General features: G+C 49.9%; 1 protein-coding gene across 1 annotated transcript; it reads right to left on the reverse strand.

Moving 5' to 3' along the window:
• Positions 1–31,571: 31,571 nt before the first annotated feature.
• On the reverse strand, positions 31,572–60,388 carry GALNT12 (polypeptide N-acetylgalactosaminyltransferase 12). The gene is made up of 10 exons (XM_024559964.3): positions 59,935–60,388; positions 49,656–49,825; positions 47,022–47,211; positions 45,386–45,571; positions 42,437–42,554; positions 40,993–41,169; positions 38,618–38,749; positions 36,347–36,460; positions 34,365–34,511; positions 31,572–32,010 (listed from the first exon to the last, which is right to left on the reverse strand). Exons 1-10 carry the CDS (start codon positions 60,297–60,299, stop codon positions 31,870–31,872), a joined length of 1,740 nt encoding a protein of 579 aa, XP_024415732.3. The 5' UTR covers positions 60,300–60,388; the 3' UTR covers positions 31,572–31,869.
• Positions 60,389–60,948: the final 560 nt, after the last annotated feature.

Consider the following 60,948-nt stretch of genomic DNA (forward strand, 5'->3'; position numbering starts at 1 on the left):
GAGCATTAGTTTCCTAATTGTGAGGGAGCTAGGGGGAAAATTCCTGGTACCAGGGGACATGCAGAACCCCTCAAGACTAACTGGTCCTGGACAAAGTCATGAAGGATGTTGATAAAGGAACTCTACTCTAACATGGCTCTAACCTGGGGGACATAAAGGAAGAGAATATAAGATAACTCAGTGAGTCAGGGTTAGCCTACTTCCTGCCCCTTAAAATGATCAGCTACAACAGTTTTCTCTGGCTCTGTTTGAGTAGTCCCCTTGAGACTTTCCAAACGCCTAAACTGCAGAAAATAAAGTGATATCTATCTGATTAAAAAGAATTCCTGATGCACTAAAGCCACTAGGTGGAAGAAATAGATCAGATCTTGGGGAATTCCTATTGGTTGTCAGGTTCTAATCCCAGAAGACAAAAAAGAACAAGATGTGATTTTTACCCCAAAGCAGCCCCCAGTCTAGTTGAAACCCCTGTGTATATGGATCTAAATGAAACACATTTCGGACTGTGATCGGTAGGTTCATGGTAAGGCAGAGATATGTTCAAAGTGCCTGTAGGATCGTAGGTATTTCTAACTTTGGGTCACAAAGGAATAGCTTTTGAGTTGGGTCCCATTAAGGATAAGAAGGGTGAAGAAGATGGGGGAGTACAGAAGGGAAGGGTGTCCTAAGCAAAAAGAACATACGTAAGGGAGAATAAGCAGAACATAGGGGAAATTTGGGAAGTCCTGTGGAAAACAAGATGAGGAGGGGGAGCGTAGTTTATGGAACAGCAGAAATAAGATGCTTTCATCCTCCCCATCAGGTAAGACAACTCAAATTTAGGAAATAAAAAAACAGAAGTATTTCCCACTGATTTTTAATGAACCTCACCTCATTTGGTGCTAGAGTAAGTAAGATCCTTAGCAGAAGGTTAACACAGGTCAGTCATTATAGTGAGGGAGCCAGAGATGTCGGACCATATGAATCTCACCTGCAGACTGTAACCTCACTGAAGTTACATCTTGCATTTTAGCACCAACCTGTGGGGAGGAACCTTTCCTTTGGAAGGTGATCGTTCCCCTTATTTCCTGTATGCACAGGCACAGCAGAAAGGTCAGGTTACTGAGTGGACCGGAAAGCTTAAGGATCAATGGCACTCAGCCAAAAATGCGTTTTAGAAACCTATCTCCCCTGCAGCCAGAAAAGAGGAGTCTGGAGCTGCCATTTATTTACCGCACATTGTGCCCTTGAGAAAGTCCTTTCCTTCCTCAGTTTCCCCGTCTATGAAATGAGCACATTAATGCCTGCTCTCCCTGCTGTCTCATGGGATTCTCAGGAAAGCCCAAATGACCTACTTTGTGTGCAAAAGTCTTATAAGGGTCAGAGCACAACCGTGATGCAAAGGGTTATTATTACTAATAATAAACAAGAAGAATGTGTAACAATGACCAGAATTTCCTGTTGAGACAACAACTTCACAAAACTATTAAGAAAGATAGGATGTTTGTCGATTCCACAAGGAGAGTTATGTGCCGGTATTGTTTCAACAGTCTCTAGAGAATAGAGGGTTTAGTAGCAAGAAAGAATGAGCCAATTTGTCCTAAAGGCTTTTGCTCTTTTTGACATTAGCTCAATAGTTTTTTGTGTCTTCCCAAGATTTTTCCTGTTAGTCCTGCCATGACTGATGAGCAGTGGGTATTACTCAGTTGATTTTTTTCCTGAAAAGAATTTATCTTTCCACATGCAAATATTCATATAATTTAGGACTGGGAACACCCCTCCTCCAAGGCAGCCCCCAGGCACAATCCTGGGCCCCAGAGAGCATCTACTTCCTCCTGACCTCAGACCCTGTTTCTTCTATTGTACATACCAAGAAAGGAAGGAAATGCATGCCCGACCCCCAAACCCGTCTACTAGAGCCCCTCCATCCCCCTTCCATCAGCTGAGGTCAAGAGGCTTTCGTGTGGGTACCGGCATTTATACATTTGTGTGGACAAAGCCCTCTGGGAGATCCACACTGAAGCCAACAGAAGGACTCTTTCTTGTGGTCTAATGATGCCTGGTGGTAATTCGAATGACATTTGGGTCATCGTCTTCATTTCCTGTCATCACACACAGTGGCCGACTGCCCTTCCCCATACCCTGCCACGAAAAGCCTGTGGGTTCTGGCCCCAGACGGTGATCCAAAGCCTTGCATTGAATGGCTTTTCCTTCCAAATTTCCACTAAAATGATTAAACTGCTATGATAATGGGGAAATACTGCACTGCCATGAGCATTTGGAAAGACTTCCCTCTTTGGCCAGAATGTCACAGCACTGCTCACATTATAATGTGCACATGAATCGTTGGGAATCTTGTTAAAATGCATATTCTGATTTCGTATGTCTGAGATGGGGCCCAAGAACTCACATTTCTTTTATTTGCAATTTTAATTTTAATTATCTTATCCTCATCCAAGGGTATTTTTTCATTACCTTTAGAGAGAGGAAGGGAGAGAGAGAAACACTGATGTGAGAAAGAAACGCAGATTGGTTGCCTCCCACATGCCCCGGATGGGGATCGTACGTGCCCGGACCAGGGATTGGACCCACAGCCTAGGCCCGTGTCCTGACCAGGAATCAAACCGGCAAACTTTCCATTATAGGGCGACACTCCAAGCAACTGAGCCACACTGGCCAGGGCAAGAACTTGAATTCCTAACCAGCTCTCAGGTGATGCTGATACTGCTGGTCCCTGGACCACACTGAGGAGCAAGTTGGAAGACAACGTGAGCAATTCTCTCAGAACTCAAAGGAAATGGTTAAGGAGATACAAATGCTAAAAGGAACGTTGAAGAGCGAGCCAAGAGTTACAATGGAGCTTCTGCATACAGAAGAAGAGAACTGAGGAGATAGTTGAAAAAATAAAGTTGCATGTATGTTTCAACTTTAGAAAGACTTATTCCCTTTCTAATTCATCTAATCAGTACAGTAAAGCAGAAATACCACATAATTTAGATAGATGACAAAAACAATTTGAGAAGATTCAACATTCCATCATCCCCATCATCCTCATCAAGAGAAAGACTTTCATTTTCTACGAGTGACAAATGTACTTGTGTAAAATGAAACTCAGCAGGACACTTAACAATGAAATACTAGAGCCATTCCCATTCCCATCCGTAACCAGAAGGATGTCCCCTCCCATCAGTGTTACCAACACTGCTCTGCAAATCCTCGTCCAGACAACCAAATACAAGAATGAAACTGGGGTGGCGTCAGTGAGGGTTATGTTCAGTTTCACGTAATCAAGTGTCTTCCGCTCTCCCCTAAGCTGGAGGGAGCAGACCAGCTGGCACAGCGACCACTCCAGGGCTCCAGAGCCCCAGGCCTTTGAGGTTCTCTGCTCAGGCAGCACGGAGGTGGCTGTCGTGCTGCTGCTGTGCCAAACCTGTCACACAGACTTCACGTCCCAGGCCTCCCGAGCATTTCGTGCTTCCTGTGTCCTTCCATCCCTTCCCACCTGTGTCCAGCCCACGTATGCTCTACTACAGTTACCTGTAACATGCCACACAGCCACTTGCTTTTATTGTTCTCTCAGGCAGAATTTCAATGTTTAAACAATACAGCAATACATAGTACATAAAATAATAGCATTGCCTTTGCAAATAAAGCTAAATGAGAAAAATTAACATGTCAACTAGGGAATTTTTTAAATGAGTGTTAATATAAACTAATCCTAACAAATATTAAATGGTATTATACAGGGGCAAGAAATTTAACATTATGCCAGCAGCTGAAGAAAAGACAGCTAGATTAATGCACAAAAGAAAGTTCAGAAATAGCCCCAACCATGTATAAAAAGTAAGTTCTAATGCTATTGTTTCCAAATCAATGAGAAAAAGATGTACAGTGGTGCAACTTACTAACCACATGGAAAAAGAACAAATTTAGATGCCTACCTCACACCATTCATGAATTCCAGATAAATTAAAGCCGTAAATGTAAAAAATGAAACCGTGAAAGTATGACCAGAAAATCTGCATGTGTATTTAACTAATCTTGGAGTGGGAAAAGACTTTTAAACCTGCCGGCAGAGATGGAACAAAAAATTAAAACATCTGTCAATTTTAATTTCAAAGATCTGTATAGTGCCTTCAAAGGGCCACAGTTTAACTGGAGTAATGAAGTGAAGAGGGTCGAGAACAGAGCTAATTAGACTAACCTAGTCCTTCATCAAGTCCACTGGAAGGGGTGTATAGAGCACATCAAACTCACACTACAGGTTTGCCCTTGTGCTGGCTGAGAGTTGACACAGATATATAATTTACAATCGTTCAGAAAGTATACGGCCAGTGTGGATGAACCTCAGGAGTAGTATGCTGAGTGAAGCAGGTCAGACTGATAGGCCACCTGTCCTTTGAGTTCTTTACTATGGAAAGTCCCTCACAAATGGAATGAGCCAATCCATGGACACAGATTGTGTTGGTGGCGACCGATGGAAGAGGAGAATGGAGAATGACTGCTATTGTATGCAAGGTTCTCATTGGCGCGTGACAAAAATGTTTTAGAATTCATGGTGATGGTTGCATAACTTTGTTACTATACTAAAAACCATCGACTTACACACTTCAAGAAGGCAAATTTCACTGTACATGATGTATCTCAATTTTTTTAGTGGTTTCAGTTCTTCTCAGTTGCTCCTGCTGGTGTTGCTGTAACACAGTGAGTTAAAAAAAACCCTCAGGGCGTCATTCCAGCCTGGTGCCCAGGGAAGACTTACTCAAAGGGTCGTTCCAACCTGATGGCCAGGGCGGGCTCGCCAAGGACATGCCTCCTCACTTTATAACACGGGCTCAGCACAGGGCCTCTCCCAATCAGATGAGCCACCCATACACCCACTACCAAGTTAGATCTTGCCATGCAGCCTCCAAACAACTCAAAAAAAGTCTGCTTTTAGTTTACAAATTTGAGTAAGTACGTGTTGAACCTCCAGTGGGTGGATTTGGCCATCAGTGGCTTCAGAGTGTTTCTGAACTTTTGGTTCCTAAACCATGGCCTTGAACTCATGAGGACTGGGATCACCTCCCAGAACACCACTGACATCCCTTTCCAGCAACTCCATGTCAGTGGGCCTTTTGTCCATCTGATAGCATGTAACTTACAGATGTGACTTATCAGAACCAGAAGGAACTCTGGAGTTTAATCAGTCCAACTAGCCTAACTCCCACCTCCTAAAATCGCTATTTAATGGATGGGGTCCAGGGAGGAGAGGGAGCCCAACAAATAAGTGTGGAAACAGAACTAAATTAAATTTCTGTGTCCCAGTCCACAAAGCCCATGTGCGGTATCTCCAATTGTTTCTGTTGCAATTACTGACCTTAGTAACTCCACTTCCAACTCAATAGTGGCCCACACAGTGAAAAGCAGATGGAAGGGCACAAGACCAGCAACAGGACGAGGGTCTCAAAGGTTTGCAATTTGAAAGCCATGCTCAGGACAGGCCCCTCAGGCAGACGCTGCTAGGAACATGCACTTTCTCCTAAAACTTATGTAAACTTAGCCTTGTTCATAGCTGTAGGTGGAATTAATAGGAGGGACCCAACTATCTGAAGAGCAAATTTTATAGTTTCATAAAACACTGTAGCAGAAAGGGAGCATCTTTCCTCCTTATCTCCCCTGTAAATGCAGAAGTTTTGATTATGATATCAGATGCCCTGTCATTTATGTATTTATTCAACCAACACATACTTTCTAAACATCTAGCATGTTCCTGGCCCTGTGTCAGACACTGGGACATGAACACAGGTCAAATGTAAACCCAAGATCAAGAAGCTCCCAGTCTATAGGGAGATGCTCCCATACAACCAGCCCCGATAGTTGGTACAGAGCACCTTGGAGGTGCAGGCAAGGTCATGATTCTGGTCTGAGAGCCGGCGAAGCCTTCACAATGTTGATGACATTTAAGCTGCATATGGAAAGACTTCACGTGGCAGAGGAGGAAGGAGAGCTTTTCTGACAGAGGGACGCATGAGCAAAGGCACAAAGCATACAGGTGCGTGGTGTGTTTGGGGAAGGGGAAGGGACTGGGGTTTCGGGGACATGGAGCTAGAGCTGTTATGTTGGCCTGCTCCCACTGTGTCTCCGTCACTGAATTATGGGTTGCTTGGGGTCAAGCCAGGGACTGTGCATTATCCCCTTCTAAATTTTCAGCACCTGGCATAGTGCCCAGAACCCAGCCAGAACTCTGCAAAATTTTTCCAAGTGAATGAATACGTGAACAGAAGAGCCCGCGGGTATTAGGCACTAACTATACGGCAGGCATTGTACTAAGTGCTTTACACACATCAAATAATGTGAAGTTCACAGAAACCATATGAATTTGGTATTCTTATTATATGCCCCTCTCACAGAGGAAATGAGTAGGGCACAGAGGTGTGAAATACCTTCTCCAACATCACTACTCAGCCATAAGAGCCTATCTGGTCTTCAAACCCCGATCCCAGCCAGATGCATTCTCTGTGTGACTGCTTTCTGTCTCCCCGGGGCCCAGGTCTGTTCTTAGTGCCAGAGTGTGCTCTCTGAAATGCTATTCCCTCACTGCAGTGGGATGCGCAGTGGGAGAGGGAGGCAGGGGTCAGGTGGTGAAGGGCCTTGGTCACCAGACTTGGGATCCTGGGCTCCATCTTACAGAAAATGGAAGGTTTAACGTGAGCCAACACATGCACCCTGGATCCTTTCAATACTTTGCGGGGAAATGAGCTTTGCATGGACTTAGAAGACAGGACAGATCTCCCGGGAAGAGGAAACTGGAACCCAAAGCTCCTCTGCCCTGTGTCAAGGTAGATACAACCAGATAGACGAAAAGTGGTGAGCAGGGCAAAAACCCTGATGGGTTAAGACTGTCTCTGTATGATGGTCTTAAACATCTGGGTCTTTCTGCTCTAAATTTGTATCTACTTCCTCCTAATCGCGATAAGCCCAGGGCCAAGAATCCATGCAATTGTACTAGGTCACTTGATTGCTTTCCTCTTGGAAACCTTGAGCCAACCACAGGGAAATTCTCTGGGCAAGGCAAAGAATAAAGGTCAATGCCACGTCGCATCCTGATGACTTCCACAGACCCCAGGAGCCACAGGAGAAATCAGTTCCAGTCAAAGGAGTCGTGAGATTTCTAAAGATTCTTCAGGTCATGGAAGAAATATACACTAAGAACATGAAAACAATGCAAAGTGCCGCCAGCAGCACAAAATTTGCTTCTCATTGTTGTTTGAATAAAAACAGGCCAGTTCAATCACCGGGCTGTGTTCCTTAACCCACCGTTAAATGATCTGTTAAGAGTACGAATGGGAAAAGTACTATTATAAGTTATTCCTACTTTTCTTGGTTGCCTACAATTTTGTTATTAACTATGCTATTTTTTCAAAGTTTTTTCTCTGAATATAAAAGTAATACATACGCATTGTTGAAATTTTGGAAAATAAACAGGTAAACAAATAAAAATCATTGCAACCCACCATGAATAATTTTTTTCTAACAAAAAAAATGAAATGGGGTTGTACATATAATCTTGTATTTTCTTTCATTCAGCATTTATTAGCAACCTAATCCTATATACCCAGTGTTCTTCAAGCATGTCATTTTCATCGGTTAAATTAGATTGTTCAGTGTGGCTGTGCCATAACTTAATTAAATTGTCCACAGACTGTGGACACAGCTTGTCTCCAGTCTTCCGATTTTACAAATGAATGTCCTTGTAGAAATATCTTTGCCCCACTCTCTAAGGGTTTCTTTAGGAAGTAGGGTTCCTAAACCAAGGGCTATGAAAAACTTAAGTTTCTTGATAGGTATTGCCAAATTGCTCCCATTTGTTCAACAAATATTAATCAGATGCCCAAATGCCAGGTGTCATCCTGGGCACTAGGGATACCTCAGCGGATAAGACACAAACTGTGTGCCCTGGGGAGCTATATGCTGATGATGGTACCGACCTGTCTTCCCAGCAGCCATGTATGAAAATGCCTGATTCTCACGCCTTTGCCAGTGTGGTGATCTTTTAAGAATAAACCTCGGGCAACCTAATAGTCAAAAAAATACTTTCAATTATTGTTTTAATTTGCTAGTTTTTAAATCTTTTTTAAAGATTTTATTTATTTATTTTTAGAGAAGTGAAGGGAAAGTGAAAGAGAAGGAGAGAAACATCACTGTGTGGTTGCCTCTCCAGTGCCCCCAGCTGGGGCCTGGTCCACAACCCAGTCATGTGCCCTGACTGGGAATCAAACCGGTGACCCTTTAGTTCACAGGCCGGTGCCCAATCCACTGAGCCACACCAGCCAGGGCTGCTAGTTTTTGATTAACATACTTTCCCATAAATGTTAACAATCATCTCTCTTTATGTGTGTGAATTGCCTGCTCGTGTTCTTTTTTGTATTAAGATGTTTACCTCTTCTTACTGGCAAAAGCTTTGATTATGTTCTAGATGATAACTTGTTGCCTGCCATATTTTACAAATACGTTTCATTTGCACTCTGTTTATTTACTGTGCTTTCTAACTTTTCATTTGGCAAATCTTGAACACATACCAGGTGTGCAGGATGGAGCAGTGGACGGAAGGAGACGTGGTGCCTCGTGGAACTGGCAGCCCCATAGGGCAGACAGACCTGCTTATGAGAAAATAAGGCAAAGACATGAAGGACAGCGTGCAAGCATCCCTCTGGTGGCTGAGGGCAGGGCAAATGCCTTAGAGAGAGTTCTGAAGAGCAGCTGACATGGGGAGGTACCTGTGAACGCTCTTCAGGAGAACCCACAGGGAGTGAGGGAAGCAGAAAGGGCGGGGAAAGGACCTGTGAAGTCCAACTGCACCCTGACCCACAGCTGGCTGGGGAGCACACAGTGAACAGCCGGGGTCTCACCTCCAGGCAAGGGTGCGCAGCCTTTTGTGAGCCACCCACCAAGTCATCACTGGTTGTGGAGGGTGGAGGGGAGTAGCCTCCCTGGTAGGTGACTTCTCAGAAGAGGCAGCCAAGAGCATCAGCAGTCAATGCCACTGCAGCTGGAGGTGGGTGCAGAAGCCTGGTGCAGAGGAGCTGGGTGGGACACCAATGGTACACCCTTCACATGCCCAAGAACCTGCAAGGCAGTGTGGCAGCGGGAGTGTGGAGAGGGCAACACGATCAGCTCGGCAGTGAGCAGAGATCGGTCTGGTTTCAGGGTGGAGCCTGGACACGGGAGACGGCAGCAAGGGGCTGCAGGAGTCTAGGAATGATTGAGTAAGTTTAGGGCATGCCAAATACACAGTCCCCCACCTTCAGGAGTCACCGGGACCATGATTAACAGACCAAAGACTCTAAGAAATCTTATATGTAGAAACTTGATAAGCTTTGTCCAAATGCACATTTCCCAAGAAATCACAGAGGAACAGAAAGGACAGAAGAACAATATAAAGGGTCAACTCCAGGTAAGAGACAGAGGCTTGGACGACGGAGGTCCAGGACTACAAAGATGTGGGGGAATTGGAAATGTAGTCAGGAATCAAAAACCACAGGACTTAATTGGAAATTGGATATGGAACGAGAGAGGGAAATGTCAAGGACGTCTGACTCCTGGGTGTCTAATTTGGGCCTCTGGGTGGTGACGCATCATTCTTGGGGGAAGATCGGGTCTGACTTCAAGTAGGGTGTGGGGTTGGGCAGGCAGGGAGAGAGGACTGTGAATTCCCAAACAAACGTTACCCTTAATATTTTAAGCTACTAAATGCCAGCAAAATATGGGGCCATGGGAAGAGCCCTGGACTAGAGACTCAGGTTCTAGATCCAGCTCTACCAATGAGTGATTCTAGAACCTTCATTCACTTTGCTGAGCCTCGGTTTACCCATTCAAAAAATGGAAGTAAGTCCTATTCCAAAGTCACAAAATTTAACCCAAACACAAGAGTATTGTCGTGATTATCACGAGCAGTTATTAGAGTTCCTCTCAGACATAAAGCCCTAAGGAATCAAGTCAAACAAGACATGAGGTCAAGTGACCCAGACACAGAAATTTAGGACATGGCCATGTTATAAAACTAACTACACAGATTCACTTATAATCACCCCAACAACATTGTTTTGAGCACAAAAAAATATTTTTTCTCTGTCATTGATGTCTCTCCCTCTTCTCCCTCCTACCCAGCCAGGGTCACCCCCACCCCCATCAAAACCTGATCTCAGGAAGTCATCCACTGATTAGCATTAGAGAGAAAGTGCCAATAAATCCTGAAGGGTTTTCTTCCCAGAGGTAATTTTCCCTCTTCAGCAGGTAATCAAGGCCTTTGACAAAAGCAGGGATTCCTAAGGGCAGAACTGGAGGAGCTCACTCGTAAGGGCGGCTGAGGGTGGAGTAAACCGGTCACAAGAAGACAAAGAGTGTATGATTCATGGAGACAGAAAGAGGAATGGTGGTTGCTGGGGCTGGGGGTGGGTCTGACGGAGAGTTCGTTTTTAATGGGGACAGAGTTTCTGTTTTTCAAGATGGGAAGAGCTTTGGAGGTGGAGGGTGGTGATGTTCGCCCAACGTGAATGTACGTACAACCATGTACACGTGAAACGGTTAAGATGGTGAATGTTGGGTGTATTTCACAATAATAGTCATAAGGTGTTGAGGAGGTTCAGGGTCACATCATTATAAGTTTGTCAAAACCTATGAAAGGCGCAACACCAAGAGGGCAGCCTAGTGTAAATCGGTGACTTGGGTGAGGAGGATGTGTCAGTTAGTAACAAAAGTGCAGCCCTGGTGCGGGATAGTCAGGGAGGCTGTGCGGGCACCGAGGCAGGAGGTACACGGGAAATCTCTGAACCTCCCACCCAACTTTTCTGTGAGCCTAAAACTGCTCTAAGAAAAAATATTTTTAGAAGAAGAAGGAGACAGAGAAGGAAAAGGAGAAAAAGCAGGAAGAGGAGGAGAGGAAGAAGGGAGGCCTGGGGTTTGTGATGCTTGGCCTGGTGCTCAGGGAATCACCCTACAGAGGAAGCCTGGTCACACACACATGTACACGCACACGTACACGCACACGCACACACACACACAGCCTCCCCAGCCTTCTCTGCTTAGCCTGGCAAAGGGAGCTGGTCCTCATCACTCGTCACATGAGCCCATTCAGGATTCACCCTGGAGCTTTTAATATTCAAAGGAATCTTTGTTTTCATTGTGAAGCCATTTCTTATCCCATTTAGCTCCTACACAGACATACTTTGGATCTAATATATAGTGGGAAAGCATTACTCATTTTAAATAAACTAAAAATAACTATTTTCCCCATTTCCTGGAGCCAGTAAAGACAATTTAAAAGGGACGGGGAAAGAAAGACATGAAAAAGAACCCCAGGCTGGGCATACAGAAGCCTGGCTTTAAAACCTGGCTCTGGCCCTCATGTGCTGTGTGACCTTGGGCAAGTCCCTGCCCCTCTCTGGGCCTCAGGAACCTCATCTACCAAATGACAGAGTTGCATTGGAACCTCTGGCCTTTGAGATCCCTTCAACTCAGACGTCCTATTTTTCTGTGAGAAGTAAGACAGGAAGATGAGACATCTTATTTTGCTACCCATCCAATAGATGAATCACTTTTATTATTCAGAAACCTTTGTAAATTAATTTTGATGTGATCCGTGTGGCAAGAAGTGGCAAAGGTCATCTGTCCTCTCCTTCCTGTACTAGTGTCTAAAAACAGTAAGACTCACAGTCTCCACATCCCCCACGTCCTGCTAGCTCCCTGGCAGGCTAGTTGCTGACTCCCCAGCCCTCTGGAACTCTTCTTGTCAAAGTCACCATAACCCCCTGTGGCCAGACCAACAAGACCTTTGCTTCCTCCCTTCACGTCTCAGAAATGATGCATTTATAGTTGCAGTTGTGATGAGTTCTCTGAAGAAAAGTACCAGGTGAGAGGTACAAATAAGGGGGACCCACAAGTTGTCAGCAAGTGCCACCAAGGACAGTGATGTTGATACCAAATCTGAAAGATGAGAAGGAGCCAGCAGAAGTGAGTGGAGAGGGTTGGAGCAGCAGCTTGAAAGGGGGACCCAGGGACATTGGCATTGCCATAAACCAACAGTGCCCTGCTTTTACCTAGATCGAGGTCTTTGGAGTGTTCTTGGGGAAGCAGATGGAGACCCGGGAGGAGCTAACCTCCCCCTTTTACCCCCAGTCACCCTTTGGTACTGCCAATGGGACCAGGTCCATAGGAGGCCATAGCTGTTCCATTTAAGAGCCTGAAAGGGGCCAGAGTGAGTCAGAGGGCAGAGCAATTGGAGGAGAGGGCATGAGGAGGGGCTGGATCCTGTAAGGCCCCGGAGGACACCCCAAGGAGTCGTCTAGTGCTTTAGGAAAAATATTCTGTTGATCTATGGAAACTTGGGAGAGGGTGGGGAAGAAGGGCAACTCGGGAAGGCCAGTTCTTCTATGCTGACCCTGCTTGAGTTCAACAGGCAGAATGTTTTGTTACAAAAGAAGGAATACAACCCTTTTCTTCAGCTTCCTTGTGGAGGGTGGGAGGGCCTGACCTGTCATCATGAAGCCCACAGGGCCTTCGGAGGTGTCCCGGTCCTGCTTCCTTGGGCACAAATGAGGAACCAAGGCTGTGAGGCAAGGGGCCTCCCAGGCTGGACCATCTGACCAGCAAGGGGTGCAGGTAGAATTCACACCTCATCTGCCTGTCTCCAAAATCCACACCTTGTACACGCATCGTCTTTGGAGGCCACCTGAGCCACCCACAGCTGTCCTAAGGGCTGGACCCCCAACCCTAGAGGCCCGTCTCTGCCTCCTCCCCTGCACCAAGCTGCCTCCTTGTAGGTGGCAGAAGAGAAGGCGTCCCCTAAATAAATGCCGTGACCAGACGGCTGTGAATAAAACCATGTTCCTGTGGCTGGGCGTGGCCAAGGCCATGTGAGGAAAGCAGCCTTCCGAGGACCAGCTGGTGTGGGAGCTGGAGCATTTGCTGGTGGCCCCTCTCCCAGGAACGTTAACTCAGGAACGCACATTGGGCAGGAGCCCGTGGGAACCAGTCCTGCGCTCTCCTCTCCAGGGGCTGCCTCAGCCACTGATTTTGCTCCCAGTGAAATTCTTGCCGAACATCTGTATTGTTCAGGGAACTGGAGCAGAGGCTGGCTGCCACCAGGGGCTCCAAGACAGTCCACCATTTCTGGGGCTGTCACCTCTGACCCCATGGAGACCATGCATCCCAAGGTCCACATATCTGACCTTGGAAATCTGGAGTGAGTTAGGGGAAATTCAGACAGATTTGCTCTTGCCAGTTTCCTGTGGAAATTAAGTGAAACCAGGAGGCATCCCATTCAAGGGAGGAGATGAGATATGTGAGGAAAGCAGAGGAAATAAGCACATGAGATGTTTGTTTGCAGAGCAGTTTCTTCATTGCTCAGAGCTCGTCAGAGGGAAGTTAACTTGTGGTCCGGCAGTTGGCAGCAAAGCAAGTCCTTGAGCAGCCCCGTCTTCCGTCCCCCGCCCCCACCCACGGCCCCCACCCTCAGAGCAGTAAGCCTCGGGTTCCCCACACCTGGAGCCTTTGCACAAGCTGTTTCCTGTGATTGCCATGCCCCTCCTTACCTTTTCTTTCTGGAAACCTCTACTCAGCCCTCACGGACTGACTCAAACAATAACAACCCTTGGACTCCCCTCCTCCCTACTCAGGCCATGGCGGTGGCTGCTCTCCTGGGTTCACCCACCACCCAGCAAACTCCCCACAGTGATCTTGTTACATGGACTTGGGGGCCCCTGATCATCCCTTCATTTAAGGGCATAACTGGATTTAGAGTGCATTGCCCACCCCTCCTCCCACTTGCCAGGGCTGCACCTGGGGCAAGGCAGGCTGGGATGTATGACCTTTCCCTGAGCACATATGTGCCAAGGTGGAAGTTCTGTTTCTTTGTTAAAGGGGGCAAATAGATTTTGGGAACAACCAGAAACCTTTCCAAAATAACAACTAACAGAAAGCATGTTTGTTTGGTTGGTTTTTTGTTTTGTTTTTTATGCATTTCGAAGCTCTACCATTTTCATTGCATATTTGGCCATCCCAACAAACCCATGAGGAAACTGAGGCCCATGGGTGGAAAAGCCTTTGGGCGAGGACACTACGGGCAGTGATGGGATAGAAACCTGAATATGTGGTCTGAGGATTTCAGTTCATTTTGTTAAGATTTTATTTATTCATTTTGAGAGAGAGGGGAAGGGAGGGAGAAGAAGAGGGAGAGAAACATCAGTGTGTGGTTGCCTCTTGTACATCCCCTATGAGGGACCTGGCCCACAACCCAGGCATGTGCCCTAACTGGGAATCGAACCAGCAACCCTTTGGTTCACAAACTGGCATTCAATCCACTGAGCCACAAAAGCCAGGGCTGGATTTCAATTCAAAACCTCCCGAATCCAAGAGGAAGCTGACCAGGCAGCTATTTATAGGGAGAAGAACTGGGGCCCGAGTTGAGCCCTAGCTCACTGTATCTACTTTGTTCCACATCTGTCCCCAAAGCTATACTCATCGAGCCTAACATCCAGAAGAAGCGGTGAGTGGTGGGCTTTCCCGGGGCTGGACAGCCTGTTCCTGAATGCTGTGTCCTCAGTGGGAACACTGAGAGGCTGAGAAACGAAAGGATGTCTGAGGCCGAGATAGCTGGGAAGGGTCTGGATACCCTCCCCAGTGAGGAAAGGAGCGCAGCCAAACACCGGGGAGAAGGGCAAAATCTGAGGATGTGATTTCTTATATTCTCATCTCTGTCACCCTAAGGACTAAGTGCAGGAGAGTGACAGAAGGAAGTGAGGGCTGTCCGAGGCTGAAAGGGCACCGTGAGGGCCCCATGATGTGTGCCATGAAGTCCAACTACACCAACCTCCTACTTGGCAAGCTCAAAGCAGACATTCCTCCCCTCCCCGAGGCTAGAGTGTCCCGGTACCCCAACTGCAAAGAGTCCGGGACCCCCTACTTGTCACACTCCAGACCCAGGCCCAGGGACAGTTGCCACCCCTTCGCTGAGGCACCCCAGCAGCCAGCAGATTTCTTTTTATGTTTCTTACTACTGCTTTTTGTCTTCCACAGTAAGAGACCCTCCCCTTTATATTGGATATAATGTCAGTGTGAAGTGACTTGTAAAGTGGCTGTCCCCAAGGAATCATGTGGCACAGTGGAAAGGGAGGGGCAAGGACGGAGAACAGATACTGGGTCCTGGTCCTAGCTCTGGCACCAATGCCCTGAGTGACCTCGAGCACATCCCTTCTCCTCTCTGGTCCTCAGTTTCCATTGTGTGAGTGTGAGAAGGGCAGTGTCTGTGGGGACTCAGGGGGGTGGTGTCGAATGTGTCTGGCCCGGTGTTGACATGCAGAAGAATCTGGACAGGGTTCATGGCTCACCTAGTGCCTCCCAGGGCTGTTTGGGGGAGTTCAGTGAGAAAACCACACACAGACGTCCTGCCAAGATGGAGGCGTAGGTAGGCACACTGTGCCTCCTCGCACAACCAAAAGAAAGACAACAAATTTAAAAACAAAAAACAACCAGAACTGCCAGAAAATCGAACTGCATGGAAGTCTGACAACCAAGGAGATAAAGAAGGAACATTCATCCAGACCGGTAGGAGGGGTGGAGACACGCAGCCAGGGCAGAGAGGACTAATGTCAAGGTGGCGGCTGGCAGACACAGTGAGGTAGTGGATTGGGGAATGAACGGGGCAGGCAGTGCAACAGCTAGCAGACCCCGTGACCCCACATTCGCGCATAGATAAACTGGGAGGAACAACTGGGGAGCGAAACAGACCACGCAACCCAGGGCTCCAGCGTTGGGAAATAAAGCCTCAAACCTCTGATTGAAAACACCTGTGGGGGTTGAGGCAGCAGCGGGAGAAACTCCCAGCCTCACAGGAGAGGTCGTTGGAGAGACCCACAGGGGCCTAGAGTGTGCACAGGCCCACCCACTCGGGAACCAGCACCAGAGGGGCCCAGCTTGATTGTGGGTAGCGGAGGGAGTGACTGAAATCTGGCAGAGAGTGGAGCAAGCACCATTGCTCCCTCTCAGCTCCTTCCCCACGTACAGCGTCACAGCAGTGACGTGTTGCCCCACCCTGGTGAACACCTAAGGCTCAGCCCCTTATACATAATAGGCATGCCGAGACAAAAAAAAAAAAAAAAAAAATGGCCCAAGTGAAAGAACAGATCAAAGCTCCAGAAAAAATACAACTAAGTGACGAAGAGATACTCAACCTATCAGATGCACAGTTCAAAACACTGGTAATCAGGAAGCTCACAGAATTGGTTGAATATGGTTGCAAATTAGAGGAAAAAATGAAGGCTATGCTAAGTGAAATAAAGGAAAATGTACAGGGAACCAATAGTGATGGGAAGGAAACTGGGACTCAAATCAACGGTGTGGACCAGAAGGAAGAAAGAAACATCCAACCAGAAAAGAATGAAGAAACAAGAATTCAAAAAAATGAGGAGAGGCTTAGGAACCTTCAGGACATGTTTAAATGTTCCAACATCCGAAATATAGGGGTGCCAGAAGGAGAAGAGGAAGAGCAAGAAGTTGAAAAATTATTTGAACAAATAACAAAGGAGAACTTCCCCCATCTGGCAAAGGAAATAGACTTCCAGGAAGTCCAGGAAGCTCAGAGAGTCCCAAAGAAGCTGGACCCAAGGAGGAACACACCAAGGCACATCATAATTACATTACCCAAGATGAAACAGAAGGAGAGAATCTTACAAGCAGCAAGAGAAAAGGACACAGTTACCTACAAAGGAGTTCCGATAAAACTGTCAGCTGATTTCTCAAAAGAGACCTTGCAGGCAAGAAGGGGCTGGAAAGAAGTATTCCAAGTCATGAAAGGCAAGGGCCTACATCCAAGATTGCTTTATCCAGCAAAGCTATCATTTAGAATGGAAGGGAAGGAAAGTGCTTCTCAGATAAGGTCAAGTTAAAGGAGTTGATCATCACCAAGCCCTTGTTATATGAAATGTTAAAGGGATTTATCTAAGAAAAAGAAGATAAAAAAATATGAACAGTAAAATGACAGCAAACTCACAGTTATTAACAACCACACCTAAAACAAAAACAAAAGCAAACTAAGCAAACAACTAGAACAGGAACAGAACCACAGAAATGGAGATCACATGGAGGGTTATCAATAGGGGAGTGGGAGGGGAAAGAGGGGGAAACGGTACAGAGAATAAGTAGCATAAATGGTAGGTAGAAAATAGACAGGGGGAGGTTAAGAATAGTATAGGAAATGTAGAAACCAAAGAACTTATATGTATGACCCATGCACATGAACTATAGCGGGGGAACGTGGGAGGGAGGGGGTGTGCAGGGTGGAGGGGAGTGAAGGGGGGAAAATGGGACAACTGTAATAGCATAATCAATAAAATATATTTATAAATAACTAAATAATTGAATTAATTTTTTTTTTAAAGAAAACCACGCAGAGCCTCCTGCTCCAAGCCTGGCACAGAGTAGGAGCTTGGTGGCTCCTATTCCCCATCCATCCTGGGTCCACCCTGTGTTCTGGGCTCAGCTGTGTCCCCTAGAATTCACGGGTTGAAGCCCTCGTGCCCATTGTTTCAGAATGTGACTGTGTGTGGAGATAGCCCTGTAGGAGGTAATTAAGGTTGATTTCATTGGGATGGGTCCTAATCCAATGACCAGTGTCCTTATAAGAAGCTATGAGGGCCCAGAGCAGCAGAGAGGGAGGACACATGAGTGCAGAGACAGAAGACATCCATCTACAACCAAGGAGAGAGGCCTCAGAACCAGCCAACCCTGCCAACACCTTCATCTTAGACTTGTAGCCTCCAGGGTTGTGAGAAAAAATGTCTGTGGTCCTTTGTGTGGCAGCCCAAGCCAACTAGTGCACCCCGATTTCTCCAGCTTTGGGCCTTTGTCTACACCGCTTGGCTGTTCTGTCCCAAGCCTGGGCCCTGGGGATGACCCGGGGAGTCTTAATGGGCATTCTGCAGAGCTTCTTAGACTTTAACGTCTAAGAAGAATCATCCCAAGAGCCTGTGAAAATGCACAGGATTCCCTAGGTCTGGAGTGAGGCCCGAGAGCCTGCATTTCTAATGAGTTCCCAGGCGATGCCCAGGTTGCTGGTCCACAGCCCACACATTGAGTAGCAAAGGGACAAACAGGTGGTAAAGCTGGATGGGTGAGTGAAGAGGGAAAGTCTGGTGTCCCCTAAGTCCTGGGCACAGGCCACCTCAGAGGACAGGCTGCTTTCGCTGGAAGTGTTGACAGCTGGCAGCTCGTAGGCAAGCTGCTGAGGGCAAATGACCATGTACAGGCCCCAGAAAAGCCCCTCTGGAGGACCACCTGCTTCTGCCATCAGTTGGAAGGGACCTCGGAGCTCCTCTGGTCCTTTCGTCCAGCACCTTCTTACACAGGTGAGGAGACCAAGACCAAGACAGGCCCATAATTTGTGGGGCTCAGTGCCAAATGAAAACACAGAGCCCCTTGCTCAAAAGTATTAAGGACTTTAAGATGGTAATGGTGGAGCATTGAACCAAGCATGGGCCCATCTAGGTGTGGGGCCTGGTGAACAGGCTACAGGCCCCTGAAGGTGGTCTGACCAATTCACAGATGGTCCCTCAGCAAATGGGAAGCTCAAGGCAGGCTGAACAGTCTAAACCTCAGGCCCAAGCCCCACCTGGTCCACTTTCTATCACATGCCACTACCTCTCTGTTACCTGTTGAGCTTGGCTGACTCTGGAGATGAAGCTACAGCCAGGCAGCTGAGGGCCAGGGGAGGGGAGGGAAGGGAGGCGAGAACCTGGCAGGCTCCTTCCACCCCAGGGTCTCTGGTTTTGCCATGCTGGGCAAGGGAAACCTGAACTCTGGGCTGCTTTTCCAGACCTGCATGGCCCTCTGGATCTGCCGGCCCAGCCCATCTGGGCAGCTCTGTGCCATGCCCAGCAGTGGTGGGAGACGGCACCCAGAAAGGGGAAAGACAGGTTCCCAAAGACAGGCTCCACCAACTTCGCAATTTCACACCCACTCTGCCTGGGCCCCTGACGGCACTTGGAGCCAGGTCAGTCCCGAGATCGGTCATGAACCGAGAGAGCATGAGGGGTGATTGATCGCTGTGCCGAGGCCAGGTTCGCTTTTAGAAAGGCCACACTGCCGGGCAGGGGGAAGGAGAAGTTGAGACAGCTAGTCTGACCTGGAGGCCACTTCATTGGTTATTCCGTGGTCAGGAAAGAGAGGACATGGGTTTGAACTGAGGCAATAGTAGTGAGGACGGCAGGGAGGGGACTGGCTAAAAAGCTGGCCCAGGACTGAGAGCTTCTCGGTGCTCTGTGGGTGTGGGGGTCGAAAGGAGAGCTCCATGTTTCTGGCCTCACTGGAGGAATAAACGGTGCTGCTGTTCACTGACAGAGGTGTAGCAGAACACTTGGCCACAAATGGCTGAAAGCCTAATCAGACCACCCAAAACCTCTCAAAAAAAAAAGGAAAGGGGGAGTGTACTGCTTCCTCTGACTGACAGTGTGGGGGTCGGTCTCACTCACTTTAGGCACACCTGGATCCTGAGCTTCAAACCGCATCACCAGTACATTCTCTCTCCATCCTTGGCACAGGTGCCTTCTGCTGACTCTGTTTGTGACGGATCTTTCCACAAGGCACAAGATAACTGCCAGCCTCGTGGTCTCAAAACGGCTGCCAGCACCTCTCTGAACTCTATCCTTCTAGGTTTAAATTCAATAGAAATAAATGGGAGCTTGTGTCCTAGTGTTTCCATGAAAGTTCTGAAATTGCTCTATTGGAACCAATGGCTATGCTTGGGCAAATTGACTTGGACCTGATCCATGAGCTTTGGTGGAGCCATATAAACCACGGAGACTAAGAGGGGAAGGGGTAGTTCCTGAGGAAACACTGGAGCTTTTGCCAGAGTAAAGGGAAATTGAAGCCAGGGAGATGAATCACATCTTTCCACCTTTGTGGACAGCATGGGAGGGAGAATAGCAGGTTTGGGGAGAAAAAGACAATGAATCCTCTCAACTGATGGCAATTGGCGCCAATTCAATGCCAACAGGAATCCCCAATTAGGGGCGTAGTGAAGAAGGAAACTTTATTTAGTGCCAACAGCTCAACAATAATATGGCACAGCTGTGAAAATGGCCCTGCTACAGCCACAGCTCAATGGTGCTGCATCACAGCCGTGAAAACAGCGTCTTCAGCCAGGCAGCTCCACTCCGCTCTGGTGTTTCAGTCCCAGCCAGGGACACAAAACCTTCAGCCTTCAGTGCAAAGGATGCTGGAGCCAGGGAGGAGCTGGCTGACAAAGCCAGAAGTCCCTACCCCTGGTCCCTGATTGGTCAGAATAGAGCCACTCTGATTGGTCAGAGCTGCCCAGCTCCAATTAGATGGGGAAAATTCAGTCCTATTGGTTGAAATAGGACTCTAAGAACTTCTTTGTAAGGGCTGGCTCAGATGGCAGACACACACCTGGCTGGTAGTTTGATGGCGCAGAAGCAGGCGGTTTAGCGCAAAGGCTTCTCTGTGAAGTGTAGTTTGCGTGAGAGGCCGCTGTGCAGAAATGGCTGCTAAGCTCTGCTTTATTTTATTTCATTTTTAAATGTTGGCCTACTTAGCTACCAGGAGCCCTTCTTAGTGTCAGGGTTCACAGTCCAGATTAGAATGTGTTATCTGCAGAGTCGATGGGAGAAGCAGAGGGAGGTATGCAGCAGGCAGCAGGCTAGGGAAAGACCCAGGGTGCACGCCATGGACTCTGGGAGGACCCTGCCTTGGGAACTGCAAGTCTGGTCTCTTGAGGGCCTCCTCCTCGCTGTGCTCTTCAGGGTGAGGCAGTGGACCTCCACCTTCCCCCACTCTCTCTTCTTGTCTTACATTATTTTGTGTCTTCCTCTTCAGTAGTTGGCACTAGGACCTGAGGATATTTGACAGTGATCTGAGTCACTGACGCTGCAAAGGAGGTGATAGGTCCATGCCAGGCCACGGTGCCAGGCCACGCTGCGGGGCCACATGACAGAGCTGGGCCCTCCAGGGCTGACGAGCATGTGCTAGGAATCACACAGGCTGACATCTCACCAGGAGACAGAGGACAAGCAACTCCAAATGGGGACACGAAGGATGACCCCTCCCAACCCTGGTGATAGTGCTGTCCTTGTGCCACCATGCAGTGGGACCTAGGACAGCACTGGGAGGGGGGTTGTGAAATGTCACCGTGGGAGAAGGGACAAGGTGGCCACCTAAGTCTTGTGACGTGGCCTGTCTCTCTGTCTTGGCGGCTTCACAAAGGCAAGGTCTTCAGTGTTGCTGCAAACCAGTGTGGTCTCTAACTTCATTGCTTTTTACCTGGTGGCTCCTGGGACAGGACTATTGCAAAAAGTCCTGTCAAATAGTGCCCACCCGATTTCCTTCTGCCTCTCCTTCCCTCCTATCTAAACCTCCAGACTTGTCTAGGACGGCCATGCTCCAACTAGAAAAAACACACTCACAGCTGCTTTGCAGCAAAGGGATGACATGACGTAGGACTGGGCAGTGAGGACGTTTCATGTGGATTATCACTCAGCAAATACGCACTCTCCTCTTCTCCCGCCACGAACTGAGTGTGAGAACTTACCCACTGAGGGGCTTAGCTGTGTGACTTAACATGGAAAGTCAGCAGAAGGAATAAGCAGAGACCTTAGATTCATTTGCAGTTTGGCTGGCTTCTTGCCCCGATGACGCTGTTAGAAGAGACCACCCTGGGAAATGGTGGCTTGTCCAGCCTTGTCCCGGAACTAGTGCACTGGGAGCTGCCTAGAGCCGAGACGGCTGATCCAAGTCTGCAGCGCTGCCCAGCGGAGCCTGGCCTGAACTGACCTGTTACGCTGAGTTGGGGGGGTGCTTGTTACTGACCATTACTGTGGCAATACCTGACTGATACAGAGATGGGAAAGGTCCTTAATGCGGACAGACTCAGCTAGGTCCTTGACCTTTACTCTTCTCCCAGAATGAGACAAACTCAGTGCCCGGAGGGGGTGCGCCATCTTATCACCACGGGGTGGCAGGAACATGCTAAGTATGGCTGGCTGGAAAGACAGAAGAAACCTCCATCCCTAACAGCACCGTGAGGCCACCACATCAGCCTGAAACGCCAAACTCTGGACGCCGTCTTACACCAGGAAAGTAAAGCCTCCAAGCCTACAAGCCACTGTTTTTCAGGGTTCTGATACTTGCAACTGCGTACAGTTCCTGACGGACAGACACAGATAACCGCTGGCAGTAAAGCCGTACCTGCGTCTGAGATCACCCAGAGAGAGGGTGAGAGGCCACAGAGGACCCGCAGCACCCCAGGGAGTGTGGCTCAAGAATGCGGCAGAGGAAGCCCGCAGGAGTGGCTGAGAAGGGTCTGCAGTGAGTGGGGGAACTAAGAAATGTGGAGACCAGAACCACAGAGGGGAGAGTGCCAGCAGGAGACAGGGACAGAGCAGGCTGAAGGCAGTGGTCAGATGCAGAAACATGAGGAAGAACACTTTTCAAGGGATTTTGCAAACAAGATATCCTTGACCTTGGCAGGGTAGGGGGCAGAAGCCAAACCTCACATTGTGATAGAATCCCAGTCCTCTGCAGCTCACTCATGGGGGACGGACACTCAAGGAAGGATGATGCAATGGGAGGAAACCGCCCCTGGGCCAGCTGTAATTCTCCTCCTGGCCTCCAAGTTGAAGTCTAAACTCCTCAGCTTGGCATCCAACCCCCGCAAGATGTGGACCAACTAGGACCAGGCCTCGCCTCCCCAGCCTCCCTTCCCACATTGCAATCACAGCCCTACCCTCCATTCTTGGCCAAGCCGCCCTCCCCTTGGACTGCCTGCCCCCTACCTATGCACAGCCTGCTCAGCCTTTCCAGATGGTGCAGTAGGCACTTCTCTACGATGAAGACAAGATCAGCCCTTTTGGGGGGGTTCCTCCCACCTCCCTGTGCCGACCTTGAGTCATAATTGTCTTCATGCAAGGGGTTTTCACATGCTGGGGTGAGGATGCAGGAGTGGGCAGTGCCCGTGTTTCTCACACACATAGGGGGCCAGTAGCCTTGGTGAGTTGTCATGGGCTGGTGACAGTAGGCTCTACCGGAAGCTCCCAGGCCAGGGAGACCTCCTGGACATCTTCAGATCCACATCTGTCCCCTTCCACGCCCACAGGGCTGCTGTCAAGCCCTCAGGAAGGAAGCAGAACAATCAGCAGAGAAGCTGAGGGCTTTCCTCCCTTCTCTCTGGAAACTCCCAGAGGGTAGCTGCTTCCTTTCTCTCGTTTTAGAACAAGACGCAATTGTGACCAAATTTAGAAAGCAACCAAAAATTAAAATAAAATACAACCTATATTTTAAAATCAATTTTGACAGCTCCACCCTCTTTGAGGAATGTCTCTTCCGAGCACGAGCACCGTGCCTAAGGGACCGGGAGCAAAAGCAGCAGCAAGGCCGGCTGCACAGTCACGGTTTCCAAGGCCGGTGGGGGGCGGGACTCACCAAAGACAGACCCGCCACACCAGCAAAGAGGGGGAGTGATGGGACCCCAGGGAAGAGCAGGGCCAGGCAGGGGGCAGATGAACCCAAATTCAAGGAAGCATCTTCTTGGTTTCCTGTTTCTGCCAATAACTGGAGAGGAAGGGTGCTTCTGGAAGCACCCTCAGAGACCAGCCACGGTGGATGGGCCCCTCCTAAGCGCCATGCTACTTTTAGCTCATTGTCCAGCTGTGTTCTGTGGGGAGCAGAGGGAAACCCAGGGCACCAGCCAGTGTTGCTCACCTTAGGTGATAAGAGCAACCAGGTACAGGGTGACAACTATGTGCTCGGGCTGTGCTAGAAGGGTGTTTTTGTTTGTGTTTTTGGTAATACTGTTGCTGGGAATTCTCCATGAGTCATGTTGCCTCAGAGAAATTATCATAAGGGTAGGGGAAGTGTTTTGCGGGCCAGAGTGAAGGAGAGGAATTCGCTAAGAACAATGTAGAGACATTCAAGAGGCAGTCTTCGTGATGCTGTCGGGAAAGCCATGTGTCATTCGGCTGCATTAAAAAGATAAGGAGACCAGATTGAAGGTGATAACCTCACTGAACTCAGTTCCTGTCAGCCTAAACGGGACCCATTTTCACCGAGCCTCCCCGTTCCTTCCCCTATAAATGGGAGCTAGAAAACACCGTTTTTGTAACATTGTTGTGAAGCTGAAACAAGGTAACACATGAAACCTATCAGTTCGGTGGCCTGTAAGTAGCACACTCTTAACAAATGGCAACGAGAGTAACTGCTGTTTAAACCTCCGCATTTAGAATGGAGTTCAGGTTTCCTCCCAGAGCTGGGAAAAATCTAGGGATGCCTATTGTCTCCATGCTTCTGAACCCCTGTTATGGGCCAAGGAAGGAGACTTATTCTGCACTTCCCTAAAGGACGAAACAATGTTCATTTGGCAAAAGCCAATATTGAGCCAATTTCAGCCACATAAAAAGATATAAGAGAAAATACAGTTGATCTTTGAACCATATAGGGTTAGAGGTGCTAACACCCCGACGTTGCATAGTCCAAAATTTGTGTCTGACTTTTGACTCCCCAAACTTAACTACTAATAGCCTACTGTTGACCGGAAGCCTTACCAATACCAGTCGATGGACACATATTTGTTGCATGCGATAGGTGTTATGTACTGCATTCTTACAGTAAAGTAGCCAGAACAAGAAAAGGTCATTCAGCAAATCATAAAGAAAACACGTGTGCAGCACGGTATGCGTTCACTGAGAAAAACCCATGTAAGTGGACTCACGCAGTCCACATCCGTGCTGTTCAAGGGCCGACTGTACTTCCCAATGGAGCTCTCTTTGGGTAGTGAGAACTTCAGTGATTTCTGTATATTCTTGTGTGCTTTCTAAACCTTCAGCGAAGCATCTAGTTTGAACAATCTGGAAAACATAAAGTGTTAAAGAAAAAAAAAAGTGTGTCAGGAACGTCATAGTCGGAGGCCTACCAAACTCATTTTCAGGACTCTCGTAACCGAAATCCATTTCCAACAGAGGCAATGCAGCTGAAGAGTGTCCCCCCGCCCTCTCTTGGGCCACCCCTGCCCTCCGCCTCGGAGGACAGAGAACAGGCACCTGACAAAGTACCACTGAGTCAGGCTCTGGGAGAGCAGGGACCAGCTGCTCCCATGGAGATGTCGCTAAGGGTCTCAGGAACCCGTGAGGTGGGGAGGGGGTCTTTCAGCCAGGTCTCCCTCAACTTTTAATTAAGAAAACACCCTTGAGTTGGATTCTGAAAGGCAGGAGTGAGTGGTCAAGGCAGTTGACAGGACAGACGTTGGAACTGGTGGCAGCAGGTGTGGGTTCTGGTCCCAGCCTGGCCTCCCCTTGCTGTGTGATGCCGGGTAAGCCCCTCCCCTCTCTGAGCCGCAAGGTCTCCTTCTGTAGTTTCGAGAGGTTGGGTGGAATGAGCTAGTTCTAAGCTGTTCTCCTGCTTGGACTCAGCAGCTGGAAGCCACAGGTCCTTGGCCACACTTTCTCAAAGCCCCCACGGCCCAGTGAACCTCAGAAGCCTTTTAACCCCGGAGTTCCACCCCTGCCTTTAATGCAGCCACATCTGGAGTGTATCTTCTCCGATATCTGTTTTGTACAGTTCTGCACAGCTGGGTCCCCATAAATCAATTAGTTCTGCACACAAGTTCCCAGAATTGTCTAGAATCTTACCCAGAAAAGGCAGTTTATTTCCCTTTAGCTTCTGGTTCCAAAAGGAGTGAGCTGAGCCCAGTCCACTTGAGGACAAACTCCCCGAGTCCTCGGGGTCCTGTAGCTGAAGTTCACTCTCTTGTGTCCTACCTAGGGGCACAGAGGATGAGGGGACCCAGGCCCCCTTCCCTGCACTCTACAGAGAAAAGATTGGACTGAAATGACCCTCAAAACTTCTTGCAGCTCTTGGGTCCAAAGTTTTCCCAGGGATGAACTAATTCTGAGAGAATAGCTAAAAAAATTAGCTTCCCTGCAGAGGAAGGAGGAGGATTGGGGAACCTTCCAGAACTTTCTTTGTTCGCTTGTTCTGTCCCAGGCAGCAAACAGCACAGAATCTAGGACATAGCCCTGTGGCTTCTGAGTCTGTGCTGGTCCCTGGGATATTTCTGGGGTGGAGCACCTCAGACTCTCTGGTCAGTAAATGGCCCCTGAGCACCTATGCAGGCTGGGCGCTCTGTGCTCCTGGCTTGGCCCGCCTCATCTCATTTAATCCTCACCACCCCCTTAGAGTTAGGTACTAGCATGGTCTCTGTTCTACAGATAGGAAACTGTGGCTCAGAGGGGTTGAGTAACTTGCCCAAAGTCACATAGCTAGCAAATGACCAAAGGGAATTTATGTCCAGGTCCACCCTCCTACAAGACCCAACCTCTTTGCAATGCATCCTGAGAAATAAAGCCAAACCCAGGCCCTTAATTAGTTCCCTACTAATGAGAGTTTGGACTCAGGCTCCATTTAGGAGAATTTTTAAAGATAATTTTTACCAAATGTACTTTAGCTTCAGGACATGTACTTAGCTCAAAAAGCCTAATACTCAAGGTTTATACTAAAACCAGCAGTCCCCTCCCCCACCCCGCCCCTCCCCACCCTCACTCGGGTCTGACTCCCAAGAGGCCTCCACTCGCAACATTTCCAGCTAGTCTTCCAGCATTTGCCTCTGTATTTCAGATATCATTAGCCCTGCTTTCTCAAGATTTTTCCATTTTGGACCATTATTATTGACTTCCTACTACGGAAAATGAAGGTTCTCTTACACCCTCTTGCTCTTGTGGTCACACACACCCCTCCCACCAGAGAGCCTACTGAGGACGTTTTACTGCCCTGGGCTAACCTGAGCGAGCCTAGACTCCTTGAAGGATGGAAAACAGAGAGTCTTGGCCTTTGGTTAAACACAGCGGGTTTGATGCAAACATCTACCTCACCTGCCCTCCCAGAACTCCAGTGAAAACCACCTCCTGTACGGATGGTGTGAAGAACCTGGGGCCGGCCAGCCAAGAGCAGAGAGGGTTCAGGTGCAAAACCTCCCTCGCAGGGTCTCTGAGCAGCAGAGAGAACAAACAGACATGGCCTCTGAGAGGGATCCAGAGCAATGAGGGAAGCTCCAGGTGGAGGGAGCTGAGCTTCGTACAAAGCCATCCAAGAAGAGGATAGGGCAGGATGGCCTGGAAAGGGAGCAGTAGCCCCGACCAGCAGCGGACAAGCCAGGGTCAGCTGACCACGTGTTGGGGACAAGGAGGGATTCCTGAATGAGGAGGGAGCTGAGTACATGACTTTAAAGTCCCTTAACGTTCTGTAACCCGATAATTCGCTTCCTTTTATAATAGTTGGCAAATAGGATCCAGTGGTGCTTTGCAATCACTCTTGAGTTAATGACTGGAGCTGCCCCACAGACACACCCATCTGGCAATTTCTTTTCAAGATGCTGAAATAACCAGCTCAAGTTCTGATGAGCAATCAGTTCCACTGACCCTTGCCTTGTAAAAGAAGGTTTGAGATTCACAGAGGAATCATGACATGGCCGATGGGACAGCACGACCAGTCCCGAGGGGCCGAAGCACTTCTGAGGACGGGTAAATGCTGGATGGAGCAACTGCAGCCCATTGGCCAGGGATCGTGAGCTCTCTGGCTTCCCAGCAAGAATCTCGAAAGGGAAACTGAAGAAACACCCTCCAAACCCCGCCTTGCCCCTCCTGCCCCATTTGAAAGAGAAAGAGGGCAGAGTGTGGGCATGGGCAACACGGAATTGCACCCGAACATCTGCACCTAAAAGGGCAGGTCGGAACCCCCAGGCTCTGTCCCCACCCTGCTCCCAGCCTTGGCACTTTTGAAAGAAATGTGCCCGCCCAGAATCGTGAATCTGCTGGGACCTCCCGTGCTCCCCAAGCAGGGAGGGCTCACTCGTTCTCGTGCTGTAACTGGCAGTGTGGCGAAACTGGGCTGAGAGTGAGGGGAGGGCCCGGGGTCACCCTGTGTGAGCTGTGTGACCTGGGCTAGTCGCCTCCCTCCCTTCCCCGATGCAGGAGGACAGAGCAGTTACCAGTGAGCTCTGGAGTGAGACTCTCTGGGTTCAAATCCCAGCACCACCACTGACGAGCCAGGTGACCCTACCCTCTCTGAGCGGCAGTGTCTTCGCCTCTGAGAATTACATCACTGGAGCCGAGGATTAAAGTAGCTTCTTTACCCGAAGTGCGTATAGCAGTGCCCAATTTATGGAACGATTAGGACTAGGGTCAGCAGCACTGCAAACAGGACCCGGCACTCCTCCCCCAGCTGACCTTAGAGCACAGGTGGCAAACACACGGCCCGTGGCCCGAACCTGGCCTCCACCTTGCTCTATCCGGCCAGCACCTTGTGTCTACTGGCAGCAGCGCCGAGCTCTGGCTTAACTGTTAAGGAGTAGTTACATTTGTACAGTCCTAAAACTACATTCGGCCCTTTGAAGGCAACCATGAGGCTGATGTGGCCCTCGGTGAAAATGAGTTTGACACCCCTGCCTTAAAGGGTCAAAGAGTACCCTCGAAAACAAAAGTCTAAAGTTGTGTGTGAGTGGAAGGAGCCTGGTGTGCAGCGAGCACACCCACCTCACGCAGGAGGCCAGTGCTGCCCACCCGACTCGTTAAGTCAACCTTGGGGCTATGATGCCACTGCTGCGTGGCACAGTCTTTAGAATGTTTTGTTAAGTAACTAATTTTATTTCATAATTTAATATAATAAAACAAAGTCGATGTTTGAAGACACAATTTTTTTTAGAAAAGAGTACCCACTGAACACTTTAAGAAAAGAGACCACACAGAGGCCAGATTCAGAACCCTGATCACTAAGTGGGATGGCAGGTTATCGTCAGAGAACACGTCCCTAACTTGCTGTGGGATCTCCGGCCGCCCCCTCCCTCACTGGCCTGGGTCCCCCACCGGCTACACTGGGCAGAACAAGATCTCTCGGGAACTTCGGGTCTGCACTGTGGGCCTCAGGTTTGGGGACTCCTTTAGACCAACGGACTTGGCCTCAACCACAGCATTGTCACGTTGCCTGAGGGGACAGCGCCCTCTGGTGTGTGTGAGAGGGCGAGACACTAGCAGCCGGCCGAGCAGGAGCTTTCTCCTCTCCCTTGAATGTCTCGCGACTCAAAATACGGTCCACAGACGGGCAGCGATGGGGCCAGATGGGAGCTTGTGAGACGCGCAAGGTCTCGGGCCCCACCCTGGACCCACGGAAGCTGAACCGGCCTTTTAACAAAATGCCAGGCGATTCCACACACGTGGAAGTGTGAAAATCACTGCTCCAGTACGAGAAAAAGGAAGCTAGTTGGTGCAGGAAATTTTTAAGTTTTAACATGCAGTCGAGCCATAAAGAAATCCAGAGTTGAGCCATATAAATAAAACAAATCATTCCCAACTCATAGGAAGCTTTACACACGTTTTCAAAAGGGAACCCTCTCAAATGGTAAGTAGGCATCTGATGACAGGGAGGGGCACCCCTGAACCTGAGCTGCAAAGGCGCCTGCGTTGTCTGCATTGTTATTGTCGTAATGATGGCACCGATGACCAGTACTGGAGGCCAGTTCACACCTTCCAGGGGGGCAGGCGGGGACCTGCCAGGCTGGGACTCCTCACCCATCAGCGAGGGAAAGCTTCTTCACAATATTACAAATTGCCTCCCAGTCTCTGAAAATACTTCCCTTGACACCCCCAAAATAGTATTTTTATTTCTTTTTACCCTAAAAATTACTGCAAATACAGTATGCTGACGGCAGGAGGAAGACCGGCGACTTCCCACGCACAGGCGTCACTGCGGTGCTCAGCGAACGCACACAGAAGCGCACATGCGGCCTTCGCACACACAGCAGGGATTCCGTCGCCCTTCACCTTCGGTCTGCCTGCACTGCCTTCCCACACGGAGAGGGGCTGACCCCCCATCTCGGAGCTCGGACTGGCAGCGCAGAAAGGGCAGGAGGAGGCAGGCGGGACTCTCCCCTCCAGGACAGGCGGGGAGGGCATCTCGCCTGCTTTACAGGTTACCCCGAGGGAGGGTGGGGGTCCATGGCCCTGCCACATGTTTAGGTGGGAACAGAGCTGTGCTGGAGGGGTCCAGACTGTGTTTCTGTCTGCTCAGGAACTACTTAATCCCATAAACACAAAATAACTACATTGTTTAATATTTATTTTTGAATAAACACCTACTGAAGTTAGCGGTGTGGTATTTTATAAAGTGCATTTATGAAAACAAATGTAATGGACCCACACTGTATGTCAGGGACTAAGCTAAGCTGTCACCTTGCTCTGCTAGTTTATCCTAATATCGTATTTTGCTGTGTATAATGCACATTTTTTGGCCCAAATTTTTGAGGGAAAAATAAGGATGCGCGTTATATGTGGGTAGTGCCTGGGATAACTTGTATCTGTTCTTGTGCTTCATAATTATTTGTTACATAAAATTTCTTGTGCCATAACATGTTCAAAAATAAATGCCAAAATCCCTTTAGAGTATAAAAAACAAGTATCTACATATAAATAAATAAATAAATAATTGAATTAAAAAACTAAAACAAAAGTTTTTTTCCCCTGAAAGTTTGAGCCAAAAACATGGACGTGCATTATGCACGGGAGCACATTATACGCGGCGAAATACGGCACCTACCCCGTAAGCTTGGTTTCAGTATCCCCATTCTACAGATGAAGAAACTGAAGTTCAAAGTGGTGAAAATACATCAGATTGACCCACGCCGGGTCAACTGGAGATTTTTCTGGGTAATTACTAACCAGAACCCTTCAAGAGAATACGTATAAAAAGAAGCCCAAGAGCCTGAGACTTTCAGGCTGAGACAAGTTGAGACTTTCAATCAATTGCGTGTGCGTTTCCATCGCTCCCACCTGGCTGCCTGTAAATCCAAGGAGCTGCAATGCGCTCCCCCACTCGTTAAAATCACTCAGGTTGACTTCATCACATTGACAAGATCGCAGGAGAGGATGTGGGATCTCCCACAAACCAGAACCACCGAGACACCCGCACAGCAGCTGCTGAAGCACAAAACAATTTAAATGACCAGATATTATTAATTAACAAACTTGAAACCCGAGCTTCGCAGAGACCATTAAATTTCTCCCTGTCATGAATGTGTGATAAACATTAAAAATAATATAAAAACGTTTTAAAGCCCTCGTGGTAACTACTAAAAGCAGCCGACCACGCAACAGCGAGGCCCTGTGGAAGTCCGCCCCGTGTGGTGGACGCTTGTATCTGTCCAGTGTATCAAGTTGTTCCTTTGAGATCTGCTCTTGGTGAGTCTTCTCTGGCAAACACACACTTTCACCGGAGGTTTGACCATGGCAGCAACGTGTCATCAAATCGCACTCTTTATTAAGTGAACCTCAATTACCTTCAACGACCCGAAGGAATCAGCATGGTGCCCCCACCCCCCGTCAGTCCACAGTGAGAAAAGTCTGGCCCGCGTTTGAAGCGTTACCAGTTTAACCAAAGCGAGTGACCACGCGTCCAACCTGCACAGATGCAAATGTCTTTGTGCCTGGAAACCCTTGCAGTTGCCAAAATAAAACATTTACTTTTTCTGCCAGGGAGAATAAAAAGACACAACAGTAGAATAGTACCTCTTGATAGAAAAATATTTAAAGGTTTTTAATTCTCTGACAACCAAGTGTTAACATTTTGTGATTATCCCTTGAAAAATAGAGTATTTGGGAACAATTTTAAAGGTTTCACAATCAGTACAAAGCTCATTTACCACACCCCCACATCACTTTCACACACTGCACAGTGATTTCCTTCTAAAACCAGGGCAGCCCAGTTTCCAGTTTTCGGTGCGTCTGCCACCGGACTTAGCTAAGTCTCTCCTGAGCTAAGTCCAGGGGCCCCCATCTCCTCTGCTGGTCTCCTGGGTACAGTGACACTTTATGACACGCGTTCTTTAAAGAACCATTTCTGATGCTCCGAGTTGGCGCAGTCTCGTAGGAGTGGCACAGTCCCGTCGCCGACAGCCGTCCTCTCGGCCTGAACACATTTCCTGGATTGCATGTGAAATAAAGCGCCGTCCTACAAAAGAACACAGACACTGCAAGGTCAAGCGAATTACAGGCAATCCCTCAGCAAGTCTCTGTCTCCTTAACCTGCGTTCTTAAGTGCTCAGGGTGACTTTATCATTTCAGAAATACTGGCCGAGCAGGGTCTGCATGTACGAAGGCAATCCAGGACTGTCGGGGCATAGAGAGGACCAGGGGTGTGCAGACAGGTGCCTCCCGCCATCCTTTCACCGGAGCTGCTTACAGGTCCGGGGCTCCACAGTCAGGGCCAATGGTGCCACCTGCTGGCTGCTCTGGGGATCTGTCGGACACTGTGTCTCATCCCTACTGCTTTTCCTTCAGGGAAGTCAAGACCAAAGAAAGACCCTTCATGAATCTCTTCCACTTAGGTCAACTAATTCCATCCCTGGGGATCTCTCTCTGATGTATTGAAATGGAGAGTCAGGAAACTTGGCTTCAGTCCCAGCTCAGCTACAGACCAGCAAGTCACCAGAGAGGAAGTGGGTTCCAAGACCGTGCCAATTCCCAAAGTCCAAAAGGCGACAATCCTCTTTAATGCCCCCCCTTCTCTTCTTTCCCCAAACTGTGCTGAGTTAATGCAGCAAATCCCTCCCCCAGCCCTGGAGTGTCTCTTTGGCTCCTCTCCCACCCCTCTCTGTTGAAAGCTGTAGGCAAACCCCCAAGGAACTCAACCGTGGCCCAGCGACAAATGGGCAGAACAACGACACCCCTATTCCAGGGCGAGAGAAACCTGAGAAATAAAATTCGTTGTACAATAATCTCCAAGGTGTTAACCCTGAAAACCCTAACAAGTGCTCACAAGCTGCCTTCAGGATAACGTGAAGATACATACAGGCCTCCCTCATTTTCCCATGCTTCACTTTATTGCACTTTGCGATAATGTATTTTTACAAATTGAAGGTAGATCCTCCGCCAGCAAAAAATGATGACCTGCTGAAGGCTCAGATGATAGTTGGCATCTTTTAGCAATGAAGTATTTCTTAACTACAGCATATACATTGTTTTTTAGGCATACTGCTACTGCACACTTAATAGACCACAACGCAGAGTAAACACCACTTTTATATGCACTGAGAAACCAAAAAACTAACGTGACTGTCTGTACTGTAAAACCTGCTTTATCCCAGTGGTCTGGACAGGACCTGCAAAATCTCTGAGATCTGCCTGTCATTAAAGAAAGCAGCCCTCCTCCCACCCTTCTGAAGAGACAGGCTTTTCCTTAAATGGTCACTGAAATGTAAGATAAAATTTTAATGACATTTCAAACCAATTTTATAGTCTCCAGCTTGCATTGCTGTTCTTTGAGGGCTTACAATGGCTTCCAGTAGAAAGCAAGGAGAGAAGGGAGGGGTCAAACAGAAGGTCACAGACTTTGCGGTTCGCAGAAATATTTCCCTCATTTTTTACATGAAATAGACGATACCATGGCGCTTGGCTTTTCCAAGGAGCCTGCAAATTACGGTGCTAATCATAACATTTTCTACAGGAAACCATACTCCAACTTGTATTCATTCTTGGAATTAACCTATTTATAAGCCGTCTAGATAAATCTTTCCACCCCTGGGGCCAGGCTGGGAATGACAGCTTCCCATACAGATAAAAGAGAACTAATTTTTTTTTTCTTTTGAATTATTTTCTTTGGGTTTATTCCTTCAAGCCCTTTTTTGTGAGTCAAAGGATATGACCGATTTATGAGTCGCATCCTGAGCTCACCGCAAATATGGTGGAACTAGCACCCTTCATGCCTGAGATAACACCCAGTTATTTCTGGGTGACTATTCTGATGGAGAGCCACCTCCCTCCGAGAGATCTTGGTTATTCCACTGCGTGTAACAACTAATCTCGATAGAGCTTCCCAGTTTCCAAAGCATAGATATACTCCTGGCCATACATCCAACCGTCGCTAGAGTTGAGATGAGGCGCTCTGCCCGCCCCTACTTCAGAGCCGGGAAAAAGGAGGCTGAGAGAAGTGGAGTGACTGCCACCTGGATCTAACCTGCCATCCTCACACATTGGCGACTGGTTTCACGTGTTTAAACCCCATTTCATCTTAGAACGCGTCTGCGACAGGTCCTCTCCCCATTTCCGCCGCTGCAGCTCCAGGTGGAGGCAGAGGGAAAGACTGAGGGGAGTCCACAGGGAAGGGAGACGAAAGTGCCGCCGACACCAGACTCCGGACTCTAACGGTGGGGCCACGGGCTCAGGGTCGCAGTGACGTTCCCCCTCTCCTACACATGGTGGCAGCCCCGAGACGCGCCAGGACTGAGCCAGAGAAAGGGCTTTACCTCCACGCTCCCCTCTGCTGCCCACAGACGGCAGCAGGGACGGACGAGACAGCTCACTCACCTCCTGCAGGATGAACTTCTGGTTCTCCGGGGCCCTCTCCTCGCAGAGATGCATGACCAGAGTGTCTGTTCCTGCCTCCACAGCTACGCAGGCCTCCGGCTGGCGGGTGTTGTAGCGAATTTCATTCTGGGACGTGTACTCGAAAAACTAAACACAGAGAAGCCGACAGGCGTCAGTCACCTGATGGGGAAATCGGGGAACTGCTGCTGAGAGCGGGGGTCACGAGAGCGTGGGAGTCAGGGTCCCTCACTCTCCCCTCACCCATGGACGCGAGCCTGTCTGATCAGTCGGCCTCCTGCGTGTCCCTTCGGCACTCCACGCAGCCCGGCGTGGTGCTCAGCAAGTGGGGGTGGAGGGGCCCTTTCTCAGGTCTGCCTTGCGGGTGCCTGGGCTCCTCACACCCACGGAGCCTAAGCCCTCCCCCTGCAGGTGCAGACCGGCAGGGAAGAAAATGCACCAGTGCCCAGGGCCAGCACCTGGGGGTTCTGCGGCCTTCCCAGCCATTTCCTCTCCTTTTCTTCAGCCCTTTCATCCTCCTCCCTCCGAAGTACAACGAGTGCTACTGGGCCCTGCAAACCATATGGTGCTGGGTGCAAGCAGACAACAGGAGTGCTGATGGGAGGGCTGGGTTCTTCCAGGGCAATGGTTTCCTCCTCTCATGTGACCAGGAAAAACGCTGATTCTGGCCCCACCCAGCGGGGGAATGCAGATTCCTTCAGTCTGAGACCCTCGGGGTCTGTTTGCACATTTTTAACAAGACACTGAGCCACCCACCCACACTGCCCCACTCCCTCCCTTCCAGGAGGTCCTGACACAAGTGGCTCCTCCTCAGTCAGGTGGAGCAGCGCCTCTCAAAGGACTCCCCCAGAAAACTGGCTGAAGCAAGAGGCTGGGGCTCTAGAGGGGCGGGCCAGGCCTGAGAATGTGCATTTCTAAGCTCTCGGGTGATGCTGCTGCTACCCTTGGGAGGACCACCTTTGAGGAGCGCCGCTCTAAAAAGCACTGGAGAACCTGAGTAACTTAAGGCTGTGGGGGTCTGAGTTATGAAAGTTGGCTGTTGACCCCAAGGGGGCTTCATATTCAAATGGAATTGTGGGAACCCCAGGTTGGAAGAAAACCTGAGTCCCCGCCTTTTCCTCTGTAGTGTCTGACACCTCCTAGGCAGGTCAGGCTTTCAAGGTCCTCTCCTGCCCCCTCTACCGGCCCCGCCCTGGTGGGTGCTTCTGCTTTCCTAGGCCAGGGTCCTGTTCTGGTCCTCAAACTGTCCAGGACTTGTCCCCCTGGCCAGCCTGAAGGACAGCACTTAACAAATCTGCCCAGGCCCCCAGCTGGGGTAACCACCCTGACCCTGCTCTGCAGGGTGGCACTCTCCTTCAAAACCTGTGACTGCGTTTACGAATCAGCTCTAAGGAAGTCACCCAAAATTAGGATCTGTTGTTTGTTTCCTTACTTTTTTTTTCCTAACCAAAGGTGTTAGCAGCAGGGTTATTTACATTCACAAAAACAGGGAGGCAGGGACTTGGTTACTAAACAGTAGCACAGCCACACAAAGGTACATCACGTGGCCTTTAGGAACGACATACTCACAGGTGCCTAGTAACACAAGGGAAGTAGGGTGAAGTAAATGGAAACATGGAGGAGAAAACACAGACATCAGATAACAACCATTTAAAACACATATCCAAAGGCCGTGCATGGAAACAGAGATGGGAAGTAAGTATGTCTTCATTGTAACGGTGGCTGCTTTGGGTCCTGTCCTTCGCTACTCGCTTCTACTTTTTATATTCCCCAAATGTTCTGTAATGAGCACATGTTACTTTTATAAAGAAAAAAAACACAAACATTTCATTTTTTAAAAACATGTATATCCCCTCATTTTCCTCTCTAGAGGCCCACGCCGATGATCCCCAGAGCACAGAGCCCCCGGTGCCCACCTCCCCCTCCCTCTGCGCCGTGGGGCTCGGAGAAGAGCACACACGCACCTGGTTCTGACCCATCCCGTGGCACTGGTACAGGAGGACCTGGTGCCCCGTGAGGTCGTGCTCGCTGGGAGGGTTGTAGTCGAAGCAGTAATCCTTCCATCCTCTGTTCTGGAGCTGAACAAAACATGAGGTGGCGTACTGGTCCAGATTTATACACAACAACAGATGCCACCCAAGGCTCCGAGGGAGGGAACCAGGGTGAGAGAGGGCCTGCCCCAGGGCCCAGACTCCATGGTAAGGGCCCCATACATCTCTAGCTTTAAAAGTGCCTTCCCACTCTCCCCCATGGTTGGAATCACAATCCCCGCCCTCAGAGGGGAAACCTGAGCATCACTGAGATTGACTTGTTAGGGCCTGAAAGCCTATACCTCCTCGTTGCTCATTAGTGCAGCCTTATCACTGCGCTGGGCGAAACATGGCTGGGTTGTCACCTCACAGGTACACCATGGAGCTCCTGCTACAGTATTACGAATCAGCAAAGGACACCCTGATCTAGAGGCTCAGCATTCCCCGGGTCACAAGTCCACCATTCTAGACTAGAACAGCAACAGCATAATACAGAGTGCCAATGACTTGCCCGAGGTACCCGGACAAGTGGAGATACCGGAGTCTTGAATCCAGGACCTCTGACTCCAAGGCCAGTGCTCTCTCTGTTACTCAACCCTGTCTAGTCTAACATCTTCTCTGAGATATCTCTTGGCTCTAAAACCCTTTAATAGCTGCAACAGCAAAAAACCACGGGAAGCTCCATGCTCCCTCCTCCCTTCCAAAGCCTCCAGGGGAAAACTCAAGTACTGTACTTCCCACATTCCTTCCTGGAGCATTCGAAGTACCCGCAATGGTCCTCCTGAACCCGACTGCTGCCTTGCCCTTGTCCACCCTTCACCAGCCTGGCTCTGATGACAAGACCCAGCCGTACAGGAAGAAGGATTCCACCACCCACCAGCAGATAAAGCACAGCCCTCCACGTCCCTGAGATCCCTTTGCTTTGTGAAGGACCCTGGGAACAGGGCACGTCCAGGGGACCCTCCATGAACCCACTGAGTGATCTCATCACTGAAAGCGGGAGGACCAGGTGTTATGTGCTTCCTTTACAACGTGACATAAATACAAAGCACACCCATGAAGTGTCCTGGCCAAAAAGGTTACACCAACTGCCATCGAACCTGCAGACCTCACTTCCGTCGTAAAGACTACGGGGCCAGAGAGGCACAATTTAAACGTCACCACAAAGAAACAATCAGATAATCTCAAGAGTGAGGCACTCTACAGGGCACCGAACGTGGTAGCAAAGCAGGGAAAAAAGGAGGAAAAGGACTGCCTTCCCTTAGCGAGATGCAGGGGAGGAGAGGAGAGGCGGAGACCACACACACCGTGTAGACCTTGCTGGGGACCCAAGGGAACTCCCCAAATAACCCGAGAGACATTTGAAAATCTGGGGGAATCTGAATAAGGGCTGGGTAGTAAATGACACCGAGAAATTATCGTTCATTCGATCAGGGGCGACAATGGTCTGTGGTTCTGTAGGGGGATGTCCGAATTTCACTGCGATCCGTGCTGAAGTGTACAGGAATAAAATGACGCGGTGCCTGGGGTTTGCTTGAGAAAAGAAAAATGGGGGAGAGTGGAGCAGAGGAGAGGGAAAGCGAGAGGCAAAGGCTTGATAATTCTAGAACCTCAGGGACAGGGTTCATCACACCATCCTCGCTGGGCTGCTGTACATTTGAACACGTTCGTAGTGAAACTGAATTTGGTGCATTAACCTCCTGCGTGGTGTTCACCAAAGACTCCCCGGGAAACACCAGCACTTCTGACAAACACGATGCAGGAGGCCGCCCCCGCTAACTTGGTGCAATGCCAGACGAGAGCCAGGAGCTGGCCTCATTCCAAAAGCATTCCTTTTAGGTGTTTTGAAATAACAGAAGTGACTCTCCTTTCCCCACTGCTGGCTCTGGGGATCCCTGAGTTGGAAACGAACTTCTCCAGCCACTGAGACTTGAGGTAATGTTACAAGGTGATGGTAAAAACCAGGACATGGAAACGCCAATGTCCTAGTTTACACTCGCCATTTTCGAGATGGCTCCCAGGGCTGACATTCTGGACCCGAGCCCCAAACACTCACGGGGAGAAGGAAGAACAGTGGATGAAGAGGGAGAGGAGTTTGGGGCTGGGGAGGCCCGTGGTCCCCACAGAAGTCTTTCTGGCCCAGGGTTTGCTGACCAGACCTGGGGGCCAGAAACTCCCTGCCCACCATGGGCCCGCCTTACTCACCATCCCGAAGAAGCCGGGCCTGTCTTCAGGCACGTGCAGTTCTGGGTACACGGTCTCCAAGAACCACTTGAAGTCCTTGCACTGAAGCTTGGCACGGAGCTGCTTCCTCTCTGTCACATCCCCAAAAGGCTCCTAACAAAACACCAAAACAGTGAGCCCCTGCAGGTCACTTCCTATCGAGGCCCCTCTCCCCACTGGTGCTCACTCCTGCAATAAGCTTTTATTGAGCACCGAATGCATGCCAGGCCCCGTGCAGGACCCAGAGTGCGAACAGCAGCCTCAGACACAGCGGCAGCACTCGGGCAGGTGAGACTGTCACACAATTACACTCCCAGGTGCTCTGGCTGCAGGGAGGTGCAAGCAGGTCCTTGAGGGAAGGGCATGGGGCTCCTGCTGAGGGAATGAGGGAGCCAGCTGCTGGGGCTGCGCTGGGCCCGCGGACCCGCGCACCGTGGACGTGCGCACTACCACAGACCAGCACGTGTCAGCAGCACACGCACACAATGGCATTCTGACTTACTGCTGATGCCTGACATTCTCTCTCAAGCACAGGGAAGTTTTCTGGATATGACGATGCATGGAAACCTAATGCGTTCCACGCACTGAAGTCTAAATGTGCACTCGCAATGGTAAGAGCAAAGCGCGGCAACAGTAAAGACTAGTGGAAGTTCAGTGCTCTGGGAAGAGCATCGCTTAAACGCTTCCAAACGACTGACCAAAGGAAGCACCTGTTGAGGGCGGCAGCCACAAGCGCGGTGCGGAGGCAGAGACACTGCTGTCCCTGCACTGCGACGCTAAACTGATAAAGTTTGTTGATTAAACACTCGACGAAACGGTAATGATACCTAAAAACATTTGACTAGAATCTGAGATTTCTGCTTATTTTCCAGAAGTTCATTTTTGATGAGAGTCTTTGTACCCTCGTCTGTAACCCAATGTCCACCAGGCCACCAGGTGGCCACCAGGCACTCAGATGAAAGGCCCGCTCAGTGCCCCTCTCACACCCTGCTCTTCGGGAATTCTCAGGAAGAGGGAACTGGGGTTCCAGACCCGGTGAGCGGGAAGAGCAGATGTTTCCACCCCGCAGCCTGGGGCGAGACAGGGGAAGCAATGACTCTGGAATCCAGAGGCAGAGAGAAGCCAAGAGGAAGGTCAGGGGAGGGTCCCCAGGGCTCTGCAGAGCACAGAGGGTCCCCTGGAGTGTGCACACCCCAGGCCCAGTTCTGCCCGCATCAGTTTTCTCATCTCTAAAATGAAAATTTCAGAGCCGCCCGAAGGAAAGACTGCTATGAGGAATCAGGAGACTTTCACCGAGTGGCCGGGAAATCCTGGAGCAGACCTTGCCTTGCCAAGTAGCCCTCTTAGCTATGCGAATGCAGGGTCGGGGGCCGTGTCCTGGGGCATGCCGAGCTGGCCCGTGCAGGAGCAGTGGACCTATTTGTTAAAATTTGTTCATAATTGGCCCTGGCTGGTGTGGCTCAGTGGATTGAGTGCCGGCCTGCAAATCAGAGGGTCACTGGTTCAATTCCCAGTCAGGGCGCAGGCCTGGGTTTCAGGCCAGGTCCCCAGTGGGGGATGCGTGAGAGGCAACCACACATTGACATTTCTTTCCCTCTCCTTCTCCCTCCCTTCCCCTCTCTCTAAAAATAAATACATAAAATCTTTTAAAAGAAAAAAAAATATGTTCGTCACCCTCAAATCAACACTTGGGATGTTCTCCTGCTTCCTGTCATTTGAGGACATGCAGAGGGTGGGGAAAACTTTGAGTCGCTCACTGCCGCTCTCACGCTGAAAACAAGCACCCTCCTTGTGGTCTACTTAGTGCCACATTTTTCAGAGTTTTGTGCTTCGTGTTGGGGACTTCAGTGTGTGACGTGGCCCCCAGCGTAGTGCTGAAGCACAGCCTCAGAGCAAGGCTGTGATGTGCCTGATGGAGAATGAGTGTGTTTCATAAGCTTCTTTCAGGCAGGAGTGGCAGTGCTGTTGGCTGCAAGCCCAATGTAACGAACCAACAATATGTATTAAATAAGGTGTCTTTAAACAGAAACACATCAAACAAGGTTACGTATTGATAGGTTGACAAAAATGTCAACCTGCCAGAGGCTTCTGGGAACCTAACCCTGTATGTATTTCCGCTAAGAGCAGTGGGTCAGGATTCCCAAATTCAGTGTGTGCAGTGACTATATAGAATGTAGCTACTGCAGATAAGAATCAACTATAAATTATAAATAAAGGAATAAAATTTTCCCATACTGTATCAAGAGCACCCAATTAATGTTCTATTTCTGGAACCAGGTCTGCTATGGCACCAAGGCCGGAACCAGCCGTTCTGGTTTGGAGGAGGCTAGGCTGAGTGTGGGGGCCCAGGGACTCACCAGGCGGGCATGGGGGTTGCGATGGTAGTACAGCTCTTTGTACCCATCCATCCATACTTCGGCTGCACGGACGCTGTTGGCCAGAGCCTTCCTGCGGGAGTAGGGAGCTTGCTTGGGGAAAACATGGCCCACGTGAGAACACGGGTGTATCTCCAGGGTCCCACCGCACTGCCAGATCTGCACACAGAGCAGAGAAGAGGCCGGGTGGGTGGGCAGGGAATGAGGTGTTGGCCCACAGTGCCCGCAGCCAGGTGGCCAGACACAGATATCCCGACCACCACTGCCAAGCCCCCCTCCATGGGGCAGCGGGCCACTTCCCCAGCACACGCAGAACACAGACGCAGTCGGAGTAAGAGGGCAGCCCCGAAGGCAAACGAGCCCTGGAACCAAGAACCCAAGTCCATGCACTAAAGCTCACGCACCTGACTCCTGGCTGTACCCACAGCTGACCTCGCTGGGAACCCAACTACTCAGTATGTAAAATGCAGGCTGATTACCTGATGTCCTAGCCACAGAAGATAGGAAAGCAGCAAGTAGGAAGAGAAGTTTGGAAGGGGGAAAGGAAGAGCTTCTAGAGGCAGGCAGAGCGGCCTGACACCTAGGGAAAAGGCAGAAAGACCATTAAGAGCACACTCTGAAACTCAGCGGGCTGAGGCGTCTGGGCTGCTTCGTGCTGGGGCAAAAGGCCAAATTCTTGTTTATTAAATAATGCTTTTTAAGCAGGAAACCATATAAAATATTATTGAAATTTTTAATTTTCTATTGAAAAGCACTAACATTGACCTTATGGTCTGATACTTAAAATGCAAGGTTCAGTTAACTGGAAACCCCACGGAGATGCTCAGGGCTTCTTAAAGGGACGTCATCCGTGTGTCGCATCCAGTGGGATTGCTGGGTGGGCTTATCACAGAAGGCAAATTCCCGGTCCCTACCATAAACCCACCGAGTCTGACTTTCTGGGGACTGTGCCCATAAATCTGCCTTTTTAAGAAGTTTCCCCAACCATTCTCTATGTGTCAAAGTTTGAGAGTCAGTGTGCTAAATAAAGAGGCCACTTCATAAATAGTTCTACGAAACAAGTCTCCAAAAGATGGGATCGGCAGGCAGGGAGCTCACTGTTCGTCTAGTCTCTGACTCCCACTCCTTGAGCGAGTCCCTCCCGCCGTAGTGAGAGGAAAGAGCTGGGTGACTTGCGAGGCCTTTTCCTACCCCAGGTCTATTTGAAAGTAGATATTTGTAAAAGTTCAAGCAGGCAAGCGTGTTTACAGATGCGTATGCCATTACCATCTTTCAGGATTGCTGGGTAAGTTGCCAACATGGAGGAAAAGTCTACCAGGCTCTCATAAAATCCCATCCTTCCCAGAGAGAGAGAGAGAGAGAGAGAGAGAGAGAGAAAGAGGGAACAGGTTAAGAATGAGTCCATAGAGAAGACTGGAATACTTACCCTGAAGGAGAATTCGAGGTTTTCTCCGCCCCAAACTTCCATTCCTGTGTCATAAGACCCCAGATATTCAAAATATTTCTTACTCACAGCAAACAGCCCACCAGCCATTGTCGGAGACCTGGAAGCGTATGAGACCCACATTGCGGTGCAAGCAGCAGGAAACCACCAATTAGTTGAACTCCCTTCCCACCACAAGCCCTTCAGTCCAGTCACCCATCTCTAAAGAGTACCTTGAGCTCAAGATACTCTCCGTGGTTCTCTAGAAGATGCCATCAGGAGCAAAGGCAGAAGGATGAGAGAAACCCTGTACTTTTAGAAGCACGGAGGACCAGGAGATAAGGCCACGTTCCCCCCGAGAATGGCAGGCACCAGGGTGTGGTGACCTGGGGCACCCAGTCATAGTGCCGGCACTCACAAAGGCCCCCAAGAAGCCAGTGAGTAGAAGATTGTAACAGGCACCAGCCTCTAAAGGCTCCCGAGGGCCTGTTCCTCTCCAGCTCGAGCAGTCTCCCCTCCAGGATCTGGACACCAGCTTTGGCCTCGGCTGGCCCGTTTTCTCTCTACCAGGTTCCTCTAGAATAGGGGTGTCAGACTCATTTTCACCGGGGGCCACATCAGCCTCGCGGTTGCCTTCAAAGGGCCAAAATAATCTTAGGACTGTATAAATGTAACTACTCCTTAACTGTTAAGGAGCTGAAATTACATTCAGCCCCTTGAAGGCAACTGTGAGGCCGATGTGGCCCCTGGTGAACATGAGTCTGACAACCCGGCTCCTGAAGACGACACTGGCCTCCTCGGAAATGGCCCAAGGCTCCCATCCCGCCACAACAGAGAGCTGTAAGCACACCGCAGACAGACAGAGGAAAAGAATAAATTCAGAAATGGGGAACTACGTAATACTGAGAACTCAAGTTTAAGTTTCGACCCTCCAGCCACACATCCGGGCCCAGTCAAAGCACTGACTCTCCCAGTGCTCCAAACTCCAGGCCAGCTGAGAGAGGACAGCAAGATTCCCCGTGGGAAGGGAGATTCTAGACTACCAAACATTTCCACATGTGTTCATCCTCAAAGTCCGGGAAATAGGCAGGGTGGATATGCTTGTGCCGACTGCACAGGTGAGGAAACTGAAGCCTAGGGTATGACGGAGGTGTGGGGCAGCTGGCCACAATGTCCCTAAGCATGTGTGCGGGGTGGCGGGGGCGGGGCAGGCAACGGGAGGTCATGTCGGCATCACAGGCTGGATATGGGACCCTGGGTAAGATCCTTCTTACTCTGTGCCTCAGTTTCCACACCTGTACAACGAGAGGTTAGGCAAGATGCTCCCTAAGGGCTCCTCCAGAAGCCTGGGAGTAATCTTCGTTGCTTCCGCGCCCCACTCCCATTCGATCTCTCCCAACTCTCCCGCCACGACGTCTCTGAGTCCACCACTTCCTTCCACCTTCTCCTGCACCGTCTTCTCCTGCCCTGGAAGACTGCAGTGCCTCCTCACAATGCCCCTGCCTGCAGCCCTGCTCCCCCCAGGCCCCGCACCACGTGGCACCCAGCACAATCTTTAAAGACTGTATCAGGCAAAGGTCACTTCCAGCTAAAATCCCTTTGTAGCTTCTACCCTCTCGGGGTGGAGCCCACACCCTTTCCTTGGCCTTCAAGGCTGGACTTGACCCCACTGACCTCTCCAGCCCCACCTCTCAATACCATCTCCATACTCATTCCACTTCGGACAGCAGTGGGTCATCTCAAGGTCAGGACTCAAGTGGAAGGGCTCAGAAACCCAAATGCCAAATGTGGGTGCAGAGACTATTTCCTGCTCAAAACACCAGCAATGAAGCTAAAGCCCGATCTCCATCTGACTGACTCTTACCTCTGTCTCCCAACTGGTCCTGAACTTGGAAGGGGAGGAACAAGCCGTACTATTCCTTCACCAGCTCAAGGATGAGCACTAGCCTCCCTCAAGCCCACTCTACTCAGACCCAGGCTCACCCACTGGCCAAAGCTGGCTCCTCCACCCCCAGGTCCACTCACCCCCCCAGTTCAAAAGGTGCCTGACAGTATGTCCTCAAAATGTTAAACATGGACTTACCATGAACCCAGCGATTCCCTCCTAGGTACGTACCCCGAAGAACTGAAAGCAGGGACTCAAAGCAAGTAATAGTGCACCCTGTCCACAGCAGCATTACTTACGATAACCAAATGGTGGAAACACCCCCAGTGTCTGTCGACAGATGAATGAATGAACAAACTGTGGATGTGCAGACAATGGAACACCCTTTAGCCATAAAAAAGAATGAAGTTGGGCCCTGATCGGGTAACTAAGTTGGTCAGAGCATCATCCCAACACGCCATGGTCGCAGGTTCAACCCCCAGTCAGGGCACATACAAGAATCAACCAATGAATGCATAAATAAGCAGAATAAGAAACTGATTTCTCTCTCTCTCCCCTGCCATCTAAAAAAACCCAAAATATTGAATGACTGCACTTACACGAGGTATCTATAACAGGGAAATTCATAGGAACAGAAAGTAGAAGAGAAGTTACGAGGGTCTAGAGAAGGGGAGGAAGGGGAGTCATTGCTTAAAGGGTAGAGAGTTTCTGTACAGGGTGATGAAAAAGCTCCAGAAACATGCAGAGGCAATGGTTGCTCAATACTGTGGATGTGCTTGATATCACTAAATCGTATGCTCAAAAATGGTTAAAATGGTAAATTTTAGGTTATGCATGTTTTACCATGATTTTTAAAATACACACACACGAATATAAAATCCATGTATGTAGCAAAGATTTTTAATAAAAATAATAAACGCACACTCCATGGGAAGGTGGGGGGCCCCACAGCTGACTGTCCCTGCCAATGGCCTTCACCTACATGTTAGCCGGATGCAAAGAGGCTCGCTCAAAGAATCAACCAATGAATGCATCAATAAGCAGAAGGACAAATAATTACTCCTGACCTGATGACATCAATGGGGGATCGCATCCGCATCCGCTCTCTCTGGGGGACCACGTGCCATGTGAACACCAGCCTCCAGTCGAAACCGCCGATCTGGGGCTCCCCGGAGTTCCCCATGTACTCGAAGGTGTTCCAGTCGATCACATCGATCACGGGGCACACCACCGCTGACTCCTCTTCGTGGATCCTGCAAACACCCAGGACACTGTCTCTCCGTGGGGACGGGTGCAGGAGGACAACTCGGAAATCTGGGGATGAACTCTCCTCGCCCTTCCACTAGGAGGGAGGAGCACCTGTGTGAGGAAGACCCACTCCTCTTTCCCAGGTCTGCAGCCATGTGAGCATCTTGGGGGATTCTTGGGGGAAAGAGGGAGCAAGGATTCCGGCCTTAATATGAAACACCCCACAGCTTTGATATTCTGATTGGACCTATGGATATTCCAGCTCAATGTGCCTCCCTCTACGAAAGTCAAGACGTGTGAAAAATCTAAGGTAACTTTTAAAACAGAAAGCAGATTTTCAATTTCTCAAGATTGCAGAAGGTTCCTTCATTTGATTACTATAATCATAAAGTCATGAAATAATTATATCCCTATGCAGAGATATCCCCAGACCAAAGGGTCAGCTTTGGAGTTAGAGTATAAATTCTACTCCCGCCCCTTATTCGCCGTGTGACATTAGCTGAGTCACCTAACCTCTCAGGGCCAGTTGCCTCATGGGTAACACTGGAGCAGGGTCAAGCAAAAGCAGGTTTACAGTTATTTGCAGGGAAAATAATACAACACTTAATAAATAACAATGCAGAATGAACTGTAACCCTGCTTTTGCCCCGCCCTGTACATTCTCACAGGGTTGAGATGAAGACTCCCAGAGAATGTATGTAGGATGGCTGGCCGAGGACCTGGAGCTATTGCGGTTCTTTTCCTTTAATCTTCATCATCGTGAACTATCTCGCACAGGGGGAAACGCTGTGGTTTTCTGTGGCAGGCAGCAGCCTGTGTGCAGGCTTTGGCTGGTGCCTCCACAGCGATTACCGCGAGCCCAGCCATCCTTCGGCACGCTGCCCAACTGTGTTTTCTCGCATTTGCCAGGAAAGATGAACTGAGACTGAACCATGGGTGAATGCTAGATTTCTCTGGGCTACATTTTGGGGGCTTTTATCCAGAATTTGACCCTAAAAAATCGTAGGAGTCATGCACACACAAAAATGGTGTGAAGAAACTGAGATCAGGCAAACTGGAGCTACACGTGTAGCCTAACACCAGAAAATTAAGGGCGCATGATGAATGTGACCTTGAGGCAAGAATTACAGTTTCAGGGGAAATTGCACTGTTCAGGACAGATTACGTGAGACAGAGAGTCAAAACTGAGCTCACTGAATTCGGGAAATTGCAGTCAGTCTCTGCCAGGGCCCAAGTCTTTAGATAAATAAAGGACAGTATTAAAAGGGGTGAGAGGGATAACAGCAGACCTGCTGGGCAGGGTTAGAGGTGCTGTGTGGCCCCTGGCAAGGACCCTGATGACATGTGACTTGTAATCAAGCCACGGGGAGCCTCATTTTTACCAGAGAGGGAAAACCGGGAGCCAGCACGGGTCACAGAATGTGCAGGCCCGCCCCGCGCGCACGGCTGGCGCACCTCTGCAGCAGCGGCTCCAGCCAGCCCTCGTGGCACTCGCAGTGGCAGTCCAGGAAGGTCAGCACGTGGCCCTTGGCCACAGAAGCCCCCAGCAGCCGGGCTCGCACCAGGCCCTCTCTCTTGTTGGCGCGGATCAGGCGCACCTTGGGCAGCCCCGACAGCTCCTCGGCCAGGCGTTCCTTCAGGTGCTCTGGGGAGGCAAGCGGAACAAGGAGGGTGACCACCACCTATCCCACGCCAGGTCCTTCCACGGCCTCCCTGCCCCCAAAAGAAGGCTAAATAGACACAAGCCTCCTTTGCTCTACCACCTGGGACACACTGGCCTCAGCCAGAACCAAGGCTGGCAGCACCCCGCAGGCCAGGGGGGCTGCAGCGGAGGAATTCCGGAACTGCCGGATGTGTGACACGCGTGACGTAGTATGCGGCTATATATCAATAAATAGAACTATGACCCCCTCAGAATACATTATACATTGACTTGTGAACACTTAAAATTAAAAAGCACAAGAACCACCTAACCACTATTTTTCTGAAAAATGGGGTTAACATAAATTTATTAATTAATGATACCATGTGCTATAAATTTTTAATTTTTATGGAACTATGTTAACATAAACTTTATGTCATTAGTCATATCGCTACAGTGGTGTTAATGTAAATTTGTCAGTGTCACGTTGTCACAGCTATGCTAATGTGCATTTTCTCAGGAGCACACTTCAGGGGACACAGTGACAGCAGTAACAAGGGCAGCTGATGTGAGAGGGCCCGCCGTGCTCACTGCTGTCTGAGTGAGCTACACCTAAGTCACGTGATTCTCATAACGATCCAATGAGGTAGGTACCACTATTATCCCCATTTTATAGAGGAGAACACTAAGGCCAAAGAGGCTAAGTAACTTGTCAGGGTCAAGGTCACAGAGCAAGTGCACTGAGGACCCCTGATTTAAATGCAGGGACCCTGCCCCCTTGAGTCCACAGAGCATGCTCCTTCTCATCCTTGTTACACAAATCCGAAACTTGTCAGGAGAACATCCTATTTTGCAGACGAGGAAATGAGTCCTTAAAAGCTCAAAGGAAGCGCCCACAGCGAGGGCTGGCCCCAGGACTCCTGACTCCACCGAGAGGCACCCCCTGGAGGCCCCCTCTCACTGCCCTCCGTGAGTCAGGTGGCAGCTGGTGGGCACCCCTCAGGCAAAGTGAGAATGAGAGAATTTCCCCACATCCATGGGCTTTGTCTCAAAGTCTTCAATCACCAGGGAAGGGAAACAGTTTATAAAATGTTCCAGGTTGAATCAGGCTATGCTCCTTGCTCGAGTGGTGCAGCTGTGAGGTGCTGGAGCTGGACCCCAGCCCATGCGGTCCGACACAGAACCAGCGTCCACACAGACAGATTCAAAGCCACCCTGGGAGGAAAGGACCACAGGGAACGGAGGTGAGCGCCTGCTGCGCACTGCTGCCACAAGGTTCTGTCCTGTAAACGTGTCAATGTGCACACGATCTCACTTATCCCTCGCCACAACTCTGAGACGGGTGTGGGCAACCCCATTCACAGGCGAGAAGACAAACGAACGGGGACTTGTCTTGCTCCCCAGGAAGTCACTAGTGCGCCACACACCTTAAAACTCAAAAACCATTCACTGAATTACAGAGGGCCACCCCGGACTGCATGTGACCTGCAGGACCCAGTCACTGGCCAGGCCAGCAGGCACAGGACCACCCTCTCATTGGATCGCCTCTCCCTGGCTTCAGTTCTTCTCTCTGGGCTGCCCCTCTGATCTCCTCTCAAACTCAACACGTCCAAAAACCAACACCCCCTTTCCTCTCCCAGACTGTTCCTCCTGTCATGGGTGGCTTGCCCAGCCCTAAGATGATACTGCCATTCACCCAGGGACCCGGGCCAGAAGCCCACGGGTCCTTCCTGCACCTCAGCCAGCCTCCATCCCTGTGGATGCCACCTCTGGAAAATCTCTCATCCCACGCTCTCCCCACCCTCTGCCACCACCTGCCTCCTAGCCTCCATCTCTCACCTGGGCCACCCCGATAGCCCCCTGGCCTCCCCACCAAGCTCCTCGTATACTCCTCTCCTCACTCCAGCCAGAAGGATTCTCCCAAACTGCCCTCCTGCTTAAAACCCTGCCTTGGCTCTCCCTGCCTTTCGAAACAAAGTCACAGCTCCTTGGCCTCGTGTCTAATGCCTGCACCGTCTCCAGCCCCCTCCCTGTCCTCTTCCTACTGCACCCCGCAGCAGCAGGCCCTCTGCCCTTTCCGAACTACCGGCAGATCCTGCACAATCCACGCAGCGCCGCACCTCCACGCCTTCCCACAACGGTGCCCTCCACTTGAAACGCCCACTTTCCTCCTTTGCTGTCCACAAACTACTCGACCTTCAAGACTAAGGCCAACCCCCCATCCTGGGCACCCAGGCAGAGTGGATCCCTCTCCTGCTTGCCACAGTGCTGTGTGGTGGAGCCCTCTGTCGTGACATGTGTGTCCCTCCACCAGGCTCTGGTGGACATGGGCATGCAGGGAGCCTGTCCTCACCAGGCCTATCCTGCATGTCTCATGTCACACTGTCACCTCCCAGGCACTGCCACACAAAGCCGGGCTCCTCCAAGAGGCCATGTCGGGGGCTCACCTCTATCACTGTAGTCATCTACAAGGATAACTTCTTCCAGCAGGATGTCCGGGGACGTCTCGAGGACACTATAGACTGTCCGAAGGAGAGTGGACCAGGCTTCATTATAAAATGCTATGACAACAGATGTCGCAGGCAAAAGCTCATAATCGTATTTCTTTTCTTTGCACCTGCAAATACAAAAGAGCTTCAGGAGTAAAGAACCTGCTGTTGACCGGGCGTGAACGCAGCCCAGGCCGGTGCTGGGGACCGGGCGATGCACGGAACATAGGTCACCGTCTCAAGCCTCCCTCTGGGGAATGGGAAATAATCTGGGATCTTGCAGAGCCCCCCATGTTCCACTAGGAGGCCGAACAGATTCTAAGAAAGGTTCTAAAAAGACACCCCACAGACTTGAACTGTGGGATGCTGCTTTTAAACTTTAAAGCAATTTTCAGGCCTGAGCAATGTACAGACTAAGCGGAATCAGAAGGCAGGGAGACCGTCACTTCTCCCCACCCCACAGCTCTCCCCTCCGTCCACTCCTTTCCATCCCCCTGCCGGGCCTTTGCTCAGACCAAGTCCTCTGTCTGGAACCTCCCCACTCTGCCCGTGCCTGCACCTCTGTCTCCGTGTGTGTCACTCACAGTGCTCTGGTCACTCACGCCGCACCTGCGTCTCCCTCTGCCTTCTCCCAGCCTCGGCCCCACACTTCGTCCCAGCAGTGCCTGTCTGTGCTTCACAAAGGCGGTGCGCCGAGTGCATCAGCCAGAACCAGGGCTAGGATGTACGAACGGACGCTCCAGGGAGGGCTCTAGAGAGGACAGTGACTGCCTCCTGCACTCCTCCCCACCCCCTGGCCCCAAGCCATCCCTGCTCCATTCTGTGGCAGCTTCTTGGTGGTAGGGACACTGAGCCCACCCTCTCTGGGGTGGGCCTTGACTGGCAGTGACAGGAACCAGTAGGCTCCCTCTTTGTTCAGTAGGGTTTGCCATTCCTTTGCAAGGAAGGTACTGGTTGAAACAAAATTCTCTCCTCAGAGTGACCAGCAACAAACTCCCAGTGTCATCCCAGGGATGGGGCAGTGCTTGGAAATCATCAGCAGGCCATGGCCGACAGCAAGACACAGGAGGGACAAAAACCCAAGAGGGACACCAGAAGGACCAAGGTTTGAACGCCGGACTGGCTGCTGGGCTGGGAGTTCTAGAAAGGGGTAAGTGCTGACGACCGGCCAGGCTACCGGCAGAAAGGGGAGACCTTACCAACAAGCTGAGTGGCAGACCAAAGAGATGGAGAACCGAGCAGGAGGGGGGTGCAACTAACATCTGCTGACGATCTGCGGCCTGCTCGGCACCGTGCCAATGGGCCTTCCTCAGCCAGTCATCGAATATCTCCTGATGGCCTACTACGTGCCAGATAGGCAAAACCCCCGCTCTCACGAGGCTTACATTCAGAGGGCAATAATAAAGGAAGCAAACATAACAATAGTTTCCGAAAGTGATCATACAATGACCAAAAGGAGGACGGTGACTCAGAGCAAGCACAGAGGGGAGAGGCAAGGGAGAAGGGGAGCAACCACGGCACAGGTAATCAAGGAGGGCCTCTGAGAGGAAGCGACACTTAGGATGAGACCTGAATAATGAGGAACCCAGTTCCACAAAAAGCTGAGGAAGAACCCCTTATGTATGCAACTTTTTTCTTTGTGATTTTTTCTTTTATCGTATTATTAAAGTTTTCAAACATACAAAAAGTAGAGAGACACTGCAAGAAACTCCTGTGTACCTTTCACCTGGCCTGGTCCATCCTGCCTCACCCTCCTCCCAGACTATTTTAAGCAATATTCAGCACATCACAATGTCCACAAACATTTCAATATACATCTCTAAGAGATAAGGACTCTTTTTTATAATAAATACAGTATCACTGTTACACCTTAAAAATCAGTAATCCCTTAGTGCTATCAAAACTCCGGCCTGCAATTTTTCACCCAAGTGAAGACCCTGATGATTGGAGGACGTGTCACTCTCTTTGAACCACTAAGGCAGACAACTGTAGGGCACGTGGATTTTAACACACACCCTCATTTCAGAAACGTTCATCAATCAGAAAGTGCCTTGGGATCAATGAACGGCAGTACTTCATTTAACTCTCACAACCACCTCCTAGGTGAGTGTTTACAGTTCTCGCAGAAAGGCAAGGCTCGGAGAGTGACTCGGGCAGCTCACGGAGTGCCTGTGAGTGTGAACTTGGCTGAGATCCCTGTGGCAGGGATCTTGTCACAGCTCGTCACCTTGCTCCTTCCACCCTCCAGGAGGCTCGGATGGGCCAATGGAATCTGAAGAGAGATTCTACAATCCCATCTCCCCACCTAGCCCTCCCTCCTACCCTACACGGGCGACCCCTCCTCTCCTCTCTCTCTCACGGTGTTCCAAGCAGCTCCAGGTCCCTCTTCGGGAACGACACAAGGCTTCTGCAGCAGCCCAGGCTTTACTGTCACCAGAGTGGCTTTTCCACGTGAACAGTCTCTGACGAGGGCTGGCTCTTCTGAGCCACCTTCACATTCTCATCCTTGCTACACCTGGAGGCCCCACCCATGGGCACTTAAGGAAAGTCAGCCGGGGCTGGACGCATGCCAGCTCTGGTGCCCTGGAGCCACAGGGCATCCCCACCGGCCTCGCCGGCAGGACCTGAATCCACAGCAGTAGCGACCTAGCGCTGTGCTCCACAGAGGGGCGTCCAGACCACCCACGAGGAGAACTAGGCTCTCTCTTTTGAAGGGAGGGATATCAAAGAATTTGTGACTATACTTCAAAACCACCACACGTGAACAGAACGCAGCAGAAGTGACAAGATGTGACTTCCAAGACCAGGTCACAGACCACCCCTCTGAGGAAAGCCAGCTGCGTGCAGTGAGGATACTCGAGTGGCCTGTGGAGAGCTCTATGGGGCGAGGGACTGACCCTCCCTCCTACAGCAAACCTGCCAGGATGGGATGTGCCTTCTCACAAGCAGGTCCTCCAGCCCCAGTCAAGCCTTGAGATGATGGAAGCCCCAGGTGGCTTTTTTTATCCTTGCCCAAGGACATGCTTATTGTTGGGGGCTGGGAGGGGAGGAAGAGAGGTGGGGAGAAAAACATCGATGTGAAAGAGAAACATTGATTGGTTGCTTTCATATGAGCCCTGGACGGGGGACCGAACCTGCAAACCAGGCATGTGCCCTGACCAGGAATCAAACCCACAGCCTTTGGGTTTATGGGACGATGCTCCAACCGACTGAGCCGCACCAGCCAGGGCCCCAGATGACATTTTGACTGGGATCTTAGGAGACCCCCCCAAACCAGAACCACCAATGAAGCCATACCCGAATTCCTGCCCCACAGACATAATGTAAAAGAAAAATATTCCTTATTGCTTTAAGTCATTAAGGTTTGTGGTCGTACATACGTGAAATAAATCACAAGGAAACCCTCAGACAGGCCCGGCCTGAGACTCGCTATGTAAACCAATAGGCCCATACCCCCAAAAACATCAGCGCCCTATGAGACAATAAAAGGCCGAGCAGCCGTTTCAGACTGCAGGAGACTAAAAAGACTCGACAAGTAGGTGTCTCACCTGATTTCTGACTAGGTACCAGATCAGCAAGTAAAAAGGTGGGCCAGGCGGGACATTCCGATATCGTATGCATTTCCTGCACTTGATAACTCCACCATAGTATCATGGGAGAATGTCCTGGTTCTTAGAAAATACGCCCAGAAGTAACACAGGATAAAGGATTGTTATCTCTGTAACTTATTCTCAGAAGTGTATAATATTATACTAACAGAGAAAAATTAAGTAAACGAGGCGAAGTACGTAACGAGCGGATCTAGGTGAAGGATATATAGGAGTTTGTTGTGCTAGTCTTGCAAATTTTCTCTAGGTTTCAATTTTTCAAAATTAAAAGTTTAATGCAAAAAGGAAGAGCGCCCTGTTGCCAAGGGTAGAGCAAGCCAATTCTGCCCTACAGAATTGCCCCTCAGTCCCAGTGGACATGACAAAGGCCCCTCCTGTCTCATTCTTTCCCACTTCCACCACCGCAGCTGTCCTCCAAACACAAGTTCTAGCACACGGGAGACATATATGTGTATAAAAATATGAACAAGTATGTCTGGGTTTAATAAGCCCCTGCATACTAGACAGGGTGCATAGAAAAGCTATTTTAGCCCACTAGAAGCATTACAAAGAACTGTTTACACTACATGAAAAATGTGTTTTTTGTGAAATTTAAAAATAAAGTTTTTTTCCTTTAAAAAAAAAAGGTAAAGTTAAAATTTATTTTCAAGTATACACAGATCCAAAGGGAAATGAGTGGAAATACGGACAATGAAGTGAGGTCTTCGAAGATAAAGTTTATTCAACGTAAATAACTGTCCTTTGGTCTGAAATCCCATCTCTGTGTTTGCAATGACTTTTGGATTGAAATTTCTTTCTCCTCATGCTAGTAAGGAGGAGGGAGAAAACGCTCTGCTTGCCCAGACAGAGCTGGGTCCGCACGCCAGCCCCTACTCAGTGGTGGTGTTTATTCCCACTGGTCTGTGACCACCCAAAGCCCGGGGCCACTTTTCTCAAGTGTCCGGGTGGTTCCGCTGTTTGTGTTCCCTTAAATCACAAGAAAGCTGGGCACCACTTTGGCAACACACACTCAGAGCTTTCAAATGTTCCTCTTCTCTTTGATCTCCTATTAATATTTCTAGAAATTCCTCCCCTAAGGCAATAATCAGAGATACCCTGAAGGAGGCTTGCAGTAAAAATTTTTCTTTGCAACATTATTCATAATAGCAAGAACCTAGCAACAATTTCAACATCCAACAGGAAGTCGCTCAAGCACAGCAAGGCTGCATGCAGAAGTGCTGCGCGGCTATCCAAATCACACGTCAGAGGATATCGAACAATAAAAGACAATGACCACAGTATGACGTTAAGTCAAAAAAGCAGGGTGCAAATCTGGACGGCACCACGCCAGTTCTATACACAACAATGCAAGTGTGCACGCGCTCACACACACACAGCACACCATAGAGAGAAATATGCCAACACGTCCACAACAGGGGACACTCTGAGTAGTGGCTTATTGCTCAGTCTTATTTAGGTCTTTATATTCTCCTGCACTCTAAAATTGTTCTACAATGAATAAGCATTGTTTTCACAATCACAAAGGAAGATTATTTTTTAAAAGCAGGATCATATTTCTTTAGCTCCCCACAGCAAATGCCTTCATTGAACAACAAGGTAATATTCTGACCTCTCCTTTCTTTCTTGGCCGGGGAGTTTCTCCTTCTTTCTCTAAAACATCCCTTCCAGGCATTCTCCTTTGCGACTGTTGGATGGCCCCTTCGGGAATGTCTTCACGAAAAACACTCTCCCGTTTTCCTGACTGACAAAAAGCTGTGCATCCTTCGATTAGAAGAGGTTCGCTCTGCACCACTCAGGGCTCCACTCCTGCCTGGGACGCCACACAAAGCTCGGAGCCAAACTGACCACTAACTGGTAGCCAGCCACCCTTTCAGGAACTCTCCCATATAATCCCTGTGCTTCCAGAGGGCGGGGGCTGAACTGTGTTTTCCTCTGGCCATTCAGCATGCCTGTACTGCACCTGGCAATAGCAGTAACATTTATGGGTGCCTACTATATGCTAGGCAGTGTGCTGAGCACTTTGCCTATTTAACCTTCCCGATGCCCTGCTGGGCGGGGACCACCCTAAGCTCTGCTGGCACAGTACATGTCTGTGTAGTCCATGGATGTGAATGAAATGGCTGCAGTAAATGCCTCCCTCTCTTATCTTTGTATGCAGGTTATCACATAAATATCTTTAAAAAATGAAAATTCATATCCTTCATAGAACAGGCCAGGGAGGTCACAACCTCCACTAGTGTGTTTTACCTGCCCAGCTTCCCTCCTCCTTTCTCACCTTACTGCGCTGTGATGTCTCTTTCAGAGACCTCTCGTCTGTGTGGTTTGTGCAGGGTTAAACACACACACACACGTGGACACACACACGTGGATATTTACATACACGTGGCCCTCTGGGAAGGCCGAATGCCCAGGCCTCACCAGTCAACCTCTTCCTGATGACATCAGTGGAATCCCTGAATCCAGGGCCTGAAATAATCAAACCCAACTCTCACGGCAGAATTTTCTGTGATAGAAGTAAATATATTTTCTTTTGTATATAAGTCAGTTTCTATTGGGTTTTCAGTCACTTTCAACCCAAAGAATGTCACTAAGAAAGAAACAAACAGAAGCATAAAATAAGATGGCGTAATTAAATCCTAAAGTATCAATAAGCACAATAAATATAAATGAGCACAACTATCTAAAGTCGAAGACTATCGGTCTGGGTTTCAAAAAACACCAGAGACACACCTAACACAGAAGGCCATGGAGTGCGTGAGAACAGGTATCATGAAAATACGAACAAAACTAAACATGTTCTCAACTTAAAAAACTGATTCGAAGAAAGAATGCTGCGCGGACAGCCACGAGACGAGTCTGATGAGAGTTAATAAAATATCTTGTGGTTTACAGCCTTGTTGGAGAAGAAAAGAAACATCATTCTAATCTCCACACCACGTACGTTTTCCAAAGATAATGTTACCAGACAGACAAGCTGCTACCTCTCCGCAGAAAGAGAAGTCCTGCCTAACGCAAGACGTCGAACACTTTTGCTAAAACCACCTCTTTAGGGCCACCTCCAGACTACCACCCCAGCTCGTCCTGATCCCTGAACTTCAACCAATCAGCAACTGCAGCGTGAATGAGACTAACACCAGAGCAAGCCTTTCAGAAACGCAAATGCCTGTGTGTAATTACACACTCCCCTAACCAGGGCTGCACATCCCCTCCGCTACGGCGGGGAATGGCTGGTGTTCACGTGGGTGGCACCCCCATCCAGGTGCCCCTGGAAACGCACTCTCACTCCGCCTCCATCTCCAGCCACACAAGTCAGAAAGCAAATGAGTGATTATTCTCACTCACTCAAATGAGTGAGGCATTTAGTGATTATCTTGAGGCTTCTCTGATCTATGAAAACCAAAACCTTTTGCAAATATTAGTACAAAATTGTTACAACCTCTTACTGGTGACACACCTTACACAACTGACTGTAATGTCACCACTAACTTCAGCTGCACTTGGTCTGAACTTAATCCGCACTTTGTCTGATTCTGGTATTCTCCCACACCCTGAAAAGCTCCCACCCTTGATCTTCCCAGTGAGAAATCTTCAGGCTCTCAGCCAGCAGCTTTCAACCCTAGCTGACATCAGCCTTAGCCTAGGCTCTACCCACAGAAATTCTATTTACTTGTTCTGGGGAAGGTCCTTGGCATCAGTATTTTTAGATGTCTCCAAAGGCCACAAACACAGCTATCTGGCTCCCCGCTTTGGCCTGCTGTCACCTCAGCGTGAAAGTTCCCTCCTAGCCTCAAATGAGATGGTGTTTGTTAAAGAGTATTTCCAGCCCTGTACTTACTGTATCACCGTGTGAGGATTCTTCATCAGCTTCCCCCCACCCCCGCCCTGATTCAGTTCTACAGCTAACAGAAGTAAAGCTGTGCTCTAATGCACTGGCCTGCAAAGTACTAGTCTCAGAAGGGTTGGGGGCTACACCACGTCTTGAGAAACTAGAACCAGCTCTCCTAAGTCTCTCTATCAGCCTGGCTCTGTCCATGGCAGCAGACAAGGTACCAAGGCTTGGAGACGCCAGGAAGAGCCAAGCCAAATAGTCCCTTGGCAGTTCCCAACTCCCCGCCCATGGTAACAGGTTTATCCACTGCACAGCAAGTCCTCACTTCACATCGATAGATCCTTTGACTTTAAGTGAAACAATGTATAATGAAACCAATTTTACCATAGGTTAATCGATATAAATAGAAGTTGAGTTCCTGTGGCATCTCATCACTGATAGAACATAACAACTTTCAATGAAACGACGCTATTCAAGGACCTGCTGTAGTGGTTCTTATTTTTTGCTTCTCTGCATGTGCTAAAACGTCTAGAGTGAACATGTATTGTTTTCATTAATTAAAATAGATAAATAAAATGCCTCCACCCTAAAAGGGAGGAGGGAATAAAAGATCTGGGTTCTAGATCAGCTCTGCCCACATCCGCACATTCCCCAGGCTTTTTCTCCTAGTTGAGACTGGATGCTGCCTCCAGGCCTTTCCTGCTGTGATGTTCAAGGACCTTCAACAGCCCTGGGCTCATTAAGTAGATTCCCAGGGGACCATCCCTTCCACCCCCAGCATGAACTCATCATCTGCCAATCCTCAGGCTAAATCTCAAGAGCCTGAAAGGGTCCCCACCCCTGTGTATACTATAATAAAAGTGAGTCTCCATGAAAAGCCCTGCCCCTACTGGCCACACTGAAGTTCTGCCTCAAGCCCTCGCCTGGCTGAGCCGGACACAGATAAACTTGCCTTTCTCTCCAGCTAGGCAAGAATAACCCAACAGGCCTTGCTGCAGGAATTAAAGGCAGGAGGCATTCATACTCCTTATCACGCTGGGTTTGGATTAATGCCCCAGGGTCAATGCCACAGCAGGATCTATAAGCAAATCCTGATAGGCCACAGAGCAGCTGGGTCACCATGGAGACGGGATACCATAAGCCCCATAGGTCATCCACAGTGTTTGAAAGAGATTTCACAACCTGGTATAATAAAAGAAGTTGGAACCCAGGAAAGAAAAACTTTACAACCAATCCCTGGATAACTCTAAAAAGTGACCTCCTGAGTATATTGTTAGCAACAGGAAAGACAAGAAAAACTAACAAGAATTGAATATGCAGTGTGTTCCCAGGTATTAGGTGCTTTATTACATTCCTGGGTTGTGTTATTTCTACTCATTCCTTATTTGGCAGATAAAGAAACAGGCTCGCAGATGCTAGATAGCTGGCTTAAGGTCCCAGAGCTTACAAGCAAAAAAGCCTGAATTTTATCTCACGTGGGCTGGGCCTGAACCCTGGGTCTGACCTGAAAGCTGCCCATCAACTGTCACCCAGTGAGCACCCTTGGAGTTTTAAGGAGATAAACATGCATTCAGCCTTTTGGCTGAATTCAGGGGAACTGCTACCAACCCCAGCAAACAAACTTCTCAAAAAGATTAACAGGGAAAATGCTTCGGGCAAAAGCACGAGGCTAGAGATGAGCAAATCCAAAAAAACAAGGTAGGGGCAAGTCCATCCAAACTTTGCAGATGTAGGGCCACCTCATGCAGACACTCTTGCTCTCTGGCTGTGGATCCACAGAGCAGGTCCCTTAAATCTTGAAATCAGCACAGTGCCAAGGGGACCAGGAGGATCATAGTCCCCCAAGTTCCACCACTCTCTAGCTGTCACCTGTCCTCTCTGAGCCTGTTTCCACACCTGTAAATTAGGAAAGACAAGGACCAGGGAGGGATGGCAGGCAGGTGCCTGGTGCACACAGCAGGCTGCCCAACTAGATGCTCCCAGAGACCCCCTCTATGGAGTCCTCTTTTCTTCAAGGTCTTTAAGGAGGAGCTTGCTCAAACAGGGACATGGAAGATTCCCACCAATGAAGGAAAGGAGAGAGAAGGCCAGAGGGCCGTCATCCTCCTGCCAGCTTGTTCCCTTCTTGAAACTTGGGCAGTGTGTACAACGAGCCCAGCCAGCAGCTCCAACAGGAACTAGGCGTTTGACCACACAGGCTCTGGGCCTGCACCACCCACAGGAGTGAAGTGGGCTAGACCACAGCCAGAAGGAGCCCTTCCCACCAGCCACTCCTTCCTGCCTCCCGCCTCCCAAAGCTCAGGTGAGAAAAAAGGTGGCTTACTGCTTCTGACGTGGCCTTCTAGCTACCTTTCACCTCACCTGCCCAGGGTGCACACCCCTCCGGGTCACTCTTGGACACAGGTGCACACATAAGTAAATGGAGCGGACGATACCACGCAGAGCCGGACTAAGGGTGCTGTGGGAGCCAGAAGGGGTCCCCAAAACGGGTCTCATCTTAAACCTGTCTACTTAGCCCAGACTCCCACTTTCCAGGACCAAATGGCAGCCCTTCTCAACGAGTAGGGAGCCAAGAGACCACCTAGGAACAGATTTCTCAATTTCTGACATTTTTCTATTTTCTTTTTTAAAAACTTTCCTGTGCCCCTCACCCATATAACCCTTTCACTGCCAACTCCCGAGAAAGACTCAATAAGACGCACAATCCCCAGATATTTTGACACCTCACCACTTCACAGATGCAAAAGCAGAGGCCTTGGGACTCCCTGGGCAGGGTTCCTCCCGCCACCTGAGGACTCACAGCGGGTTCCAGCGCTCCGGCAGGCGGCGGTGCAGCGAGATGCGGTCGCTAAGGTAGGTGTTGATCTGATGCAGCCGCACGCTCTCCTCTTGCAGCTTCAGCTCCTCGCCCTCCAGCTGCAGTCGCACCGCCTCGCCCCGCGCGCCCAGAGCGTCCTCGGGCACCGGTGGCCGTGGCAGAACCGGGTCGCGCCGGCCGGAGCGCGGGGTTCGTGGGAGTCCCGGCTCCACCACCCTGGCCCCGCGATGCGCCCGCAGCACCGAGCGCAGCCCGACCAGGGCCAGCAACGCCACCAGCACAAGCAGCGCCTCCCGGCCGCGCCGCAGCCCCCGTGGGCAGCGCCGCCACGCCGCGCGCCCCCACATGCGCCCACCAGCGACTGCTAGCGCTCGGCGCGCCCCGAGGCGGCGGCGCAGCTGGGGACCCGGATCCCGGAACCGCAGCCCCGCGCGGCCCCGCCCCACCTGCGCACCGCCCCCTTCCCTCCCAGCTGCCCGCCGGACCGCCGGGGCGCTGGGGCGCCGCCCCGAGCGGGGTGGGAGGTTATTTTTACCCGGTCCCCACTCGGGCTTGCAGAGACTAGCACCTTGCTGGTTGGGCCCTGTGCGTTCTTTCAAAGGTAACGGCATAGCCTGGCCAGTTTGGTTCAGTTGGTTGGACGTTGTCCAGCCACCCGAAAGGTCGCCGGGTTCCATTCCAGTCTCAGCACAGACCTCATACCTGGGTTGCTGTTTGGTCCAACCCCGCCCCTCCCCACTTGCGGGGGCATGCAAGAGGCAACTAAAGGACGTTTGTCTCTCACATGGATATTTCTCTCCCTCTCTTCTCCCTACTCCTCTCTCTAGAATCAATTTTTTAAAAAGAGTAACAGCATAAAACCTTTAGCTCAGCGACTGGCACATTGTAAGCACTCAGTAAATGTTGGCCGCAGGGTGCTAAGAATTCCACTGACATTATCTCCGATGTGTGACTCATATAGTCCAGTAAGAGGCGTACTAAGACTATAAACCCTGT

This window comes from Desmodus rotundus, chromosome 1, assembly GCF_022682495.2.
Source record: "Desmodus rotundus isolate HL8 chromosome 1, HLdesRot8A.1, whole genome shotgun sequence".
In the NCBI taxonomy this organism is placed as follows: domain Eukaryota; kingdom Metazoa; phylum Chordata; class Mammalia; order Chiroptera; family Phyllostomidae; genus Desmodus; species Desmodus rotundus.

Excerpts from the sequence above, each read along its gene's own strand:
- GALNT12 (XM_024559964.3), bottom strand. The coding sequence starts at position 60,299 with ATGTGGGGGCGCGCGGCGTGGCGGCGCTGCCCACGGGGGCTGCGGCGC. Across the intron at positions 36,461-38,617 it reads GGCCCGGCTTCTTCGGGATG|CTCCAGAACAGAGGATGGAA; the intron begins GTGAGTAAGGCG and ends TGTTTTGTTCAG. Across the intron at positions 34,512-36,346 it reads ACGGGATGGGTCAGAACCAG|TTTTTCGAGTACACGTCCCA; the intron begins GTGCGTGTGTGC and ends CTCTGTGTTTAG.